Source organism: Triticum urartu, chromosome 3 (genome assembly GCF_003073215.2).
Source record: "Triticum urartu cultivar G1812 chromosome 3, Tu2.1, whole genome shotgun sequence".
In the NCBI taxonomy this organism is placed as follows: Eukaryota; Viridiplantae; Streptophyta; class Magnoliopsida; order Poales; family Poaceae; genus Triticum; species Triticum urartu.
Window position 1 is genome coordinate 73,013,458 of NC_053024.1, and position 62,866 is coordinate 73,076,323.

At 44.6% G+C, this 62,866-nt stretch overlaps 1 protein-coding gene and 1 long non-coding RNA gene across 2 annotated transcripts; both read left to right on the top strand.

Annotated features, from left to right (window-relative positions):
• Positions 1-24,346: 24,346 nt before the first annotated feature.
• LOC125548007 lies at positions 24,347-25,039 on the top strand. Its single transcript, XR_007300868.1, has 2 exons — positions 24,347-24,512; positions 24,610-25,039. It is a non-coding gene; the product is annotated as an uncharacterized LOC125548007 (long non-coding RNA).
• A 17,441-nt stretch (positions 25,040-42,480) lies between these two features.
• On the top strand, positions 42,481-44,433 carry LOC125548008 (eukaryotic translation initiation factor 3 subunit A-like). The gene is made up of 3 exons (XM_048711721.1): positions 42,481-42,668; positions 43,118-43,313; positions 43,718-44,433. Exons 1-3 carry the CDS (start codon positions 42,534-42,536, stop codon positions 43,720-43,722), a joined length of 336 nt encoding a protein of 111 aa, XP_048567678.1. The 5' UTR covers positions 42,481-42,533; the 3' UTR covers positions 43,723-44,433.
• Positions 44,434-62,866: the final 18,433 nt, after the last annotated feature.

Sequence of the window (62,866 nt, forward strand, 5' to 3'; positions counted from 1 at the left end):
ATAATTCTTCACCTCCGGACCATTCCGGAACTTCTCGTGACGTCCAGGATCTCATCGGGACTCCGAACAACTTTCGGGTTACTGCATATTCATATCTCTACAACCCTAGCGTCACCGAACCTTAAGTGTGTAGACCCTACGGGTTCGGGAGACATGTAGACATGACCGAGATTGCTCTCCGGTCAATAACCAACAGCGGAATCTGGATACCCATGTGGGCTCCCACATGCTCCTCGATGATCTCATCGGATGAACCACGATGTCGAGGATTCAAGCAACCCCGTATACAATTCCCTTTGTCAATCAGTATGTTACTTGCCCGAGATTCGATCGTCGGTATCCCAATACCTCGTTCAATCTCGTCACCGGCAAGTCACTTTACTCGTACCGTAATGCATGATCCCGTGACCAGACACTTGGTCACTTTGAGCTCATAATGATGATGCATTACCGAGTGGGCCCAGTGATACCTCTCCGTCATACGGAGTGACAAATCCCAGTCTTGATCCGTGTCAACCCAACAGACACTTTCGGAGATACCCGTAGTCTACCATTATAGTCACCCAGTTACGTTGTGACGTTTGGTATACCCAAAGCACTCCTACGGTATCCGGGAGTTACACGATCTCATGGTCTAAGGAAAGGATACTTGACATTGGAAAACTCTAGCAAACGAACTATACGATCTTGTGCTATGTTTAGGATTGGGTCTTGTCCATCACATCATTCTCCTAATGATGTGATCTCGTTATCAATAACATCCAATTTCCATAGTCAGGAAACCATGACTATCTGTTGATCAACGAGCTAGTCAACTAGAGGCTTACTAGGGACATGTTGGTGTCTATTATTCACACATGTATTACGATTTCTGGATAACACAATTATAGCATGAATAAAGACAATTATCATGAACAAGGAAATATAATAATAATGCTTTTATTATTGCCTCTAGGGCATATTTCCAACAGTCTCCCACTTGCACTAGAGTCAATAATCTAGTTACATTATGATGAATCGAACACCCATGGAATTCTGGTGTTGATCATGTTTTGCTCTAGGGAGAGGTTTAGTCAACGGATCTGCTACATTCAGGTCCGTATGTACTTTACAAATATCTATGTCTCCATCTTGAACATTTTCACGAATGGAGTTGAAGCAACGCTTGATGTGCCTTGTCTTCTTGTGAAACCTGGGCTCCTTGGCAAGTGCAATAGCTCCAGTGTTGTCACAGAAGAGTTTGATTGGCCCTGACGCATTGGGTATGACTCCTAGGTCGGTGATGAACTCCTTCACCCAAATTGCTTCATGTGCTGCCTCCGAGGCTGCCATGTACTCCGCTTCACATGTAGATCCCGCCACGACGCTCTGCTTGCAACTGCACCAGCTTACTGCCCCACCATTCAAAATATACACGTATCCAGTTTGTGACTTAGAGTCATCCAGATCTGTGTCGAAGCTAGCATCGACGTAACCCTTTACGACGAGCTCTTCGTCACCTCCATAAACGAGAAAAATTTCCTTAGTCCTTTTCAGGTACTTCAGGATATTCTTGACTGCTGTCCAGTGTTCCTTGCCGGGATTACTTTGGTACCTTCCTACCAAACTTACGGCAAGGTTTACATCAGGTCTGGTACACAGCATGGCATACATAATAGAACCTATGGCTGAGGCATAGGGGATGACACTCATCTCTTCTATATCTTCTGCCGTGGTCGGACATTGAGCTGAGCTCAATTTCACACCTTGTAACACAGGTAAGAACCCCTTCTTAGACTGATCCATATTGAACTTCTTCAATATCTTATCAAGGTATGTGCTTTGTGAAAGACCTATGAGGTGTCTTGATCTATCTCTATAGATCTTGATGCCTAATATATATGCAGCTTCTCCAAGGTCCTTCATTGAAAAACTCTTATTCAAGTAGGCCTTAATGTTGTCCAAGAGTTCTATATCATTTCCCATCAAAAGTATGTCATCTACATATAATATGAGAAATTCTACAGAGCTCCCACTCACTTTCTTGTAAACGCAGGCTTCTCCATAAGTCTGCGTAAACCCAAACGCTTTGATCATCTCATCAAAGCGAATGTTCCAACTCCGAGATGCTTGCACCAGCCCATAAATCGAGCGTTGGAGCTTGCACACCTTGTCAGCATTCTTAGGATTGACAAAACCTTCCGGCTGCATCATATACAATTCTTCCTTAAGGAAACCATTAAGGAATGCCGTTTTGACGTCCATTTGCCATATCTCATAATCATAGAATGCGGCAATTGCTAACATGATTCGGACGGACTTTAGCTTCGCTACCGGTGAGAATGTCTCATCGTAGTCAACCCCTTGAACTTGTCGATAACCCTTAGCGACAAGCCGAGCTTTATAGATGGTCACATTACCATCCGCGTCTGTCTTCTTCTTAAAGATCCATTTATTTTCTATGGCTCGCCTTTCAACAGGCAAGTCAGTCAAAGTCCATACTTCGTTTTCATACATGGATCCTATCTCGGATTTCATGGCTTCTAGCCATTTGTCGGAATCTGGGCCCGCCATCGCTTCTTCATAGTTCGAAGGTTCACCGTTGTCTAACAACATGATTTCCAAGATAGGGTTGCCGTACCACTCTGGTGCGGAACGTGTCCTTGTGGACCTACGAATTTCAGTAGGAGCTTGATCAGAAGTATCTTGATCATCATCATTAACTTCCTCTCTAGTCGGTGCAGGCACCTCAGGAACGTTTTCTTGAGTTGTGTCTTTTTCCGGTTCAAGAGGTAATACTTCATCAAGTTCTACTTTCCTCCCACTTACTTCTTTCGAGAGAAACTCTTTCTCTAGAAAGGATCCATTCTTGGCAACAAAGATCCTGCCTTCGGATCTGAGGTAGAAGGTATACCCAATAGTTTCTTTAGGGTATCCTATGAAGATGCATTTTTCCGACTTGGGTTCGAGCTTTTCAGGTTGAAGTTTCTTGACATAAGCATCGCATCCCCAAACTTTTAGAAACGACAGCTTAGGCTTCTTCCCAAACCATAATTCATACGGTGTCGTCTCAACGAATTTCAACGGAGCCCTATGTAAAGTGAATGCGGCAGTCTCTAAAGCATAGCCCCAAAATGACAGCGGTAAATCGGTAAGAGACATCATAGATCGCACCATATCTAATAGAGTGCGATTACGACGTTCGGACACACCATTACGCTGAGGTGTTCCAGGCGGCGTGAGTTGTGAAACTATTCCACATTTTCTTAAGTGTATGCCAAATTCGTGACTCAAGTATTCTCCTCCACGATCTGATCGTAGGAACTTGATTTTTCTATCACGTTGATTCTCAACCTCACTCTGAAATTCCTTGAACTTTTCAAAGGTTTCAGACTTGTGTTTCATTAAGTAGACATACCCATATCTACTCAAGTCATCAGTGAGGGTGAGAACATAACGATAGCCACCGCGAGCCTCAACGCTCATTGGACCGCACACATCAGTATGTATGATTTCCAATAAGTTGGTTGCTCGCTCCATTGTTCCTGAGAACGGAGTCTTGGTCATTTTACCCATGAGGCATGGTTCGCACGTGTCAAATGATTCATAATCAAGAGACTCTAAAAGTCCATCTGCATGGAGCTTCTTCATGCATTTGACACCTATGTGACCAAGGCGGCAGTGCCACAAGTATGTGGGACTATCATTATCAACCTTACATCTTTTGGTATTCACACTATGAACATGTGTAGCATTACGCTCGAGATTCATTAAGAATAAACCATTCACCATCGGAGCATGACCATAAAACATATCTCTCATATAAATAGAACAACCATTATTCTCGGATTTAAATGAGTAGCCATCTCGAATTACAAGATCCCGATACAATGTTCATGCTCAAAGCTGGCACTAAATAACAATTATTAAGGTTTAAAACTAATCCCGAAGGTACATGTAGAGGTAGCGTGCCGACGACGATCACATTGACCTTGGAACCATTCCCGACGCGCATCGTCACCTCGTCCTTTGCCAGTCTCCGCTTATTCCACAGCTCCTGCTTTGAGTTACAAATGTGAGCAACTGCACCGGTATCAAATACCCAGGAGCTACTACGAGTACTGGTAAGGTACACATCAATTACATGTATATCACATATACTTTTTGTTTTGCCGGCCTTCTTGTCCGCTAAGTATTTGGGGCAGTTCCGCTTCCAGTGACCACTTCCCTTGCAATAAAAGCACTCAGTCTCGGGCTTGGGTCCATTCTTTGGCTTCTTCCCAGCAGCTTGCTTGCCGGGCGCGGCAACTTCCTTGCCGTCCTTCTTGAAGTTGTTTTTACCCTTGCCCTTCTTGAACTTAGTGGTTTTATTCACCATCAACACTTGATGTTCCTTCTTGACTTCTACCTCTACTGATTTCAGCATTGAAAATAACTCAGGAATGGTCTTTTCCATCCCCTGCATATTGAAGTTCATCACAAAGCTCTTGTAGCTTGGTGGAAGCGACTGGAGGATTCTGTCAATGACCGCATCATCCGGGAGATTAACTCCCAGCTGAGTCAAGCGGTTATGTAACCCAGACATAGTGAGTATGTGCTCACTGACAGAACCATTTTCCTCCATCTTACAGCTGAAGAATTTGTCGGAGACTTCATATCTCTCGACCCGGGCATGAGCTTGAAAAACCATTTTCAGCTCTTCGAACATCTCATATGCTCCATGTCTCTCAAAACGCTTTTGGAGCCCCGGCTCTAAGCTGTAAAGCATGCCGCACTGAACGAGGGAGTAGTCACCAGCACGTGTCTGCCAAGCGTTCATAACGTCTTGGTTCCGTTGGACAAGTGCGTCACCTAGCGGTGCTTGTAGGACATATTCTTTCTTGGCAGCTATAAGGATGATCCTCAGGTTCCGGACCCAGTCCGTATAGTTGCTACCATCGTCTTTCAGCTTGGTTTTCTCTAGGAACGCGTTGAAGTTGAGGACAACGTTGGCCATTTGATCTACAAGACATATTGTAAAGATTTTAGACTAAGTTCATGATAATTAAGTTAATCTAATCAAATTATTCAATGAACTCCCACTTAGATAGACATCCCTCTAGTCATCTAAGTATAACATGATCCGAGTTAACTAGGCCATGTTCGATCATCACGTGAGACAGACTAGTCAACATCGGTGAACATCTTCATGTTGATCGTATCTTCTATACGACTCATGCTCGACCTTTCGGTCTTCTGTGTTCCGAGGCCTTGTCTGTACATGCTAGGCTTGTCAAGTCAACCTAAGTGTTTGCATGTGTAAATCTGTCTTACACCTGTTGTATGTGAACGTCGGAATCTAACACACCCGATCATCACGTGGTGCTTCGAAACAACGAACTGTCGCAACGGTGCACAGTTAGGGGGAACACTTTCTTGAAATTATTATGAGGGATCATCTTATTTACTACCATCGTTCTAAGTAAACAAGATGCAAAAACATGATAAACATCACATGCAATCAAATAATAATAGTGACATGATATGGCCAATATCACATAGCTCCTTTGATCTCCATCTTGGGGCTCCATGATCATCCTGTCACCGGCATGACACCATGATCTCCATCATCATGATCTCCATCATCGTGTCTCCATGAAGTTGCCCGCCAACTATTACTTCTACTACTATGGCTAACGCGTTTATCAATAAAGTAAAGTAATTTACATGGCGTTTCTCAATGACACGCAGGTCATACAAAAATAAAGACAACTCCTATGGCTCCTGCCGGTTGTCATACTCATCGACATGCAAGTCGTGATTCCTATTACAATAGCATGAACATCTCATACATCACATATATATCATTCATCATTCATCACAACTTTGGCCATATCATATCACAAAGCACTTGCTGCAAAAACAAGTTAGACGTCCTCTAATTGTTGTTGCAAGTTTTACGTGGCTGAAATAGGGTTCTAGCAAGAACGTTTTCTTACCTGCGTGAAAGCCACAACGTGATTTGTCAACTTCTATTTACCCTTCATAAGGACCCTTTTCATCGAATCCGCTCCAACTAAAGTGGGAGAGACAGACACCCGCCAGCCACCTTATGCAACTAGTGCATGTTAGTCGGTGGAACCGGTCTCACGTAAGCGTACGTGTAAGGTTGGTCCGGGCCGCTTCATCCCACAATACCGTTGAAGCAAGATAAGACTAGTAGCGGCAAGAAAGTTGACAACATCTACGCCCACAACAAATTGTGTTCTACTCGCGCAAGAAGAACTACGCATAGACCTAGCTCATGATGCCACTGTTGGGGAACGTTGCAGAAAACAAAAAATTTCCTACGGTTTCACCAAGATCCATCTATGAGTTCATCTAGCAACGAGTGATCGGATTGCATCTACATACCTTTGTAGATCACGTGCGGAAGCGTTCAAAGAACGGGGATGAGGAAGTCATACTCGACGTGATCCAAATCACCGGAGATCCTAGCGCCGAACAAACGGCACCTCCGCGTTCAACACACGTACGGTCAGCGTAACGTCTCCTCCTTCTTGATCCAGCAAGGGGGAAGGAGAGGTTGATGGAGATCCAGCAGCACGACGATGTGGTGGTGGATGCAGGGCGTCACAGTAGCAGGGCTTCGCCGTATACTACGCGAGAGAGAGGTGCAGCAGGGGAGAGGGAGGCGCCAAAGGCTCAAGGGGTGGCTGCCCCCTCCCTCCCCCCCTTTATATAGGCTCCCCTAGGGGGGCGCCGGCCCTAGGAGATGGGATCTCCTAGGGGGGCGGCGGCCAGAGCTGGAGTAGCCCCCAAGGCAAGGTGGGGCGCCCCCCCCCCACCCCTAGGGTTCCAACCCTAGGCGCATGGGGTGGGCCTAGGGGGGCGCACCAGCCCACTATGGGCTGGTTCCCCTCCCCACTTTGGCCCATGGGGCCCTCCGGGATGGGTGGCCCCACCCGGTGGACCCCCGGGACCCTTCTGGTGGTCCCGGTACAATACCGGTGACCCCGAAACTCTCCCGATGGCCGAAACTGCACTTCCTATATATAATTCTTCACCTCCGGACCATTCCGGAACTTCTCGTGACATCCAGGATCTCATCCGGGACTCCGAACAACTTTCGGGTTACTGCATATTCATATCTCTACAACCCTAGCGTCACCGAACCTTAAGTGTGTAGACCCTACGGGTTCGGGAGACATGTAGACATGACCGAGATTGCTCTCCGGTCAATAACCAACAGCGGGATCTGGATACCCATGTTGGCTCCCACATGCTCCTTGATGATCTCATCGGATGAACCACGATGTCGAGGATTCAAGCAACCCCGTATACAATTCCCTTTGTCAATCAGTATGTTACTTGCCCGAGATTCGATCGTCGGTATCCCAATACCTCGTTCAATCTCGTTACCGGCAAGTCACTTTACTCGTACCGTAATGCATGATCCCGTGACCAGACACTTGGTCACTTTGAGCTCATAATGATGATGCATTACCGAGTGGGCCCAGTGATACCTCTCCGTCATACGGAGTGACAAATCCCAGTCTTGATCCGTGTCAACCCAACAGACACTTTCGGAGATACCCGTAGTCTACCTTTATAGTCACCCAGTTACGTTGTGACGTTTGGTATACCCAAAGCACTCCTACGGTATCCGGGAGTTACAGGATCTCATGGTCTAAGGAAAGGATACTTGACATTGGAAAACTCTAGCAAACGAACTATACGATCTTGTGCTATGTTTAGGATTGGGTCTTGTCCATCACATCATTCTCCTAATGATGTGATCTCGTTATCAATAACATCCAATGTCCATAGTCAGGAAACCATGACTATCTGTTGATCAACGAGCTAGTCAACTAGAGGCTTACTAGGGACATGTTGGTGTCTATTATTCACACATGTATTACAATTTCCGGATAACACAATTATAGCATGAATAAAGACAATTATCATGAACAAGGAAATATAATAATAATGCTTTTATTATTGCCTCTAGGGCATATTTCCAACAGAGAGTACATTATGCCCTAACCCTAACCATATCGGTCCTACCGAGTTGTATCTCAGTCCCACTGAAAATCCTAACGGTCACTAGGTTTGCTGAATCGGTCCGACCGAGTTTAACCATCCGGTCCCACCGAGTTTGGCAAATTGTGTGTAACGGTTAGATTTTGTGTGGAGGCTATATATACCCCTCCACCCACTCTTCATTCGTGGAGAGAGCCATCAGAACATACCTACACTTCCAATACACATTTTCTGAGAGAGAACCACCTACACTTGTGTTGAGGTCAAGATATTCCATTCCAACCATATGAATCTTGATCTCTAGCCTGCCCCAAGTTGCTTTCCACTCAAATCTTCTTTCCACCAAATCCATATCCTGTGAGAGAGAGTTGAGTGTTGGGGAGACTATCATTTGAAGCACAAGAGCAAGGAGTTCATCATCAACACACCATTTGTTACTTCTTGGAGAGTGGTGTCTCCTAGATTGGCTAGGTGTCACTTGGGAGCCTCCGACAAGATTGTGGAGTTGAACCAAGGACTTTGTAAGGGCAAGGAGATCGCCTACTTCATGAAGATCTACCGCTAGTGAGGCAAGTCCTTCGTGGGCAACGGCCGTGATGGAATAGACAAGGTTGCTTCTTCGTGGACCCTCCGTGGGTGGAGCCCTCCGTGGACTCGCGCAGCCGTTACCCTCCGTGGGTTGAAGTCTCCATCAACGTGGATGTACGATAGCACCACCTATCGGAACCACGACAAAAACATCCGTGTCTCCAACTGCGTTTGAATCCTCCAAACCCTTTCCTTTACATTCTTGCAAGTTGCATGCTTTACTTTCCGTTGCTCATATACTCTTTTGCATGCTTGCTTGAATTGTGTGGAGATTGCTTGACTTGTGCTAAGATAGCTAAAATCTGCCAAGAACTAAAATTGGGAAAAGGCTAGATTTTTATTTGGTCAAGTAGTCTAATCACCCCCCCTCTAGACATACTTTCGATCCTACAAGTGGTATCAGAGCTTTGGTCTCCATTTGCTTTGATTTCCATAGCTTTTGGTGATCATAGCCTTGGTTTCACAACCTAGGAGAGTATGGCGTCTAGCGAGGGAAATTATTGCCGTAGAGGTCCTTACTTTGATGGCACTAATTTTGCTAGTTGGAAGCATAAGATGAAAATGCATATTCTTGGACATAACCCCGTCGTTTGGGCTATTGTGTGTATTGGTTTGCAAGGTGAATTCTTTGATGGGAAAGAACCGAACCGTGAAGCTACCGCGGAAGAGTTGAAGATGTTGCAATACAACGCTCAAGCTTGTGATATCCTCTTCAACGGATTGTGCCCCGAAGAATTCAACAAAATCAGCCGTCTTGAGAATGCAAAGGAAATTTGGGATAGTTTGATTGATATGCACGAAGGTACCGACTCCGTCAAGGAATCCAAATTGGATGTGCTTCAAAGTCAACTTGACAAGTTCAAAATAAAGGATGGTGAAAGTGTCGTTGAAATGTACTCTAGGCTTGCTCTTATCGCAAATGAGATTGCCGGCTTAGGGAGTGAAGAGATGACCGATAGATTCATCATCAAGAAGATCCTAAGAGCCTTGGATGGAAAATATGATACCGTGTGCACATTCATCCAAATGATGCCCAATTACAAAGATCTCAAGCCAACGGAAATCATCGGAAAAATTGCTGCTCATGAGATGTCACTCAAGGATAAAGAGGAATTCACAACAAATCAAGTGGTGCTTACAAAGCCTCATGTGAAGCCCCCACATCATCGAGTGAGAAACAAACCTTCAATGAAGAATTGAGCTTAATGGTGAAGAACTTCAACAAGTTCTACAAGAGTAGAAGCAAAGAGAGAAGCTCCAAGTCAAGGTCCTACAATGACAAAAGATCTTCTAGTCGAGAGCAAAATTGCTACAATTGTGGAAGGCCCGGACACTATTCCAATGAGTGTACGGCCCCCTACAAGAGAAGAGAAGATTCTCCCAAGAGAAGAAGTAGAAGAGAAGAATCACCATCTAGAGAAAGAAGGAGTAGAGATGATCGTTATGAACGAAGACCCTCACGGAGAAGCAAGGATTCGAAAAGAAAGGACAAGTCATCAAGGAGCTACACAAAACGAAGACATCAAGCTCATGTTGGTGAATGGGTATCCGGCTCCGACTCCGACAACCACTCCGAGAGAAGCTATCACTCTGACTCCGAATATACTCAAGATGAAGGTGTTGCCGGTCTAGCACTTTTGACAACCAACTCCTACGACATATTTGACTCACCAAATGAAGGAGTTAGAACATGCTTCATGGCTAAAGGCCCAAAGGTATCACACCCCGAGTATGTTGATTTCAATAGTGATGAAGATGACTTGTTAGGTGATGATGATTTACTTGTTGACAACTCTAGTGATGAATACTATGATGAAACGTCAATTAATCATGCTAATCAAGATAAAACGAATGACAATGCTAAGGAGAAGATTGAGTCTCTAACTAAAGAACTAAAGACTCTTAAGTTAGCTCATGAAACTATCTTAGGAGATCATTGAGAACTTTTAAGGACTCATGAGAAATTGTGCTTTGAAAAGCTCAACCTTGAGCAAGAGCACGAGTTCTTAAAAGCAATCAATGATGATCTTCATAAGAAAAGTTCTTCTTACATTGCCAAGCGTTTACTCTCATCCACTTACATGCCTCAAGTCAAGTCTAGTAACAAGAACAAGAAAGATTCTTCCTCTAGTAGTAACAACAATCATGCTAAATCCAATATTGTTGCTTCTAGTAGTTCTCTTGATTCCACTAGTGATTCTCTTAGCCAAGTTACACTTGAGCAAGAAAATAGCTTATTGAAGGGAATTATAGAGAAAGGTGTTTACAAGAGCCTTGCCGGAAGTAAGTAATTCGAGGAAATTGTACGCAAGCAAGGAAGGCACCGGAAGAATCAAGGTGTTGGTTTGAACGAAAGTTCAATGCCAATGGAGTTGAGTGGGAAGAAGATCAATACCCCAAGACGAAGTTTGTTCCTCAACAAGAGAAGTATGATCCTACTTCTCTCAAAGGGACACAAGCTCAAGATGATCTTCCACCACAAGACCACAAGCAAAAAGGCAAGGACAAGATTCAAGAGGAAATTGATGCATTTGAAGAAGCCCCTAAGGCCTTAGTCAAGTGGGTTCCCAAGACTACTTCAAGTTCCACTTCATCAAGTACAACTACAACACCGAGGATTCCCATCAAGATGGTGTGGATCCCGAAGAAGAAGAACTAGAGAGTTCTTGAGGGTGACTCCGCCAACATACTTCACTCTTATCATCTTGGCAAGAACAAGTGCAATCAACTTCCACATCTTGCACTAGTTCAAGGAGTCACAAACCCTCTTGTTGGTAAGACAAGGGACAAGGTATTGAAAGTGCAACTCACTCCAATGGATAGCTCCAAATGATCTACATCAACATTGAGCATCCACATCTTCAACATCTACATGAAGTCATCATCGACAAAACCCAAGGTTAGTTCATCCCTCTTAGGGGGAATCTCACATCTAGGGGGAGATTTACTCTAAGAATTGAGCTAAAGCAACTCTAATGGTGTGAACACAACAAATGCTTTATGTAAAAGTGGTAACCCCACTTGTGCTTAAACGATGAGTATGACCTATGATCAAATGTTCTCATTTGACTCCTAAGTCAATATACTCATATATAGATGACCTAGTCATCGCCAATTGTTTGATAGATGCTAGAATTGGTTGTGCATGCTTTGCCACATATTTCAATTGCCATTTTATTGTGTGAGCATGTTGATTGCATATTTTACTCATTCGAGGGCATCCACTTGTTGTTTTGATTGATTGGTTTTCTTTTCTTTTGCCAAGTGGATGGACAAGAATGCCTAAGAACCCTCTCTAGCTATCTATGCTTTTCTCGTCTCAAACTCTATTCATGCTACATCACAAAATTTGACCGAGTCAGATTCGAACCACTCTGTGTGAGGAGCACTCAGAGTCCCTGATTCGTCATGGACTTAAACTTCCAAAACTTCTTTGTGCGTTTCGGTCTGACCGATTCATCCATTTCGGTCATACCGAGATCACTAAGTCGATCTAGGTTTTCAATCTCGGTGCAACCGATTTGAACCTTTCGGTCACACCAAGTTTCAGTAACTGCTTGCAGTTATGAATCTCGGTGCTACCGAGTTGTTCCACTTGGTCACACCGACAGGGTCGGGCTATGTATACTCACAGGCAAAATTTTGGAAATTTCTCTGAAACCCCTTCGCCCGCGCATAGCTCGCTGTGCCTCCTGGGTCTCCGGATCGTCTTCCTCGTCGTCAGCCGCCTCCTGTCGCTGGTCTCCGCCGCCGTCAACGGAATTCTTCCCCGCCGTTGCAGCTGTAGCGAGTTCATCGCCGAACTAGGGTATGGACTCGATCACAGTGCTATCCCCATCCGATTCCTAGCACATTGTGTTCATTATGATTCTTACCACGATTGAAACGCTTCTATCCAGTCAAAACACTCCGTAGATTAGAGTTGAATTGAAAATTTAGGGTTAGGTTTCCGCCGAAACCATCTCGGACCCACCGAGTTGTGGAACTCGGTACCACCGATTCGGCTCAGGCCATTGCACATGTAATTTTCGGTCTGACCGAGAATTGCAAATCAGTGTGACCGAGTTCAGGACTTTGTGAAACCCTAGCAGTCTCGGTGCCACCGAACTATGAATCGGTCTGACCGAGTTCACTAGTTTAGGTTCCAACAGCTGCTTCGGTATCACCGAGTTTACAAATCGGTTGATCCGAAATGTTTTCTGTGGAAAACTAAAACTAAGTTTTTGACTCATTCTTTTGCAAAAACCTTTGCATTTTGTGATGCTCATCCACTCTATCTCATCTATATCTATTCACAGGGTCTGCTGTCAGTGTTTGCAATATGTCTGATCAGAGTGACAGCCAGAACAGGTCAGAGGAGCAGGTTCACCTGAGTGAGGGCACTAGTCCCTCTAGCAGTTCAGATGATGGTAGCAGGAGCACTCCCAGCAGCTTGCCCAAAGCTTCCACCAGAACAAGGAAGAAGAAAACTTCAGAGTCTGAGGATGAAGAATATGTTGCAGTTGAGGATGAGGCCACTTCCAAGAAGAAAGTGGTTAAGAAGGAATATAGCACTGCTGCTGCCACCAAGCCAGGCATGAAGCAAAAGGTTCCTGCAAAGAGAATTCCAATGTCTAAGGCCAGAGCATCTACTCAAGTCCCTTTGGGATCTGAACCCAAAGAGGCTGCTGCAGAAGGGAAGAAGAGGAAGGAGAGGATCAAAAAGACCACTGCTAGAGTGCTTGGGAGATCCTCAATCATGAGAGATTCTGAAGAGGAAGAGGAAGAAGAGGTTGCTGCACCAGCACCTAAGGCCCAGAAGCTTATGGGTGATGCTATTAGGAAAGGGGCTGCTTCATCAAAGCCCAAAGAAGCACCCAGAGCAGCCTCCAAGCCCAAGAGTGCACCTAAGAGGAATACCAGGAGTATACCAGCTGCTGAGAAGAACAAGGCCCCAGTGCCTGAAGTTGTTGCTGATGAAGATGATGAAGGACAAGTCCTGAGAAAGCTCAAACCCAAGATTCCAGACCACAATGATGCTCATCCTGTGGCTGAGAACATGAATATCAGGAGAGACTCAGGGTTGAGGCTATGGAGAGAGACATATCCATATGCTACCAGGAGAAGGACTGCTGTTGATTACAGGTTCCACACAAAGGAACAACAGGACTTCTATGAGGCAGTGTTGTTGGACGAGAAGCCTATAGTGTGTGAAATGAGGTGGGTCGACTGGAAGTATATCAAGGAAAATGAGAAACACTATCCTGGTGTGTTTGACAGCTTCAGTGCTTGTGGAGTTGCAGACTTTGTTGGGCAGAAGCTCACAAAGTGGAATGAGGAGCTCATAATGCAATTCTACTCCACAGCACACTTCTATCCAGATGGCAGGATAGTATGATGTCTGAAGGTACAAGGTACCACTCAACTATTGAGGAATGGGAAAATCTGATCAATGCTCCTAAGGAAGAAGAAGATGACTTGGATGTCTATGCCAAGAAGAAGATGGATCACAACTCTATGGCAAACATGTACAAGGAGATTCCTGAAGATGATCCTGAGACTCACCAGTTTGGGTCAGTAAAACACTTGCTGTCAGGGCTGCCTACAATCAATTGGATCCTTAGGCACACTCTCTTTGCCCAAGTCTGGTGATCACAGAATGATCAGAGGCCATGCAATTAACTTGCTACATATATTTGATGTGCCACAGAAGTTCAAGGTCATGAGCCTTATAGTTGAGACTATCAAGAGGACTGCAGCTGACCAGAATAGAAGTTGTGGATATGCCCCACAAATCCAGGAGTTGATAAACTCAAAGATAGGCACAGGCACATACCTGTTGGATAAGGAACACTTTCCTATCTACCCAGACTTCGAGGACAATCAAGTTGTGATGAATGAGAATGAACCATCATCAGTACAAGCTCAAGAGAAGAAGGAGAAAGCAAAGAAAGAGAAGGCTGCCAAGATGCCAACTCAAGAGGAGGCATCTGAGTACTTTTTGAAAAGCAAGCAAGATCAGTTTGGCTACCTAATTGCATCCACTCTGAGGATTGAGAAGGGACTGGCCACCCTGACTCAAAACTAGGAGAGCTTGGAAAGAATCGTGGAGCAAAAATTCTATGACTTGGATGTGAAGGTAACTGAGATTCAGTCTGTTGTGGAGAAACTTCAAGATGATATGCAGGAGAGGAAGGGCAAGACAACCACTGATGCATTTGCCAGAGTGCCTAGAGCTCAGAGGTCTGCTGCAGTGCCTGTTCCAGACACTAGAGCCACTTCATCTGCACCAGCTATAGCTTCAGCGCAACCAGCTCCAGCACCAACTCCATCAGCTCCATCCACATCAACTGAAGCCTTCGTCCTTGGCGTTCTCCGGACACCACCACCTGAAGACCAAGCTTGAGAGACGTTCTAGTGCTATGCATTTTCTATGAACTTTTTGGTAACTTGTTGCCAAAGGGGGAGAAAAATGTATAGATCATAGGCTTCGAGAGAGAGCGTTGCTTTTTATTCTCTCTTGCTTTAGTGGTTGAACTTTGTTTATCTTTTGATTGCTTGAGATACTATGCTATTATCTGTGAGACATTGATGATCATGTGGTTGATCATAAGCTACACTTATGCTTGTTAGATGATATTATCTTACTTATCCTTATATGATCATTCACTTTGCTTGGTGATGAGTGCATGTATTTAATTATTATCATTTTGAGCCGCCGTAGCTGCGGCGCCTCTCTTCCACTGTTGCTGAGGCGGTGGAGCCTGCTGACCTGGCGGAGACGGCTGGCGCGGTGCCGGACTTGGAGGAGGAGGAGTCGGCTGATGCGGTGCCAGACTTGTAGGAGCAGGAGTCGGCTGACGCGGTGGACTTGGAGGAGGAGTCGACTGACGCGGTGCCGGACTTGTTGGAGCGGGAGTCGACTGACGCGACGGACTTGGAGGAGTCGACTGACGCGGCGCCGGACTTGTTGGAGCTGGAGTGGGCTGACGCGGCGGAGTTGTTGGAGCAGGAGTCGGTGGCCTTGGAAAGACGATGCAATCCTTTTTCATAGAATGATACGATGTATGGCATCTCCCAGTATGCGCTCCTCGTCACCTCCAGGAAAGTCAAGCTCTAGCTCGTAATATCATGTCATCACTTCATCAACCCCGAAACGAGCATAGCTAGCTGGAATCAAAGTGCAACGGAAGGTTGTTTCAGGTGGATTTCTTAAAGCATAGCCGTCCGCCACCTTCATGGATATGTTCTTCACTTGCATGTGTGGTTCACAAGGTGTCGTAGCTATGATACCATCCATGGGGTATCTGACAGCAGTGAACCATTAGCGTGTGTGGAACCCACGTTACCTCTCGGCATAGATGGGATGTGGCTCTCCAATGCTGGATCCGCTAGCTGCTGCCGCTGCTGAGACACCCTGTCCTGGCTAAGTGAGTCAATCAGCTCCTGCTGCCTTATGAAAGCGCGTTCCAACTCCGCGTGCTTTGATTCTACCTGTTGAAGGAGGTCTGCTTCCTGCTGCCTCCACTCCTCCAGTTTCCTCTCCTGCTCCTCCTATTGCTTCTTTCTCGCATGACTTCTATAGTCGGCATTCCAATCCGCAAACCCCTCATACCATGGAATAACGTCTTTGCCTCGTGTTCATCCTAGACTCCTAGGTGTTCAGGATTCTTCAGGGCATGCGTAAGCTCGTCGTTCTCTCTGATGGGCGTGAACACCCCCGTTCGAGCCTCTTCTATTGAAACAATTAAAGTGTCAGAGGCTTCTTTAAGACTTGCCCGCTCCATAACCAGCCTTGTCTCTGGGTCCAACTTCCCCCCATGCGCATAAAACCAAGTCATGCACCTTTCGGGCCAGCTCAATGTAACTGGAGTGACCCCTGCAGCAATCATCTCTTGCTCAAAGATATCCCACTTAGGTCGGGCCACCTCGGAGCCACCTGGCCCCAGATTATTGTGCCACTTCTTTTTTGCAGCATTAATCTTGTTTATTCTCGACTGTTCCTGAGCTATTTCTGATTCCTTGAACTTCACGAAAGCGTCCCAGTGATCTCTTGCCTTCTCTAGTGTTCCCTTGAATTCTGGTGTCTGCTTTCCTTCTTTGACGTATGCGACGCATATATTTTTCTTGTGGTTGTTGAATGCTATCGCCATCTTCTTAAGAGCATTGTCCTTGACTTTCTCCAGATCTGCATCTGCCAAATGATCTGGTAGGGTGAAATGTGACATGAGCGACTCCGAAAGCAGATCTTTTGCTCTTTGGTCGACAAAAGTAACATCTGGATCTCCCTTTGCTGCCTTTTTCCATTCTTGAACGGAGATCGGGATTTGGTCCCTGACAATAACTCCGCATTGATGAATGAACTTGTTCGCACTCTTCTTAGGTTCAAGCGGTTCACCATTATGTTTGATGGCATCGATGTTATACTTTACGCTAGCCTGCAACTTTTTGGCCGGGCCTCGAACTGCCCTACTGCTTGTAGAAGATTTGCTCAATCCGGAGGGCTAAAAGAAGAATGATCGGTTCGTTAATATATATACAAATCAATTAAAACGTGTGATGATCACCAGATGCCTTATATAAATATACCTCGCCGGTCTTTGTTCTTTGACAAACATTTCCTTCATCATCATTGTTGTGGAATTCATCTATTCGTTCGTCTTCATCAAATATCATACCCTCACCGGTATTGTTCAGATATTGTGAGTTGTCATCTTCTTCATTCTCATCTGGGCTTGGGGAGCGTATGATGTCGAACATAGTCTCTTCTCCTTCTCTACCGGTATTGTCCATAGCTTTTATTTAACTAATCAAAAGAAAGATAAAACAATTTAGTATTCAAATTAGAATGCATGCAATCAATAAGGAAAAACTGAATCATAGTAGATAATATCCATCTCGAATAATAGCAGTAATATATACATCTCGATTAATCCAGATAATATGCATCATCGAATATAATCTCGAATACATCGTCTCGAATATTATCAAATAATATAATTGAAGGAAATATGCCCTAGAGGAAATAATAAAGTTGTTATTTATATTTCCTTATATCGTGATAAATATCTATTATTCATGCTAGAATTGTATTAACCGCAAACTTGATACATGTGTGGATACATAGACATAACACAGTGTCCCTAGTAAGCCTCTACTAGACTAGCTCGTAGATCAAAGATGGTTAAGTTTCCTAACCGTAGACATGTGTTGTCATTTGATGAATGGGATCACATCATTAGGAGAATGATGTGATGGACAAGACCCATCCATTAGCTTAGCGTAATGAACGTTAAGTTTTATTGCTATTGCTTTCTTCATGACTTATACATGTTCCTTTGACTATGAGATTATGCAACTCCCGAATACCGGAGAAATACCTTGTGTGCTATCAAACGTCACAGTGTAAAAGGGTGATTATAAAGATGCTCTATAGGTATCTCCGAAGGTGTTTTGTTGGGTTGGCATAGATCGAGATTAGGATTTGTCACTCCGAGTGTCGGAGAGGTATCTCTAGGCCCTCTCGGTAATGCACATCATAATAAGCCTTGCAAGCAATGTGACTAATGAGTTAGTTACAGGATGATGCATTACAGAATGAGTAAAGAGACTTGACGGTAACGAGATTGAACTAGGTATGAAGATACCACGATCGAATCTCAGGCAAGTAACATACCGATGACAAAGGAAATAACGTATGTTGTCATAACAGTTCAACCGATAAAGATCTTCATAGAATATGTGGGAGCCAATATGAGCATCCAGGTTCCACTATTGGTTATTGACCGGAGAGGTGTCTCGGTCATGTATACATAGTTCTCGAACCCGTAGGGTCCACACGCTTAACGTTCGATGACGATTTGTATTATGAGTTATGTGTTTTGATGACCAAAGTTTGTTCGGAGTATTGGATGAGATCACGGACATGACGAGGAGTCTCTAAATTTTCGAGAGGTAAAGATTGATATATTGGATGATAGTATTCGGACACCGGAATGGTTTCGGAGTGGTTCGGGTATTTTTTGGAGTACCGGGAGGTTACCGGAACTCCCCGGAGAAGTAATGAGCCTACATGGGCCATAGGGGAGAGGGGAGGCAGCCCACAAGGGGTGGCCGCGTGCCCTCCCATAGGGCGTCCGAATTGGACTATGGGAGGGGGCGCGCCCCGTTTTCCTTCTCCTCTTCCCTCTCCCTCCCCTCTTTCCCCCTCCATGAGAAGAAAAAAGGGGGAGGGGCGAATCCTACTAAGACGGGAGTCCTTGTAGGACTCCCCTCTCCTTGGCGCGCCCATGGTGGCCGGCCTCCTCATCTCCCTCCTTTATATACGTGGGAAGGGCACCCCTTGGAGACACACCAATTGTTCCAAGCCGTGTGCGGCGCCTCCCTCCACGGTTTACTCCTCTGGTAATATTCACGTAGTGCTTAGGCGAAGCCCTACGCGGATCACATCACCATCACCATCACCACGCCATCATGCTGACGAAACTCTCCCTCGACCCTCTGCTGGATCAAGAGTTCAAGGGATGTCATCGAGCTGAATGTGTGCAGAACTCGGAGGTGCCGTACATTCGACGTTTGATCGGTTGGATCGTGAAGACGTTCGACTACATCAACCGCGTTAAACTAACGCTTCCGCTTTCGGTCTACGAGGGTACGTGGACACACTCTCCCCCTCTTGTTGCTATGCATCTCTTAGATAGATCTTGCATGATCGTAGGATTTTTTTTGAAATTGTATGCTACGTTCCCAACAGTGGCATCAGAGCCAGGTCTATGCGTAGATGATATGCATGAGTAGAACACAAAGAGTTGTGGGCGATGATAGTCATACTACTTACCACCAATGTCTTATTTTGATTCGGCGGTATTGTTGGATGAAGCGGCCCGGACCAACCTTACATGACCGCGTTCATGAGACCGAATCCACCGACAGACATGCAACTTGTTTTGCATAAAGGTGGCTGGTGGGTGTCTGTTTCTCCAACTTTAGTTGAATCGAATTTGACTACGGGCGGTTCTTACTAGATGCCTGTAGCGGCCACCTAAAACTTGCAACAACAAAGTAGAGGACGTCTAACTTGTTTTTGCAGGGCATGCTGTGATGTGATATGGTCAAGACATAATGTGATATACGTTGTTGTATGAGATGATCATGTTTTGTAAAAGTTATCAGCAATTGGCAGGAGCCTTATGGTTGTCGCTTTATTGTATGAGATGCACACGCCATGTAATTGCTTTACCTTATCACTATCAGTTAGCGATAGTTGTAGAAGCAATAATTGGCGAGACGACCACGACGCTGCGATGGAGATCAAGGTGTCAAGCCGGTGACGATGGAGAACATAACGGTGCTTTGGAGATGGAGATCAAAGGCATAAGATGATGATGGCCATATCATGTCACATATTTTGATTGCATGTGATGTTTATCTTTTATGCATCTTTGGAGATGGAGAACATAACGGTGCTTAGTACGGCGGTAGCATTATAAGATGACCCCTTACCAAAATTTCAAGGTATAAGTGTTCTCCCCGAGTATGCACCGTTGCGAAAGTTCTTCGTTTCGAGACACCATGTGATGATCGGGTGTGATAGACTCTACGTTCACATACAACACGTGCAAGACAGTTTTGCACATGCGGAATACTCGGCTTAAACTTGACGAGCCTAGCATGTACAGACATGGCCTCGGAATACTGGAGACCGAAAGGTCAAACGTGAAACATATAGTAGATATGATCAACATAGAGATGTTCACCATTGAAGACTACTCCATCTCACGTGATGATCGGACATGGTTTAGTTGATTTGAATCACGTGATCACTTAGATGACTCGAGGGATGTCTATCTAAGTGGGAGTTCTTAAGTAATTTGATTAATTGAACTTTAATTTATCATGAACTTAGCCCTGATAGTATTTGCAAATTATGTTATAGATCAATAGCTCGCGATGTAGCTCCCCATTTATTTTTGATATGTTCCTAGAGAAAAATAAGTTGAAAGATGATAGTAGCAATGATGCGGACTGGGTCCGTGATCTAATGATAGTAGCATGTACAGAAGAATTATGTCCTTGATGCACCGCTAGGTGACGGACCTATTGCAGGAGCAGATGCAGACGTTATGAATGATTGGCAAGCTTGGTATGATGCCTACTTGATAGTTTAGTGTGCCATGCTTTACACCTTAGAACCGGGACTTCAAAAACGTTTTGAACGCCAGAAAGCATATGAGATGTTCCAAGAGCTGAAATTGGTATTTCAGACTCATGCCCGTGTCGGGAGGTATGAGACCTCTAACAAATACTTTGCCTACAAGATGGAGGAGAATAGCTCAACTAGTGAGCATGTGCTCAGAATGTCTGAGCACTACAATCGCTTGAATCAAGTGGGAGTTAATCTTCCAGATAAGATAGTGATTGACAGAGTTCTCTAGTCACTATCACCAAGTTACTAGAACTTCATGATGAACTATAATATGCAAGGGATAACAAAAACGATTCCCAAGCTCTTCGGGATGCTGAAATCGGCAAAGGTGGAAATCAAGAAATAGCATCAAGTGTTGATGGTTAACAAGACCACTAGTTTCAAGGAAAAGGGCAAGGGAAGGAAAGGGAACTTCAAGAAGAATGGCTAGCAAGTTGCCGCTCCCATGAAGAAGCCCAAAGATGGACCCAAGCCTGAAACTGAGTGCTTCTACTGCAAAGGAAATGGTTGTTGGAAGCGGAACTGCCCCAAATACTTGGCGGATAAGAAGGATGACAAAGTGAACAAAGTTATATTTGATATACAAATTATTGATGTGTACTTTACTAGTGTTCGTAGCAACCTCTGGGTATTTGATACCGGTTCAGTTGCTAAGATTAGTAACTCGAAACGGAAGTTGCAGAATGAACAGAGACTAGTTAAGGATGAAGTGACGATGTGTGTTGGAAGTGGTTCCAAGATTGATATGATCATCATCACACACTCCCTATACTTTCGGGATTAGTGTTGAACCTAAATAAATGTTATTTGGTATTTGCGTTGAGCATAAATATGATTGAATCATGTTTATGGCAATACGGTTATTCATTTAAGTCAAAGAATAATTGTTGTTCTATTTACATGAATAAAACCTTCTATGGTCTTACACCCAATGAGAATGGTTTATTGAATCTCGATCGTAGTAATACACATATTCATAATATTGATGTCAAAAGATGCAAAGTTGATAATGATAGTGCAACATACTTGTGGCACTGTCGTTTAGGTCATATTAGTGTAAAGCGCATGAAGAAACTCCATGTTGATGGACTTTTGGAATCACTTGATTATGAATCATTTGATACTTGTGAACCATGCCTCATGGGCAAGATCACTAAAACTCCATTCTCAGGAACAATGAAGCGAGATAATGACTTATTGGAAATAATACATACCGATGTATGCGGTCCGATGAGTGTTGAGGCATGCGGCGGGTATCGTTATTTTCTTATCTTCATAGATGATTTGAGCAGATATGGGTATATCTACTTAATGAAACACAAGTCTGAAACATTTGAAAAGTTCAAAGAATTTCAGAGTGAAGTGGAAAATCATCGTAACAAGAAAATAAAGTTTCTACGATCTGATCGCGAAGGTGAATATTTGAGTTACGAGTTTGGCCTTCATTTAAAACAATATGAAATAGTTTCACAACTCACACCACCTGGAACACCACAGCGTAATGGTCTGTCCAAATGTCGTAACCGTACTTTATTAGATATGGTGCGATCTATGATGTCTCTTACCAGTTTAACACTATCATTTTGGGGTTATGCATTAGAGACAGTTGCATTCATTTTAAATAGGGCACCGTCTAAATCTGTTGAGACGACACCGTATGAACTATGGTTTGGCAAGAAACCTAAGCCGTCGGTTCTTAAAGTTTGGCGTTGCGATGCTTATGTGAAAAAGCATCAGCCTGATAAGCTCAAACCCAAATCGGAGAAGTGCGTCTTCATAGGATACCCAAAAGAGACTGTTGGGTTCACCTTCTATCACAGATCCGAAGGCAAGATCTTTGTTGCTAAGAATGGATCCTTTTTAGAGAAGGAGTTTCTCTCGAAAGAAGTGAGTGGGAGAAAAGTAGAACTTGACGAGGTAATTGTACCTTCTCTTGAATTGGAAAGTAGTTCATCACAGAAATTAGTTCCAGTGATGCATACACCAATTAGTGAGGAAGCTAATGATAATGATCATGAAACTTTAGATCAAGTTACTACCGAACCTCGTAGGTTAACCAGAGCATGTTCCGCACCAGACTGGTACGGTAATCTCGTTCTGGAAGTCATGTTACTAGACCATGACGAACCTACGAACTATGAGGAAGCGATGATTAGCCCAGATTCCGCAAAATGGCTTGAGGCCATGAAATCTGAGGTAGGATCCATGTATGAGAACAAAGTATGAACTTTGGTGGACTTGCCCGATGATTGGCAAGCCATAGAGAATAAATGGATCTTCAAGAGGAAGACGGATGCTGATGGTAGTGTTACTATCTACAAAGATCGAATTGTGGCAAAAAGTTTTCGAAAAGTTCAAGGTGTTGACTACAATGAGATTTTTTCACTCATACCGCTGCTTAAGTCTGTCCGAATCACATTAGCAATTGCCGCATTTTATGAAATCTAGCAAATGGATATCAAAACTGCATTCCTTAATGGATTTATTAAAGAAGAGTTGCATATGATGCAACCAGAAGGTTTTGTCAATCGTAAATATGCTAACGAAATATGCAAGCTCCAGCAATCCATCTATGGACTGGTGCAAGCATCTCGGAGTTGTAATATACGCTTTGATGAGTTGATCAAAGCATATAGTTTTATACATACTTGCCGTGAAGCCTATATTTATAAGAAAGTGAGTGGGAGCACTACAGCCTTTCTGATAAGTATATGTGAATGACATATTGTTGATCAGATATGATGTAGAATTTTCTGGAAAGCATAAAGGAGTGTTTGAAAGGAGTTTTTCAAAGAAGGACCTCAGTGAAGCTGCTTACGTATTGAGAATCAAGATCTATAGAGATGGATCAAGACGCTTGATAAGACTTTCGATGAGTACATATCTTGATAAGTTTTTGAAAGAGTTTAAAATGGATCAGTCAAAGAAGGAGTTCTTGCCTGAGTTGTAAAGTATGAAGTTGAGTAAGACTCAAAACCCGGCCACGGCAGAAGATAGAGAGAGAATGAAAGGCATTCCCTATGCCTCAGCCATTGGTTCTATAAAGTATGCCACGCTATGTAACAAACCTGTTGTTTACTTTTCCATGAGTTTGGCAAAGGGGTACGATAGTGATCCAGGAGTGGATCACTGGATAGCGGTCAAAGTTATCCTTCTCTCCCTAATAATAAGGGAAAAGTCTAAAAAAACCTTGTATTCGTATCCGAAGTCTGAATCGAACCTTGAACTCCAAATCCCTGAAATTGTCACCCTGTCCTTTCTAATCCCAGCCTATCCCGGTTGATTAGTGCTAATAGTTCATTTGCGCGTCGGGATTGCTGACGTGTAACGTATTAGGGTGGGATTAGAGGTCATCTAGGACTGACATCGGGCCCTCTTTTTTCGAAAAAAAAGAGACATCAGGCCCACTTGAGCTGCGGCGGGGGATAGGTGGGGAACTGCGGCGGGGGATAGGTGGGGAACAAGGAGGGGCGGCGGGCGGCCGAGGTAGTTATTGCGGGCGGCGACTGAGGGGCGGCGGGCGGGCGGGCGGGCAGCGAGCGGAAACTGAGGGGCGGCGGGCGGCAGGGGCGGCGGGCGGCAGGGGCGGCGGGCGGCGGGCAGTTGCCACTGCCCTATCGTGAGGATCCGATGGCTTTCCAGCCGGAGAAGCGATGCCACTGCAGGCCGCTGAAGAAGGAACCCCGCTGGATTTCATGGGGCGATGAAAATCCTAGAAGAAGGCTGCGTGCTCAGCATTGTAAGATGCTCATCTTCCTCCTTTCTACTGAATTTCTTCATTCCTTTTTCAGATTTCTCGTTTTTGATTGTGTGAACTGTTTGGTATTTTGATTCAGACCGATGGCTGTGGGTATTTTTCTTGGCATGGTCCTTGCTCCCCATTTGTTTGGCAACTACTTGTTGATCTTAGGGATTCAATCAGGAGGATGAATGGTGAAGTGACTGTGGCTAGAACAAGGGAGGAGAATTGGAGCAGAGGCTATACTGGCACAACAAATTGATGAGAAGAATGAAGAAATCTCTGGAATAAGGGCTAGGTGTGATAGGATGGAGAGAATTGCAATGTATAGCAGTGTTTTATATGGCATTACCGTGTTAGTGGTTGGTATATTTGCAGGCTTTGTATTAGGTACAGGATCATTGTAATGGTTAGATGATGTAATGGTTAGATAATACACTCATTTATCTGCTAGTGATAAATTGGAGCAGAGGTTATACTGATGCACCTTTGTTTAATACATTTGTGTTGCAGTCATCTGCTAGTGATATTGATTCCTTCTGTGCACTCTAAAAAATCCTGATAATTATGATTTCAGATTGACATCAGTTTCTGTGAATGTTATTTGACAGCTGCTTTGCCAGAATTTTGGCAGAACTCAAATAGCACATACTAGCTATGTGTCAGCCTTTCCAGTTTGAAATTTCACCGATACTGTTGCTGTTTGAGATTTGGCAGATTTCAAATACCATGCAATTGCTATTTCACAGCTGTTGTTGTAGTCACTTTTGGCAGATTTAAAGTACGTGGGGCTTTAAAGTACCAAACAATTGATGTTGCTTGACAAGTTCACAGCATGTATATGACACAAAGGTGCATCAGTGCATACACCAGTAGTTCAACTAGAAGGACATAAACCACAAGTGCAACCAAAAGGAGAAATCACTAGTTTAGCAATACTGACATACTAACATGACCACAAGTTCAACCTAAAGGACAGATCACTTCTTTGCTTTTTTCTTGGCTTGCAAATTCTGCTTGTTAGGATCCTTCCTCTTCCTTCCACTTGCTTGTGCAGTATCTTTTCCTCTATTCTCTTGTTGGCTTGCTCTGATCTGTGCATCAGTATGTGCTTGCTGGTGAAGAAAACAATGCTTTAATACATAAAACAATGCACAGCTATTGCAAGAAATGCATAATCAATACAAAATCAGCACAGTTATATACCTCAGCTGCCTTCATTTTCCTCCCTGTTTTCTTCAGAAAGGCATTCTTTTTCTTCCCCTTTTCTGGATTTTTGAAGCAACCTGACTTATTGTGGCCTTGCTTGCCACACATACTGCAGGTAATCTTAATCCCATGTTTTGACATTTTCTTCCCTTTTGGTGCTTCTCCTTCTTCCCTCCTCATGTCATTGTTCCTAGGCCTACCAGGCATGCTCACATAACCTGGAGCTTGTGGTCTGGGATTTTGAGAAACAGGCCATCTTTCCTCACCTTCAACTGGCTCCAAACAGTGCTCGTATATTTTCTTAAACTGCTCTACTGAATAGCACTTGTGAATAAAATCTCCAATTTTTCTGCCAGACTTATATATAGCACTTATAGCATGGCAACAAGGTAGGCCTGCAAGCTGTAAGTACCCACAAGAGCATGTTCTCTTCTCCAAATTTACAGTGTAGCTCCTTCCTCTTCCACTTACATGCTTAACTTCAAATCCCTCTTTCCCATTCCAGAGCACATCACAGAATTGAGTCATTTTGATGCTCACCTTAAGTTTTTTGAAGATGTTTGGGCAAATTGGATTGGTAGTCCACTTCTCAGATTTTTCTCTGTTTTCTTGGACTCTCTTTGTCATTTTCTGTCTAACCTTTTCCAGCATAGATATACATGGATAAAATCTGGCCTCAATGATGGAGTTGTTAAAGGACTCACATAGGTTATTGTCCACTGAGTCACACATTGAACCAACAGGGAAAAAAGCTCTGGCCCAATGCTTAGGGTTCGTTCTCATTATGTCCCTTGCCCCTTCTGGTGTGTCTTGAGCTAACTTTGCTTTTCTGTACATGAAATCTTCTCTGTTTGCAGCCTTTGCTATAGCCCAGAATTTCTTCTGTAGAGCATGCTCTCTATGCTTCTTTCTCCAATTAGCATATATGTGTCTAGCACACATCCTGTGTTCTGCCTTTGGTAGATAGTCTTCCATGCTACTGATCAAACCCTGCATGATCATTGGATGCAAGGTAAACCATAGTACCAATGAAAATAATTTTTGCAAGTTATCGTACTAAAATAATGTACCAAAGGAGTACACCAAGAGTCGTGCTCCGTCTAGGCGACTAGACGTGATGACTAAAATAATGTATGCAAGTACTACAGTAGGTCGTGCTCCGTCGAGGCGACTAGACATGATGGCTAAAATAATATATCAAAGGAGTACACTAGGTGGTGCTCCGTCTAGGCGACTAGAACTAATTACCTTTTGTTGGTCTGAAATGAACACCCAGCCTTCACCTTGATTATTTATGTCCAAGTCTTTGATCAGAAGGCCAATAAACCATTCCCAATTTTTTGTTGTTTCTTGCTCCACTATTGCCCAAGCAATTGGGTACATTTGGTTGTTAGCATCCCTACCAACAGCACAAAGAAGTTCACCTTGACATGCTCCTTTAAAGAAACAACCATCAAGGCCAATTACCCTTCTACATGCTTTAAACCCCTTTTTCATAGCACCGAAGCAAACATAAAATCTCTGGAATATATTTTGGTCCACATATTTAGGATCCAATCCTACAAGAATGGTACTACCAGGATTGCTTCTCAACAATTCTAGCTGGTAGTCAAAGACCTTAGTGTATTCCTCTTTCATCCCTTGTAAAAGCTTCTGTGACACTATCTTCTTTGCAGCCTTGCACTTTGATGTTGATACATCTGCAAAGAAATCCTTCAAAACAGTGGCTTTAATGCTGTCAATCTTCCAAGTGGGGTTGGCCCTTAAGATATCCTCATATCTTCTAGCAATCACTTTAGCAGTTACAAGGTGATTGTCCCTATTTGGAGCACACATATGTTCACTCTCATATGTTAAAACCTGAAATCTGGAACACCTGCTTGTCTTTGCACCATAAATGAGCCATGGACATCCTGGCCATCCACACTTGGCCCTAATTCTTTCATCCTCTGACTTCATGAAAATAATACTTCTTTTTGTGAGCAGTCCATATTTTGTTAGTGCTTTTTTCATCTGATTCTTGCTCCTAAACACCATTCCTAAACAAAAAGTAGGAATCTCTGTCTTTGGATTATACCTAACGAACCGGCTCTTCCTCCTGACAACATGGCCATCATCATCTGTCTGATCACCATATGAGTAATCCTCATCATCTGATTCAAAGTAGTCTTCTCCTATCACTTCTTCCACATTTGCCACAAGATCTATTGGAACAGCACCTGAAGGAGTACTTTCAGCCCACTTCTTGGAGGCTCTAATTCTCTTTTTAAAGGCCTTTGCTTGTTCCCTTAGTTCAACATATTCTTCATCCAGTCCACTGTCATCACTACCTGCTACATAATCACTATCATCAGCATCACTGTCTGAATATACAGAGCCACTGTCTTGGGGTAGTGCCTCTTCTTGAATTGTTGGCTGTTGAGTTCTTGCCCCGGTGATTGCAGCAGTACCACTTTGTGATGCAGCATCTATTACCTGAGAGCTACCGGTTATGAAATCTGCACATAAATTAACTTGAGAGCACAACCCTGTATCATCACTCTGTTTCTTCAGAAACTTATGTTTTGTAGGGCTCCTAAGTACTTCAGTTATTACTCCTCTCTGATTTGGTACAAGCACATGATTAGTTGTTGCAGTCAATTGAGTATTTGGAACAATGGCATTTATATCATCTTCTGCAGTAATAACACAGTCAGGTGCATCATTACTTTCTTCATCAGCATCATTACCTATCTCATCCTCAAAGTTACTAACACTGTCTTCACTGTCACTTTCATTATCCTGCTCCCCGAAATATTCCACATAAACATCAGCAACTCCACGATCACTAGTGTAATCTGACATCTTCATACAACCAACATCATCACAGAGAAATAACAGGCCATTCACTAGTTCTTTACCAGGCAATAGAAAATAAAGTTTCATACTCTCTTTGAACGTCATGTGATCACCAAGAAACCCTTTGACCTCTGGTAAAGACAATTTGTCCCTCTCTATTTCTGACATTGCCTCATCCCCCCCAACATAGTCCAAATTAGGCCCAATTCGAACAAATTGTCCACCAAAATGAAACCTCACATTCAGTTTCTCACATGGATCCATGCTGCAGCACGAACCCTAGCCTACATTGCCAAAAAAAAGTCCCCAAAAATCAATGGCGAATACAACTCATCAGAACTAAATTTAAGAGCAAATCCAACTTTTTTGAACAAACAAAGAGAACCTACAAACCTAAACTTTCCTACCCGAAAACCCTAACTACAGCCACTCATCAGCGGCCGATGCAACTACTAGAAGACTCGTGAGAGAGATGAGGATTACCGATCTTTTCTCCCGCCGTCTTGATCGTCTTCCTATCCCCAAGATCAATCACCGGTCGTCATTGCCGCTGCACAGGAAGGGGGAGGAGAAGGAACGGGGAGGGGAACCGTCGAGGGAGAGGCAGAGGAGGGACGCAGCGATTAATTTGGTGGTGAGGTTTAAGAGCCGACATGCTACGGCCCATGGCCAGTCCAGCCGGTGGGCATTTCTCGGCCCATCTCTGCCACGTATGAAATCCCACTGAACACAAACGCTATCTCACGCAGAAAAGGCTGGGATAGGCTGGGATTAGAAAGGACAGGGTGACAATTTCAGGGATTTGGAGTTCAAGGTTCGATTCAGACTTCGGATACGAATACAAGGTTTTTTTTAGACTTTTCCCTAATAATAAAGCTCGGATTGACTTTGTCGGGTTCACCGTCACAATACGCTTCTTCCCATGATTTTACGCTTTCAATTTAAATTTAAAACATATTCGAGGTGATACTAAAGGTCTCTGTGGTTTTTTTTACAATCGACTCTTTTTAAGTGGCGAAGAGATAAAACGTTTTGTTCCGGTAGAACAAGAAAAGGTTTAGTTCCGGTAGAAAAAGAAAAGGTCATGCAATCGAACCCCCGACCAGAACATGAGATGACACATGCCATACCAACACGCCAAGAGTCCACGTTAACAAAAAGATTGGAATATTTCGATACGAGGTACAAATTCTGTTCCGAGACCCAGCTTTTAGGTTGTTCCGTTTCTAAATCTCCCTCCTCTCATGGGCCTCGGGCCGAACTGAAGTGGCAGCCCGGCAATAGGAGAGTGGGCTTAGGCAAAAATTGTTGCGCCGGCAAGGTATCAAACTCACAAACTCTTCGTCCTTTCTAAGAAGGCAACCAGCGAGCTAGCTTTTCCTTGTGTTATAATGTTCTTTTCTGAATCAATAGTCCCCCCTCGCTATAGTATATACAGAACACACCAATTTATATACGTCGGTATGTAGACAAGACGGTCGAAACGGATAACTAAAAGGAAAATGAGGTGCATGACGCTGCATACGTGCATTGTAAAGAAAAGGAATTTCGGGCTATGAAAGGAAGGATGGATTTGAGGATTATTTATGGGATGCAAAGATATTGCCATACATGAAAGGATGGAAGGAATTGGATGATTAAAAGGAATGAGATGCATGACGTCTATATGCATTGTAAAAAGGAATTGTGGGCTATTAATGGGAGGATCTATATGAGGATTATTATGGGATGCAAGGATGCAAGGAATTGCGCATGAAAAAAGATGGAAGGATGTGTGCATGTTGCAAGACACTTATATGAACATGATGAGTTCCAGGATTTCAGGGCTGCAAACAGTAGAGCATTTAAATTTGGATTGCCAAAAAAACTATTTTTCCTAAGAGGTCCTCTAACACATAATCCTTATTTTTTGGGTAATCTCTACTCATAAAGGAGCAGTCCGTACGTCGTTCGTTCGTTCGCTCGCCTCCCACCCCATCCATCGAAGCCACCATCGATCTTTATTTAACGTAGCCCCACCTTTGGTTTTAGGCCACCGCTTTTTTTTAATCCAAATTAAGAGGAAAAACCCAGCCCCCATCTCCGCACGGTTCGCTCTCTCTCTCTCTCTCTTGGCACGCACAACCTGATCCCTCAACGCACTAGGGTTAGCGACCTCCATGTCGCCACCAGCCGCCATGCCGACATCACCTTCGACCAAGACCGACGAGTCCACGGGATCCCACGAGCGCGGACTTGGAGGAGTTGATCTGCAAGGTCAAGGTGCAGGCCTTGCCCCAACGCAAGGAGAGGAGCGCCGGTGCCTTCAACAGCAGCTCGGCGTAGGCCGGGATCCATGGAGAGGTACGAGGTGCTCAAGGACATCGGTGACGGCAATGTCAACGTCACGCGGATGATGTGGAACAAGGAGACTGAGGAGGTCGTCGCCATGAAGTACATCCCATGGGGCTTCAAGGTAATTAGGGCTCCCCTGTGATCTATTCGTTCCAGCATGGGCTGCTCCGTCGAGTTTTTCTTATCCCGTCGGGATTCCCCTGCTGCGTATATAGTAATGGGGCAAACTTTTGGGTGTCCTGGTGTGTTTGCGGATTGATGAGAATGTGGCAAGGGATATCATAAACCACCACTCGCTGCGGCACATCAACAAAATCCAATTAAAGGAGGTGTGTTCGCTCACCTCCCACCCCATCCATCGAAGCCACCATCGATTTTTATTTAACGTAGCCCCACCTTCGGTTTTAGGCCACCGCTTTTTTTAATCCAAATTAAGAGGAAAAACCCAGCCCCCATCTCCGCACGGTTCGCTCTCTCTCTCTCTCTCTCTTGGCATGCACAACCTGATCCCTCAACGCATTAGGGTTAGCGACCTCCATGTCGCCACCAGCCGCCATGCCGACATCACCTTCGACCAAGACCGACGAGTCCACGGGATCCCACGAGCGCGGACTTGGAGGAGTTGATCTGCAAGGTCAAGGTGCAGGCCTTGCCCCAACGCAAGGAGAGGAGCGCCGGTGCCTTCAGCAGCAGCTCGGCGCAGGCCGGGATACATGGAGAGGTACGAGGTGCTCAAGGACATCGGCGGCGGCAATGTCAACGTCACGCGGATGATGTGGAACAAGGAGACTGAGGAGGTCGTCGCCATGAAGTACATCCCATGGGGCTTCAAGGTAATTAGGGCTCCCCTGTGATCTATTCGTTCCAGCATGGGCTGCTCCGTCGAGTTTTTCTTATCCTGTCGGGATTCCCCTGCTGCGTATATAGTAACGGGGCAAACTTTTGCGTGTCCTGGTGTGTTTGCGGATTGATGAGAATGTGGCGAGGGAGATCATAAACCACCACTCGCTGCGGCACATCAACAAAATCCGATTAAAGGAGGTGTGCTTGCTATCTATTCCCTTGAGCCAATCGAGATGATTTTATATCGAGATGATGTCGCCTCTTTAACAGGGAATGATGAACAACAGGGGATGATGAACAGCATGGGAACAAGGAGGAACTACCAGCCTGTTATAGACTAAGCACTAAAAGCATGCTTGCATTCACTTTAGCGAGTTCATTCTGTTAAGAGCAGTGCTTTCGTTATGTGTATGATGCTTGCTGTTTGTTGAAAGATCTGTTCCAAGGAATAAATTCTAAGTAATTTGTGGCTGCAATTTAGTGATAACCTTTATAAGATGGACTGCTTATGCGCGCTGGAAGTTTTGTAATAACCGTTGTTGCACATATGTTATCAGCATGAGAGATATAATATATTCTTTTCATCCTCACAAACTATTGGAGATGGAGCTCATTTTGCAGAATTTTCTACCGAGTTGCCAAATTTTGAGGGCCTGCAATTGAAGAATACAACACTTTTTGTTGGAGTGGAGACTAGAGTAATCATATCTGCTGCAAGAGAGATGTATTTTATTTTTGTTGGACATTTTCTGCATCTTTTATGGATGGTAACATTTGAGACAGCAATTTCAGTGCAAGCCATCAAGATCAACTTCAACATGTCTGGTCTCTAAAAGTTACTATTGACCATCGTTCGTGCATCCTATAAGGTATAGTCAGTACTATGAGTAACTTACGAGACATTGACTGTAGAAGTTCTTATACAACTCTTGTGAATTCTAACCGTCTTATTCATTTAGGATACCTAGAAGTATGTGGTACACAATCTGAAATAATTGCAGGAAAAATAAAGCATTACATCCAGTACATCGAATCATCAGAATTGATGGGACATCTCTATGTATAATCCTGAAGGAAGTGCTACTATTGAGAATGCTCCAACTGAATCAGTCAAACATGAACGTTTGACAGATGAAGTAAATCAGTTGCTGGAGAAGGAATACAGAAAAACTATTCTATATGGTCTCCTTGAGGTATTTTGACATTTTTAATGTCCGCCTCTGGATCTTATAGTTGCAAATACTTGAGAGCCATGTCATAAAATTACACCAATTATCTGGTATTGTGGTTTTTTCTCTGTTGACGTATATGATTTTCTAAACAAACTTGAACTACTCATATCTGAATATATTACTTCGTTGTTGAAGCTTCACATTGCCTTAACCTTCAGCGGTGCTGCAAAACTCCTTTCCACCCTAGAAGCATGCAACCTTTTGGGCCGAAATGCTATTTTTTCCTCCACTGCCTTGTCGCCAGTAATGGAACCATGGAAGCTGTACTACTTTTCTCCACTTTCTTGATGCAATTCACAGGAACATATCTGTACTGCTATGAATTATATTACGGAATGTGTGCTCCTTCATGGAACTGCAGTGTCTCTTTGTTCAGTTAGTTATATGAAATATTTTTCTTTTCTTTTCTCATGGACTATGTGCTACTTTGTGGAGAAATTTGGTTCAGTACTAACCTTCGAGAGATTGTTCTGAGACACAACTGCATCTAGCGTTTTATTAGATTAGCAGGTTAATTATACAAAGAAAACTAATAAGGGAATTTCCTAGCAGTACTATATATGCTTGGAGCTATGAGGTAATTTTATTATGTGTGACTTTCTTGCTCTCACGTTTTCTGATTTTGTCAATTTTAAATGTTCAGTTTCTATAGTACTTTGTCAATTTTAAATGTTCAGTTTCTCAACTTATTGTGAGGCTTGCACCGATCGAAGTAACCATGCGCCCTTGACTTGATCAAATGTATGTTTGCTAATTTATTTTTGAAGTGTGTTTGCTCCTACTATCTTATTATTCCTTAGCTAATTATGTTTTGGAATCCGGTGGATGCAAAGGAATTTCACCATAAGAAGGTGCTAACCTTTTGACAGGGAAAACATAAATAAAAATGAAATGGCTATTCTGAGATTTCTTAACAGGTTCCAAAGTGACAGACATTGCTAAATCAGATTACATACTATTCATAAAGATAACCCTCCATTGCATTATACCTATTAAGACTTAAGATGAAACACTTCATTGAATGCATTTTTCTGATATTGTTCTGCGGAAATGCACGAGCATTCTGCTAGAGGATGTAGACATAATCATGTACTCCCTCTGTCTGGAATTACTTGTCGCAAAAATGAATAAAAATGGATGTATTTAGAACTAAAATATTTCTAGATATATCCATTTATCTGACAAGTAATTCCCGATAGAGAGAGTATTATATTATCCTTAGTATGAACGTGTTTCTAAATAGTTTTTCTTGCTCAGACATGTGTTAGATTCAACACGACATCTCTAAAGTTTTGCGTGAAGCAAGATTCAGATGTCGACAACACTTTTTGATAGCTGGGGGAGGGGTATGAGATGTGGAAAACGCCCCAACGACCGGCTAGCCGTGTGGGAGAGCATGACACGATTGGCTGTGCGAAAAGAGAGTTAGAGAAGTTGCTATATTTTTCTTATTTATCATCTTCAATTAAAAAGAAAGGAGCGGCTATTTATGTGATGAAATTAATATCACATAACTTAACAAGTCAATTTGAGAGGATAGACCAAAAGGTTATGTATAAATGAGCTAAGTATTTTATAGCTCTTGGAATGCCCAACAACATATATCATATATATTTGTCATGGTAATGCACGGCATTTAACTAGGAGACATTTTATCTGCCTTATTGGCTGGGGGCGTCATTGACGACACATGCCTCCTCCTTTTGATTGCGGTGGTGAATCGACATGAACATGTGGGGTGGGGATGAGGGTAGAGAGCAGGGCAGCTGGCGGGGAACTTCTCCTTGGCGGTCCGTGGGGAAGTACGGTGTGAAGAAGAGAGGGCACCATGGCGAAGGTGTGGTGGGAGTCATCCGGTTTGAAAGGAGAGGGCTCCAACGAGAAATGTCCCGCTATGGTGAGAAATCGAGGGAAGGGGAGGGTCCGACAGGCAGAAAAAGGGAAGCGTGCCTCGTGGGGTGGAGTTTTTGTGTTGGGTCCATGTGTTGGAAATAACATGATGGATAGTCCGTACAACCACATTTCTTTCCCACACATAGTCTAAATTTGGAGCAGCCGGACAATACCAATTGAACTTCGAGGAGCCAGCTGGGTGTGCATACATGCCCAGACATATGAGGAAAAAATTAGCTTCGACCGTGGAGACAATCTTAATCATTTGTTTCATTCATATATATGCATTGTGTCTTTTTAAAAATAATAATATACATTGTAGCCCGTAGCAACGCACGGGCATTCTACTAGTGTGGGTTAACAGTGGAATACCGAGACAAGAAAATATGGTCTAATCGCAAGCCGAGCGGACAAATAAGGGATAGCATGAGAGTCCTAAAAATGTCTGAGGCATTTCGGTTCGAATGTGTGCGTTATGCTCCAATCCTTACCATCGACACCAAAACTTATTTTGTGATCATTGTGCAGCTGAGACCAAGTGGTCCACCAGTCTAATAATACCTTGCAAAAAGAGTATAACATGACCCCCACAATTTTTCTAAACCTCGATTCATGCGCCTGCCTGCCGGCGGTGGCACCGTCCGGATGTCGTACCGCGTGGGTGGGCGATTTGAAGGATCGGGCAATTAGTGTTTTCTTCGTACCGAAGCACAAGGTGTTGTGCTTGCAGATGCACGCCAATTTATCCTTCCCGTTGCAACGCACTGGCATATGTCCTAGTAATTACCTAAGAGGACTAAGGAAATATTTCTCGGTTCTGGAGGTGATAAAGAGTTCGTCGTAAAGAGTTACATCGATGCAAGCTTTTACACCGATCCGGATGACTCTGAGTCTCAATCTGGATACATATTGAAAGTGAGAGCAATTAGCTAGAGTAGCTCCATACAGAGCATTGTAGACATAGAAAATTTGCAAAATACATACGGCTCTGAATGTGGCAGACCCGTTGACTAAACTTTTCTCACAAGAAAAACATGATCACACCTTAGTACTCTTCGGGTGTTAATCACATAGCGATGTGAACTAGATTATTGACTCTAGTAAACCTTTTGGGTGTTAGTCACATGGCGATGTGAACTAATCACATAAAGATGTGAACTATTGGTGTTAGTCACATGGCGATGTGAACTAATCACATAAAGATGTGAACTATTGGTGTTAAATCACATGACGATGTGAACTAGATTATTGAATCTAGTGCAAGTGGGAGACTAAAGGAAATATGCCCTAGAGGCAATAATAAAGTTGTTATTTATATTTCCCTATATCATGATAAATATCTATTATTCATGCTAGAATTGTATTAACCAGAAACTTCATACATGTGTGGATACATAGACATAACACAGTGTCCCTAGTAGGCCTCTACTAGACTAGCTCGTTGATCAAAGATGGTTAAGTTTCCTAACCACAGACATGTGTTTTCATTTGATGAATGGGATCACATCATTAGGAGAATGATGTGATGGACAAGACCCATCAGTTAGCTTAGCATAATGATCGTTACGTTTTATTATTATTGCTTTCTTCATGACTTATACATGTTCCTCTGACTATGAGATTATGCAACTCCCGAATACCGGAGGAATACCTTGTGTTCTATCAAATGTCACAACGTAAAAGGATGGTTATAAAGATGCTCTACAGGTATCTCCGAAGGTGTTTTGTTGTGTTGGCATGGATCGAGATTAGGATTTGTCACTCCAAGTATCGGAGAGGTATATCTAGGCCCTCTCAGTAATGCACATCATAATAAGCCTTGCAAGCAATGTGACTAATGAGTTAGTTACGGGATGATGCATTACAGAACAAGTAAATAGACTTGCCGGTAACGAGATTGAACTAGGTATGAGGATACAGACGATCGAATCTCAGGCAAGTAACATACCAATGACAAAGGGAATAATGTATGTTGTCATAACGGTTCGACCGATAAAGATCTTCGTACAATATGTGGGAGCCAATTTGAGCATCCAAGTTCCGCTATTGGTTATTGACCGAAGAGGTGTCTCGGTCATGTCTACATAGTTCTTGAATCCGTAGGGTCCGCACACTTAACGTTCGATGATGATTTGTATTATGAGTTATGTGTTTTGGTGACCGAAGTTTGTTCGGAGTCCCGGATGAGATCACAGACATGACGAGGAGTCTCGAAATGTTCGAGAGGTAAAGATTGATATATATTTGACGATGGTATTCGAACACCAGAATGGTTTCGGAGTGGTTCGGGTATTTTTTGGAGTACCGGGAGGTTACCGGAACCCCCCGGGGAAGTAATGGGCCTACATGGGCCATAGGGGAGAGGGGAGGCAGCCCACAAGGGGTGGCCGTGCCCCCTCCCATAGGGAGTCCGAATTGGACTAGAGGAGGGGTGCGCCCCCTTTCCTTCTCCTCTTCCATCTCCCTTCCCTATTTCCCCCTCCATGAGAAAAAGGGGGGTCAAATCCTACTAGAACTGGAGTCCTAGTAGTAGGACTGGAGTCCTAGTAGCACTCCCCTCTCCTTGGCGCGCCCCTGGTGGCCGGCCTCCTCCTCTCCCTCCTTTATATAGGTGGGCAGGGCACCCCTTCGAGACAAACCAATTGTTCGAAGCCGTGTGCGGCGCCTCCCTCAGCGGTTTACTCCTCCGGTCATATTCACGTAGTGCTTAGGCGAAGCCCTGTGCGGGTCACATCACCATCACCGTCACCACGCCGTCGTGCTGACGAAACTCTCCCTCGACCCTCCGCTAGATCAAGAGTTCGAGGGACGCCATCGAGCTGAACGTGTGCAGAACTCGGAGGTGCCGTACGTTTGGCGCTTGATCGGTTGGATCGTGAAAACGTTCGATTACATCAACCGCGTTAAACTAACGCTTCTGCTTTCGGTCTACGAGGGTACGTGGACACACTCTCCCCCTCTCGTTGCTATGCATCTCCTAGATAGATCTTGCATGATCATAGGATTTTTTTTTTTGAAATTGCATGCTACGTTCCCAACAATAATCTCGAATACATCGTCTCGAATATTATTGAATATAATCTCGAATACATCTCGAGTATTATCACTAATACATCTTGAATATTATCATTGGGAAGCCGTGATGTCGAATATAATCACTAATACATCTTCAAGTCCAACTGTTGCTCTCTGGGAGGCAGTGAAACAGATCTTGCAGTACATGCAAGGAACATTGTCCATTGGTTTAACCCTTTAGCAATCACCTTCCACTCTTCTGAGTGTCTTTACTGATGCCGATTGGGCTGGCTGCAACGATGACAGGAGGTCTATGAGTGGGTTTGCAGTTTTCTTTGAACCCAACCTTGTATCATGGAGTGCACGGAAGCAACCAACTATGTCCCATTCATCCACTGAAGCTGAATACAAGGCGTTGGCGAATGGGACTGCCGAAGCTACTTGGTTACTGTCATTGCTAAGAGAGCTGCGAGTTTCTCAGCCCCGAACTCCTGTGTTGTGCTGTGACAATCTTGGTGCTACGATTTGACGGCTAATCCAGTATTTCATGCCCGCACTAAGCACATTGAAGTTGATTTTCACTTTGTGAGAGAGAAGGTCGCCATGGGAGCACTTGATGTTCGGTTCATCGTATCAGCAGACCTAGTGGCCGACGTTTTGACCAAACTCTCACGAAGAACATGTTCAATCGATTACGAACCAATCTGAACCTTCATATAGGTTAAGATTGCGGGGGAATGTTAACGCAATCCTATTGAATTAGCCAGGATACTAGTTAGTTACTATAGCTAGTCTGTTAGTATCTCTTGTAGCTTATCTGGCATGAGATAGAGTTGTTCTTATCCGGCCAATGTTTGTTGTAACAAACTCTGTATCTTGTATGTCTTCTGACTATAAATACAAAACTAGCCTGGGGTAATTACTCATAGCAAACCATTACTTCCAACTTAATTTTCCACAGAGTGAGCCTGGTTAATCTCCTCTCATGCATCTATTTATAACACATAGCAAAGTGGAAACTTCTCACTATACACAACCTTTGTGCTAATTTGAGCTTTTGAGATGAAACGGTTGATGTATAGAACCTATAACAATGTACCAATAGCCACTCATGGACATTCATCACATGAGAATACATAAATATTCCACCAACCTTGTGGAATAATGAGTGACTTTCCCCTTATATATCACCATGTAGTCACTGTGTAGATGGCACAACCTATCCCTCCATTTTGTTTTAGTGTGATGATGGCACACAAACATTGCAAACAACATACGAGAGAAGAACCAAAGATATACACACAGGAAAGGAGTGGGAGGCATCGGGAATAGAGACGAGCTGAGTATTGGTCTTGGAAGAAGTCATCTTGGAATACATAGCATGATCAAAACGACAACGAGAGCGAGGGGGTAGGGTGGCACCTAGGTTAGTACATCATATAGGGAAAATCACATAAACAAATGAAAAAAATCGTGAGAGAAGAACCGAAGAGTGATAAGAACAAGTGGGAATAGTAGGCGAAAGGAACATGGGCAGTGCTCGGATTTAATTCTTTTTTATATTCCAATAAAGCTTGTATTGTTTCTGTGGATGAGTGAGGTTGAGCTAGAACTTGCGGCATCTTCTTAATGAGAGACGTATGTTCAAACTACTTTTGTTCCTGGAAGCAATCAAAACCTGTTTTGGTTTGTTTCTTTCTGCTGCACTGGTTATTGTCTGTGTCCTGTTTTCCAAGTGGATTGTGAGGATGGCATGAAGAATTGATGCAGAGACAAGGGGTTTTCCCTTTTTACAGAAAATGATGAGAAGATGAGAGAAGAGTCAAACAAATGTACGGTGAACTACACTGTACACGGGAACGGAGGACATCAAGAGACAAAGGGAGAGCCAGTTCTTTGGAGAAACCAGGGATGAGGAGGAGCTGCTTAACGCAAAGCAAAAGCAAGCCATTTACTCCAAGAGCCGATGTATGAAACAGGGTTCATGAAATGCTCAGGCCCCTGCGTCACCGTCACCACGGGACACCGGTAGTGCCCCAAGATGGCCACCCTCATATCATCGTTCCTTCGGCGGTGCCGAGGTCACTCCATGGCGGCGCCACTGAAAGATCTCCTTGGACAGTGGTGAGCACCGGAAGTAGCGCAACATGGAACCTCAAGACCGTGTCTTCAAGCACGATGCTCCCAACAGAGTCGCGATATTAAGGATGCTGCCATTATGCCAATTCAACTCCAAACCTAGGCTCTCACTCCAAGGCAACTACCAATCCTTAGAGCAAGCCAGGGAGATGACGACACACCTTGGCCACGCCTCCAAGAAGGGACAACACCCACGGGCACCGTCACCGCCAGCACCGACCGAGTACGGGCAAGAATTTCTTCTGAATCGCGTGCACCTGCCCATCGAATTGGGGCCACACCGTCCAAGTTGACCACTCTGCCGTAGCCGAGAAGTCCTGGTCCGCCCAAGACCCGCATAGGCAGGAACACACAACCGACATCCAGCTCCCTGCATGCCCGACCAAGGGTCGCAGGAACCGCACATCCAGCCGTCGGGCCAACTCCCGACAGACGTCTGTGAGTGGCCCTGTGTGGCCCAGATCAGGCCCATCCAGCCCGCGCCACCACCTCCAACACCCACGACCACGAGACCAGCAGCGGGCACCACGACGGAGGCGCCAGGAACCGCGTCATGCTCGGCCGCTGCAAGCGCAGCAACTCCTGGCCAAGCACCGCCACGCCAACAAGGCCTAGTCCCGCATCATCACCTCCAGGAGGAGCCACCGCGCTGCGACCATCTCCTCACGCGAGCCCCAGCTGCGCACTTCCTCTCCGCTGGAAAGCTCTGCCACGCACCGTCACACCAGTTCCAGATCCCGTAGCGAGCAGCTCCACGTCCCCGACCACCACGAGGGTCACACTTGACCAATGTGAGCTCGTGTGAACCGGATCCCGCTGCCACCGACCGCCAACGGGCTTCGCCCGCTGACGTGCGCTGACAACAGCGAGGGGGGATGAGGAAGAGGGGGCAACGGCGGTAGTGGTTAGGGTTTTCGCCGAAGCCGCCCCTAGGGAGCGACGCGGGGGTCGTGGAAGTAAACTAATAACTATGAATATGAAAAACACAGGAATATGATAAGAATGAATGAGCAAAACAGAAGAGTGGAAAATGGAGGAATTTTGCAAGCTTGAGGACTCATTTGGTTCATAGGATTCTTATAACGCAGGAATAAGAAAAATATACGAATATGTGTTTAGTCATAGGATTCTTATAACGCAGGAATAAGAAAAATATATGAATATGTGTTGAAAACAGAGGATTGGAGAACACATATATATTGTCAAAGTCGGTGTTTGGTTCACAGGAATGTAAATTTGTTTGTTCGTGATTTAGAGAAAAATGTCGTACTATTCAAGAAAAATGTTCATGACATTCGAAAACTGTTCAGGCTTTTAGAAAAAAATTATGTCATTTTTTAAAATGTTTACAAAATTTTAAAAAATGTTCATGTAGTTCTAAAAATTTTTTTGTGACATTTAAAAAATTGTTTAAACAACGTAAAAATGTTAATGTAGTTTAAAACAATGTTTCGTACCATTTAAAAAAAATCATGACATTTAAAAAATGTTCACACATTTCAAAAATATGTTCAGGACATTTAGAAAACAATTATACAATGTAAAAAATGTTGCATAGTTTACAGAAATTATTTGTATCATTTAAAAAACAATTCAACGTGTATTTGAAAAATATATTTAACATGCACTAAAAAAAGTGTTCAAAACATGTATTTAAAAAATTCTCAACATGTATCACAAAAATGTTACGTGCATACGTAATATGAACAGCGTGCATTGGATAAACTAGACATGTATTAGAAAAGGAAAAGAAAGAAATACCCTGAAGAAAACTAGAAAACCCAAAAAACCACAGAAAGAACAGAGGAAACGACTAAAAAACCAAGAATAGCGTCGTTACAGGGCCGGCCCAGTCACTGCAGGCTCTAGCCCGCTGGATGGTCCAACGTGCGCGTCGATCAGTGTACCTTCATCTTCGAAGGTAGAACCACCAATATTACACGCTTTCGGTCTGGATTTTGGGCGCCATTTGTGGCTAATAAACCCACCAGACATTCATTGTATCCCTATGAACTTATGTGATTAATAAAGTGTGTTTAGACTAAAAAAAACAAAAAGTTGTTCTAAAAAAACAAAAGTTACCATAGGGAACGAAATCCCCATCGGTAAACGGAACGGATTCAGCCGATACGAACGCCGTCCGCTGCCGCCTATATAACATAACGTGATCCCAGGGGAGGAGCAGACGCGCACTGCTAGCTGCACACGATCTGAGATTGTCGATTGGCCATGGCCGTACTCTTCTCTCCAGGTGAGAAGAGATTCCGTGCTAATTTTATTTATTTAATCTCCAAACATCACGGCCGGAGTCCATCGAGTATATATTGTTGGCTTGATCAAGTATTTTTGGACCTCTTTGATTTGCATTGCAGAGGAGGAAGAGAGGAGGGAGAGGGAGGAGACGGAGAGGATAGTCAAGCTGCAGAGGGAGCTGCAGAGGAACAGGGAGATGGAAGCAGAGAACCTTTATTTGCAAGAGCAGCTTGTTGGTCTTTACTGTTACTAAAGTTTTTACAAGATGCAGATGCTCATTGTTGCTCACATTCATTACGTGTTCCTAATACTTTGGCAGAGAGAGGTTGAGCTCAGCAGGCAACAGCACGCTGCTGATTTGCAGGAGAAAAATAGGCTTTCCCGATTGTTGGAGCATAAGGTATGTATGCATGTAATCCTTCTTACAACTGCATTCAGCACTACTGATGGAGCATAGTCCATTTTTTTCACCGACGGAGGATTTCAATTAATGGTTTGGACAAAATTAAGTTGCTGTCTCGGCATGCCATGTAATTGTCAAAAGGCCTGGGTTTTTGTTTTCTTTGAAATTTGGATGATATAAAATTTGTTTGCCTAATTGCTGACAAGAGTTAACGTGATCAAAATCAATGTTTGCAGTCAGTTTAATTTTGGTGGCTTGGATTCAGATTTGTTGTATTTCAATATTTTTAATTTTTGCTTTATGGGTATTGTCAACTTATGAGCATTTTACATCATGTATTTGTTTTCGTTTTCACAAGATTATATTGTCTTCCACCTTTTGTATCTTTTAAAAATTAGGCTTGCCATCTTTATCAAACCTTTTCAATTTCTCTTTTGTTGTTTCAGAATGCTTTCCTGGAAAGAGTTGTCCAACGTCGAGAAGCTGAGTTTAATAGCCAAAAGAAAGAGAGGGCAAAAAGGATTAATCAGTTGATTTCAAGAAAGCGTGCAAAGGAGACTCTGCTGAAATTGATGTATTATCTGTTTCCGGAGGAAGAGCGGATCCAAATGTTCCACGTAGTAGACGCTAGAAAACGTGAAGGTAAGTAGATTCTCATACTAGCTTTACTCTTTGTTCTGCTCGCTGATCGAGCACGGTACTAGAGCTTTATTGTTATTTTTGGTAACTTCGTTAACAAGTTAATTGTTGTTCCCACAAGCTTATATTATGTCAGACCAAATCTACAGCCTATAGGTTGCTTAATTTTAGTTTATTCCGACTCTATCCGAGTGTTGAAACTACTTTGAATTGTCATTATCTTTGAGGATCGACCGCAATGCAGTATTGCTTTCTCATACTTGGACAATGGATCGCTGAAAATAGATCGTACACTAGTTGTGGCTTTGTTGCTAATCCATGTTGTTTGTGTCATTTGGAAGCGAGGAAAACACATTATAGCCGATCAAGTATTGTTGGCAATAACATCTCACCTCTTTGATCTGCAGAGTAAGAGAGGCGGAAGAGGGAAGACGCGGAGATGAGACTAAAGCTCGACACACTTAAAGCTAAGCTCGACGCACTTAAAGCTAGCCAAGCAGCTGCAGGAGTTAATTAATGGAGATTGAAAAGAAGGAGAGGCTTGGTCTCCTAAATATTTGAAGCATGGATCCTGCTTTGCATCATTTCGAAGTCATGTTTGATCTATGAGCCACAGTACTCCCATACATAACATGATGCTACTTGTTATGGTATTTTGAACGACGATGTTAGTATTACTCAGGTATAACATAATTTTAGTTTAGTTATATGTAGATTTTGTTTGCTGCAAGGGATGTATTCATTGCAAGCGACTTCTGCTTTTTCTGCATGTTTCTTCGGTTTGTGTGTCGCTGTCGTGCGATCATCCTTGCACCTTTGCTGTCTTCTGTCAACTTCATTTCATTCCGGCGAAGTTATCGTCAGCTCCGACGACGAGAGCGGCAAGAAGGGCGGCGAGGAGGAGATCTACGTCGAGGAGTGGCATAGCGTCTTCCCCAGTGAGGACGACGACGGCACCAGCCCGGACCCGGCTCTCACCGAGGGCGGTCACGAGGAAGAACTGGCTTGACCTCCACTTCGATCGTGTTTAGTTTAAGTTTTTAGTGTAGTTTAGTTTTAGTTTAAATTCATGTTTAATGTTTGATTGCCAGGACTTTTGATGTTGAACTTATGTTTGTATGCATCATCTTGCGGTTAAAATTTGATTGAATTTGTGCAAAATTACTTTTACTCCGTTAACTTTTGAGGATCGGCTAGGTCTGGCGAAATTTTAGTGGAATATATATACTCCGCTAAGGTATACTAAGCAGTTTACTCCCTTAACCTCTAAGAGATCGGTTAGAAATGCCCTAAGTGTGTGTGCGCCCCACTTATTTTGCTCCCTTGCATTTGTTCAGCGTCTTGCTCTGCGATACTCTGCTTTTGCTGTTTTCCAGAGATGGCCTACATGCGATTATTGAATAGTAAATACTCCCTCCGTTCTAAAATACTTGTCGTGGAAGGGAGTACATAACAATACTACAATACTAGGGCCTCTTTGATTCACAGGATTGTAAAAACATGGGAATAGGAAAAACATAGGATTGAAATGTCATGCTCATCTCAATCCTATAGGAGTTTAGGTTGTTTGATTGCATCATAGGAAAAACGAAGGATTCTTTCAAAGAGGTTTGACTGGATACTAGAAATCCTATAGGAAGTAGTACAAAAAATTCCTTAGAAAAAAATCTTATAGGATTCAATCCTATGAATCAAACAACCAATATAGGAAAAAATCCTAAGGATTCTAATCCTCCAAAATTCCTATGCAAATCCTTTGAATCAAAGGAACCCCTAGTTGTTAAGCGCGCGCGCAGGCTTACATAGCGCCTACTGAAGATCGGATCTGAACCATGGAGCTTTAAGGTAGACAAAGTGGCTCGGCTACACACAACCCTTCAGAATTTCTACTCTAAATAATAGCCACGCAACAGTTGGTAAAAGAAAAGTGGTATAATTGGAGGCAAGAAAACAACAGAAGAATCTGAAGTAATAGTCAGAGCTCAGTAATTACTGCATCCGTATTATTCTACAACAGACACCCCTAGCAGCAGAAGAAGCTAGCTCGCCAGTTTGAAGGCAAACACACTGCTTAACAAAAGGCCTAGAAATATGGCAGCATAAAAATAAGCACTGCTCACAGCCATCCCAAGGCCACCGGAGTTACAACATTTAACACACGGATCACCATACGAAATTCCGCCCTGGCCACAAACATATCTCACGGAGGCATAAGACCCCAAATTTCTGTAGTCTTACCTTCAGATTTATATAGTACCCTTATTCAGGGTCACTGGCTTCACCATTACCTACAAACCTTGAAACGACCACCAAAATTAGACCTCTCTGATCTACTTCTACATCGAATTTTTACGAGCATTAATCCAACAGAAAAAATTAGCCAGACAATACGATTGACAGCGCCCTACCAGATTCAGAGGTACATCTCATCAAGGAAAAGAAGTGAATGTTCAACTTCGTTAAGCAGGGCACTGCACCCAGTTCCAAAACTTGGTGATCTATTATCCATCTGGACCTGAAAACTAGAGCTTGGAACAGAAACTCTTGCCTCTTTTCCAGGGCAATGGCACCATCGCAAGGCCTGGAGATGAATCAGTGCAGTCGTGCGAGAAGATAGCACATGCACAGCTCCAGACGTTGCAACAGAACCTGTATGTGGGCATATGGCCATGTACAGGGAAAATAACAGACATCAGCAATGTGATGAATTACAAATACAAATAAAAATACAAATGGTAAGTTATAGTGGGAAGCACAGATGTGCCAATGCATCAGGTTGCAGTATAACTGAAACAAGTACGTATGCATCAACGCTGTCAGAAAAATTTACTGAACTACAGGACACTAACAAGGTACAGAAACAAACTCTGTTTGTTCATCAGCTGCTTCTTTTTGTTGAATCGGGACATGCATTCACTGGAGTATTGTTGCAGGGTTACAATCATGCTCTTGTGAAAACAGGAGGACACAACTCTGATGCCTATTATAACAAGAAAATGACCATGCCCATGACAATAACGTGCAAGCAGAACTCTTGCATCTCCAAAAAAATTTGCTGAGCTTCTGACTGAAGCTCCTCTCTATTTTGTACTCTGTTGCTTCCAATATATAGCCGTACCTTACCGACGGACGACCATTTTCTCTGAAAATAATGTGCAAATCTCTCATGGTGTAGCAATCCATTCATGATAAAGTAACAAGTATGTGCTTGTAAAAAACTACAGGGGTAATAATCGAGATAAATCCTAACAAGTCGTCAGGGTTGATAAATCAGAGGTAATTCCTACAGTAAGCTACAAAACTGAGCTGTTATGCAGGGCATATTTGTTTAATCAATGATGAAAAGCTGCATTCTTTCTTTCTTTCTGAATCAACAAATTGCATCCGTTGGATCAATGATGTTGTGACAAGGCACAAACAAGCACAATCGATCACTTGGGACGGAGCATACACCTAGCTAGATCACTCATAATACTACATAAGAGTAACTGGCCTGACTGCCAACAGCATCAGACATCTGAGTTTGGTTTCAGACAGTCAGAAACCGTCCATCATTTTCCTTTCGAGTTGCTGGAACGTGTCGGCGTCGACGACGACCTCTGATTTTAGATGAGCAACGATGGCTCTGAAAGCCTCACCACGTGCCTGGTCGATCCGCCTCCGCGCCTGGGCCTCGGCGCCGACGCAGTCGTAGTCGACCTCCACGAATCCTTTGGAGGCGTACTCGCGGCGGACCCTGGCCTGGAACCCGGCGAACCTATCCAGATGCTCGTAGCACTCGCGCGCGTGCCGGTAGAGGAGCACCGTGCGCTCGTCCTTCTCCTCCGGCGATGGCAGAAGCGACGGGTTGTCGCGCTTCAGGTCTCGGTACACGGCGGGAGGGACGTACGGCGACCAGTCGACGATCCGGTCGACCTCCTCCCGCGGCAGCCGCCACATCTTCTTCGCCGCCGGAATCTCCTCCTCTCCTCGGGAACAGCCGACCATCCTCTTGGCCTTCGGGGAACACTCCTCGCCGGAAAAAGATCCCGCCTTTCGTTTGCCAGGGCAGACACACTCGACGCCGGCCATCGGCTGATCTTATTTCTGCTCAACTCGCCGGGAGATGTTGAGATCTGGATTGGGGGCTGCCCGCGTTCGATTTTCGATTTTGGGGAGGGGGGCTTGCTCCTCCTTATATTGGTTTGAGCCTCGTCCACGCGTCGGGCTCGGGCTATCTGAGTCACACTCGGATCCACGCGCTTTGTGCAAAACCGTGATTAATTATAAGGAACTTTTTCTAATTTTTATATCTATACCTAATAAGTATCTATATATACCTTTTTATATACCTATATACCTATAATAAAGCCAATTTTTTCATCCGTTCACCGCTGAAAGAATTTTTTTTCTATCCAAGATTATACTAAAAGGCGACTACTCTGCGCCGGCGCACCGGCGCAATCAATTTGGCCGGACACCGCGCGGCCGTTTGATTAGATTATATTTAACCGTCAGATCCCCAATCGCTTCCTTTCCAAATAAAGCGCAGAGGAGAAAAACAAAAGCAGCGCCGCCGCCAACACTCGCCATGGATGGCTGATGTAGCAAACCTTGAAGAACCGCCGCCCCTCACCGCCGCTTGCCGCCCTCGCCTTCGGTCACCACCGGTCGCCGCCCTCGCCGCCCTCGTCGTCGGTCACCATCGATGGCCGCCCTTGCCGCTGGCGTTTCTCGCCGGCTCCATGAATGCAACAACGTGCACTTGTGGTTGCAGCTCCGGGGGAGATGGCCACAGCTCCGGTGGTGCCAGCCGCCGGGCCACAGCTTCGGTGGTGCCGACCACCGGCCACAGCACCTGTCATTGAGGTCGCTCTGTACCTTGTTGTGTGCCCGCCCGAGGCTCTTGCTGGTTCCAACAAAAAACGATGCTGGTTGTAGCAGAAAAGTTTATCGCTTCCAGCAAAAAAAGCTTACCGTTGCCGCCTGTCATCGTCATTGTAGCAAAAATGTTTACTGGATGTAGCTTTTGTGGTTACCGGTTGCAGCAAAAAAATAACTTGGTTGTAGCAAAAACAAAAATAAACGTCGGCCGGCCGTTGTGTATGATGGTAACAAACCCTATAGCTGGTAGTAGCAAGAAACGTCATAGTTTGCAGCAAAAATACATTGTCTCCTGTCGTTGAGGTTGCATCATCTTCATGAATCATGCCGCAAAAAACGTTGTCGCTGGTAGTAGCAAATGAAGCTGCCGGTAGTAGCAAAACAAGACACTCGCTCCAACAAAATAAATATCAGCGACAAATCCTGTTGTTAGTTCGAACAAAAAAATTGTCGGTTGTAACATCCCTCGCCGCCGGATGCAGCATGTCTCATGGCCGGTTGCAGCACTCCATAAAAAAGAAAAAGCTATGTATGGACGCACCAATGGCGACTCCTGCATCGTCCTCGCAGTGGTGCATGGGCAGGCAACGCCGAGGGGAAGAGGAGGCATCAAAAAACGTCCGAGTTGTCGCGCCACAGGCGCTGCGGTTGCAGCACCGGGGAGTCCAGATCCGTCACAAGTGACCTGCGCCTAGCCGGCGTTCTGCGCAGGAGAGAGAAGAAAAGGAACAAAAGGAAGAAGAAAGAAAACGAGAGAAAAAAAGAAACGATTGATGGCGGGCCCAGACAATTAGTCAAACTGTATTTAGAGGAGGGGCACGCGCGGCCGCTGATGAAGCTATGTACCTAGGGTAGGGTCATGTACCTGTCCTAACTGCCCTACCCAAGGACATCTCTAGAAGAAATCACCTTTCAATCGACTTGGAGGTGTTCCACTCGACAGACTCGAAGACACTCGATCAAAAAGCAATCACTCGACCAAGATCCAACCACTCGACGGCCAGGAGACCTAAAGTCACTCCGCACGCTAACGGTCGGTCATTAAGTAGCTTTTATGGTCATCATAGCACTTTATTACTAGCGTTACCAGTAACGCCCTGCCTTAATGTACATTGAACCCTTTGTAACGTGGGCTGGCCGGGGTCCTGGCGCACTCTATATAAGCCACCCCCCTCCTCCGAGACAAGGGTTCGCACCTCTGTAATTCATACTCACATAATCCAGTCGACCGCCTCCGGGCTCCGAGACGTAGGGCTATTACTTCCTCCGAGAAGGGCCTGAACTCGTAAACCTTGCGTGCTTACAACTTCTCCATAGCTAAGATCTTGCCTCTCCATACTTACCCCCCTACACTACTGTCAGACTTAGAACCACTACAGTTGGCGCCCACCGTGGGGCAGGTGTTTTAGCGTTTGTTGGAGGAGTTGCGACCTTTTCCGACCCGAATCATCATGGTTTTCGGCGGAGTTTCGATGGAGGGCCGCGAGATCCGTCTCGGCGCGCTCACGTTCATCGTCGACGACTCTGCTTGGCTCCAGGAGCCTCCGCTCGACGTGGACGCACTCCCTGTTCGCGGGGCAACGCACTTTAGCGCGTACGTCCGCGGCGTTCTCCTGCGGCAACCATCGACCCCCTACCGGTCGGCTCCTGTGTTGTCCTCCCTCCCCGTTTCCCGCCGGCGCAAGCGCTCCGGTCGGTCGAGACTTCAGCGGTGGGTGAGACACGCGGTGGCACGTCAGTCGGCCACCCCTCAAGTCGCGGCAATCGAGCCCGACGAATCCCTCTACGACCTGTTCGACTGGCTCCGCAGAGACCGCATCCGAGTGCGACAGCAGCGATCCGGCGGCGGAAGTTCTGATGGTCGATGGACCGCCTAGTCCTCCCGGTTTTCCCCGCACCGACGGAGGCGCGGGTGGAGGCGACCCGTCGCGTCTCCATGAGGAGTATCTTCCCGAGCCTCTCACGTCGCTGCAGAGAGAAGAACTTCGCCGCCGGAACGTGGATGCACTGCACACTCCTATCGTTGGAGAAACCCCCGAGGCTCGCGCCTTGGAAGACGCGCGCCTGGCAAACTTGGCCGAGCGCACTCGATTGGAGAACCTCCAGCGAGCACTCGACGAGCGTGCGCGACAATGGGTTCCCGAATCCAGTCGACGTCAGCTCTTCCCGCCCCCGCAGGTATATCGAACTCCGATTCAGAATTTAGCAGCTGCGGCCCGTATAGCGGAGTGGATTCAGCCTTCCTAGTCGGAGGCTGGCAGAGGCTTCCTGCAGATCAGAGCGTTACTCCGAGCAGCAGGAGATCAGAATTCCGTTGTTTCTCAGTCGCGGAACAGGATTCACATCAGATCCGTTGTTGCGGACACAGTCCAGTCGGCTCACAGCCCGAGATCGCCCCCGAGGCGTGAGGGACGTGGAGACCGGTGTGACCGGTATGGGAACCATGAGCAGTATGATCACCGAGTCGATCGTGACGGTCGACGTCGAGTGCCCACGCCTCCCCCGAGGAGCGGGTCGTATGTGCCTCGCCAGCAGGATGACATGCGCCCTCATAGTGGTGGGCGAAGGATTCCAGTCGACCCCAGAGGTCCAGGCTTTGACGCGAGATCCATTCTCGTCCAAGGTTTGGTCGACAGGAACATGGCTCACCGAGAAGGTCACGACAGAGATTCCCCTGCCAGCAGCAGAGTACATGTTTCGGGGCCTGTCGGGACCCCGATTCTAAGTCACACCGATCTAGCATGTAACACCTCATATCATTTTGTGGCCTCACGCGCGGTATCCCCACGGGTGTCGCCTTACCATGGCCCGGGACCGTTTGCGCCTTTTGGCTCACGTATATGATAGTGTCGCTAGCAACCATACGACAGAGAACCCGGGCCGACATGGCTAGTCGTGAACCCAAAGCGGCACAGACCTATGGAGACAGGCATACATGAATCACATCGAGCATGTCGGTCAACAGCGTATGAATCCGGGCTGTAGCACTGGGCTAACAGGACTCCGGAAGTCACCGCGTGACATTTCCCCGAAGGGACAAACATAGGAACGAAGTGAAACACATGCCGGCCAGTCAAGTGTTCTGAACAGTAGTGCTGGGCTAGCAGGACTCCGGTGAACCGGGCTGTAGCGAACTACTATGGCTCAAGGAAGCACTAGACTACATTTCCCCATAAGAGAGACTACCAAGGATAAACAACTAGATTGTCGGATCCCACACATAGCAATACACGTCACACGTACGCATAACATGCAAGTATGTGCTGTACAACATGGCATCACAACATAACGCAAACTCATATAGATAAAGGCTCAGAAGAGCCACATAGCATAAATACAAACAGGGGTCACATGACCCATCATTCAAAGCATACAAGCAACGGAAGCATTACATGTCTGAGTACAGACAACTACAAAAGAAAAGGGCTGAGAAACCTGACTATCTACAAGACCCTCCCAAGGGTACAAGATCGTAGCTGAGGTAACAAGCTACTCGTCGAAGTCCAAGCGGAACTACTAGTAAGACAGATGTCTCATCTGCAAAACATAAATAAAGCAAATGTGAGTACAAAGGTACTCAGCAAGACTTACATCAGATCCTATCATATATGCATTTGTATCAAGAAGGTAATGTGGGGTTTAGTTGCAGCAAGCCAGCTTTGACTCAGTGGCTATCCTGTTCTACGACAACGAGAAACTTCTTTGAGATGAGGCAGTGCACACGAGTCCACAAATCACCACATCAATACACTACTATGGATTCATCTTCGTCTCCCTACGAGAGGGCCATCCATAGCACTCACACTTGTCTTGAGCATTTTAGAGTATCCACTTTAAGTTGTCTATGTACCACGTAAGCATCCAAGAAGTCCATAACCGAGGACACGGGTATTCGAATAGATCATGATAACCCTGCAGGGGTGTACTTCATCACACACGCTCTCGCCACTTATCACCATGTACACATCATGTATCTTGGCAACCTTCAAGAGGAAGCCTGGCAAGGGTGTTGGCCACGACCTGACTAACCATGCAAGACTCTAGTCCAGGTCTATCACCTATTTGGGTTCCATCCGCAAGGAGATCCGGCTGGGGTGTCGCTCATGGCCCCAAACGATGTGATCAAGGTTCCCAAGCCCACCATCCGGGTGCCACTTGGTACACCGTGCCACCTATGCCTAGTCTTTCCCGAGCCCACCCTGCCGGGTGCCACTCGGTAGAAGAATAGCACTACCTACAAACACCAGAAACTATTTGCAACTCCTGGACAGAGATCAAGGCGGTTAATAAGTCGAGAGATCTTGGAGCGCCCGGAGCCCAATGTGTGGTAGTAGCTAGTCATTGGACAACTTACACAGAACTCAGTTCTTAAGGACGGTCCCAATGAGACAACCCACCATGTACTCCTACATGGCCTCTCACCGCTACCTTTACCAAATCGTGTTCACACGCTTAACTCTCAGCACCAGAACATACCATAGCACTCCAAATCATTTCCGATGAATCAGACCTGACACAACTCTAAGCAATAGCAGGCATGGCATGGTAGGAACACCACATGGTGAAGGAAATATGCCCTAGAGGCAATAATAAAGTTATTATTTATTTCCTTATTTCATGATAAATGTTTATTATTCATGCTAGAATTGTATTAACCGGAAACATAATACATGTGTGAAAAACATAGACAAACAAAGTGTCACTAGTATGCCTCTACTTGACTAGCTCGTTAATCAAAGATGGTTATGTTTCCTAATCATGGACAAAGAGTTGTCATTTGATTAACGGGATCACATCATTAGTTGAATGATCTGATTGACATGACCCATTCCACTAGCTTAGCACCCGATCGTTTAGTATGTTGCTATTGCTTTCTTCATGACTTATACATGTTCCTATGACTATGAGATTATGTAACTCCCGTGTGCCGGAGGAACACTTTGTGTGCTACCAAACGTCACAACGTAACTGGGTGATTATAAAGGTGCTCTACAGGTGTCTCCAAAGGTACATGTTGGGTTGACGTATTTCAAGATTAGGATTTGTCACTCCGATCGTCGGAGAGGTATCTCTGGGCCCTCTCGGTAATGCACATCACTTAAGCCTTGCAAGCATTGCAACTAATGAGTTAGTTGCGGGATGATGCATTACGGAACGAGTAAAGAGACTTGCCGGTAACGAGATTGAACTAGGTATTGGATACCTACGATCGAATCTCAGGCAAGTAACATACCGATGACAAAGGGAACAACGTATGTTGTTATGCGGTCTGACCGATAAAGATCTTCGTAGAATATGTAGGAGCCAATATGGGCATCCAGGTCCCGCTATTGGTTATTGACCGGAGACGTGTCTCGGTCATGTCTACATTGTTCTCGAACCCGTAGGGTCCGCACGCTTAAGGTTTCGATGACAGTTATATTATGAGTTTATGAGTTTTGATGTACCGAAGGAGTTCGGAGTCCCGGATGAGATCGGGGACATGACGAGGAGTCTCGAAATGGTCGAGACGTAAAGATTGATATATTGGACGACTATATTCGGACATCGGAAAGGTTCCGAGTGATTCGGGTATTTTCGGAGGTACCGAGGAGTTACGGGAATACGAGGAAGAAGCAATGGGCCTTAATGGGCCTTAGTGGGAAGGACCAGGAGATGGCGCGCGCCTCTCCCAAGCCCAGTCCGAATTGGACAAGGGGTTTGGGGCGCGGCCCCTCTCTCCCTTCCTTCCCCTCTTCCCCCCTTTCCCCCCTTCTCCTAGTTGGATTAGGAAAGGTGGAAACCTACTCCAACTAGGAGTAGGAATCCTACTCCTCCTTGGCGCGCCCACAAGGGCCGACCGGCCTCCCCCTTGCTCCTTTATATACGGGGGCAGGGGGCACCCCATAGACACACAAGTTGATCTTCGTGATCGTTCTCTTAGCCGTGTGCAGTGCCCCCTTCCACCATATTCCTCGATAATATTGTAGCGGTGCTTAGGCGAAGCCCTGCGACGGTAGAACATCAAGATTGTCACCACGCCGTCGTGCTGACGGAACTCTTCCCCGACACTTTGCTGGATCGGAGTCCAGGGATCGTCATCGAGCTGAACGTGTGCTAGAACTCGGAGGTGCCGTAGTTTCGGTGCTTGGATCGGTCGGATCGTGAAGACGTACGACAACATCAACCGCGTTGATATAACGCTTCCGCTTTCGGTCTACGAGGGTACGTGGACAACACTCTCCCCTCTCGTTGCTATGCATCACCATGATCTTGCGTGTGCGTAGGAAAATTTTGAAATTACTACGTTCCCCAACAGTGGTATCAGAGCCTAGGTTTTATGGTTTGATGTTATTTGCACGAGTATAACACAAGTGAGTTGTGGGCGATATAAGTCATACTGCCTACCAGCATGTCATACTTTGGTTCGGCGGTATTGTTGGATGAAGCGGCCCGGACCGACATTACGCGTACGCTTACGCGAGACTGGTTCTACCGCCGTGCTTTGCACACAGGTGGCTGGCGGGTGTCAGTTTCTCCAACTTTAGTTGAACCAAGTGTGGCTACGCCCGGTCCTTGCGAAGGTTAAAACGGCATCAACTTGACAAACTATCGTTGTGGTTTTGATGCGTAAGAAAGATTGGTTCTTGCTTAAGCCCGTAGCAGCCACGTAAAACTTGCAACAAACAAAGTAGAGGACGTCTAACTTGTTTTTGCAGGGCATGTTGTGATGTGATATGGTCAAGACATGATGTTGAATTTTATTGTATGAGATGATCATGTTTTGTAACCGAGTTATCGGCAACTGGCAGGAGCCATATGGTTGTCGCTTTATTGTATGCAATGCAATCGCGCTGTAATGCTTTACTTTATCACTAAGCGGTAGCGATAGTCGTGGAAGCATAAGATTGGCAAGATGACAACGATGCTATGATGGAGATCAAGGTGTCGCGCCGGTGACGATGGTGATCATGACGGTGCTTCGGAGATGGAGATCACAGGCACAAGATGATGATGGCCATATCATATCACTTATATTGATTGCATGTGATGTTTATCTTTTATGCATCTCATCTTGCTTTGATTGACGGTAGCATTATAAGATGATCTCTCACTAAATTATCAAGAAGTGTTCTCCCTGAGTATGCACCGTTGCGAAAGTTCTTTGTGCTGAGACACCACGTGATGATCGGGTGTGATAGGCTCTACGTTCAAATACAATGGGTGCAAAAACAGTTGCACACGCAGAATACTCAGGTTATACTTGACGAGCCAAGCATATACAGATATGGCCTCGGAACACGGAGACCGAAAGGTCGAGCGTGAATCATATAGTAGATATGATCAACATAGTGATGTTCACCAATGAAACTGCTCCATCTCACGTGATGATCGGACATGGTTTAGTTGATTTGGATCACGTGATCACTTAGAGGATTAGAGGGATGTCTATCTAAGTGGGAGTTCTTTAAGTAATTTGATTAATTGAACTTAAATTTATCATGAACTTAGTCCTGGTAGTATTTTGCAAATTATGTTGTAGATCAATAGCTCGCGTTGTTGCTTCCCTGTGTTTATTTTGATATGTTCCTAGAGAAAATTGTGTTGAAAAATGTTAGTAGCAATGATGCGGATTGGATCCGTGATCTGAGGTTTATCCTCATTGCTGCACAGAGGAATTATGTCCTTGATGCACCGCTAGGTGACAGACCTATTGCAGGAGCAGATGCTGACGTTATGAACGTTTGGCTAGCTAAATATGATGACTACTTGATAGTTTAGTGCACCATGCTTAACGGCTTAGAATCGGGACTTCAAAGACGTTTTGAACGTCATGGACCATATGAGATGTTCCAGGAGTTGAAGTTAATATTTCAAGCAAATACCCGAGTTGAGAGATATGAAGTCTCCAACAAGTTCTATAGCTAAAAGATGGAGGAGAATCGATCAACTAGTGAGCATGTGCTCAGATTGTCTGGGTACTACAATCGCTTGAATCAAGTGGGAGTTAATCTTCCAGATAAGATAGTGATTGACAGAATTCTCTAGTCACCATCACCAAGTCAGTAGAACTTCGTGATGAACTATAGTATGCAAGGGATGACGAAAACAATTCCCAAGCTCTTCATGATGATGAAATCGATGAAGGTAGAAATCAAGAAAGAGCATCAAGTGTTGATGGTTGACAAGATCACTAGTTTCAAGAAAAGGGCAAAAGGAAAAAGGGGAACTTCAAGAAGAATAGCAAGCAAGTTGCTGCTCAAGTGAAGAAGCCCAAGTCTGGTCCTAAGCCTGAGACTAAGTGCTTCTACTGCAAAGGGACTGGTCACTGGAAGCGGAACCACCCCAAGTGATTAGCGGATAAGAAGGATGGCAAAGTGAACATAAGTATATTTGATATACATGTTATTTATGTGTACTTTACTAGTGTTTATAGCAACCTCTCAGTATTTGATGCTAGTTCAGTTGCTGATTAGTAACTCGAAACAGGAGTTGCAGAATAAACAGAGACTAGTTAAGGGTGAAGTGACGATGTGTGTTGGAAGTAGTTCCAAGATTGATATGATCATCATCGCACATCCCCTATACTTTCGGGATTAGTGTTGAACCTAAATAAGTGTTATTTGGTTTTTGCGTTGAGCATGAATATGATTTGATCATGTTTATTGCAATACGGTTATTCATTAAAGTCAGAGAATAATTGTTGTTCTGTTTACATGAATAAAACCTTCGATGGTCATACACCCAATGAAACAAGTTCGTTGGATCTCGATCGTAGTGATACACATATTCATAATATTGAAACCAAAATATGCAAAGTTAATAATGATAGTGCAACTTATTTGTGGCACTGCCGTTTAAGTCATATTGGTGTAAAGCGCATGAAGAAACTCCATGCGGATGGGCTTTTGGAATCACTTGATTATGAATCACTTGATGCTTGCGAACCATGCCTTATGGGCAAGATGACTAAAACGCCGTTCTCCGGAACAGTGAAGCAAGCAACAGATTTGTTGGAAATCATACATACTGATGTATGTGGTCCGATGAATATTAAGGCTTACAACAGGTATCATTATTTTCTGACCTTCACAGATGATTTGAGCAGATATGGGGATATCTACTTGATGAAACATAAGTCTGAAACATTTGAACAGTTCAAAGAATTTCAGAGTAAAGTGGAAAATCATCGTAACAAGAAAATAAAAGTTTCTACGATATGATCGCAGAGGTAAAATATTTGAGTTACGAGTTTGGCCTTCAATTAAAACAATGTGAAATAGTTTCACTACTCACGCCACCTGGAACACCATAGTGTAATGGTGTGTCCGAACGTCATAAACGTACTTTATTAGATATAATGCGATCTATGATGTCTCTTACCGATCTACCACTATCGTTTTGGGGTTATGCATTAGAGATAGCTGCATTCATGTTAAATAGGGCACCATCTAAGTCCGTTGAGACGACACAATCTGAACTGTGGTTTGGCAAGAAACCAAAGTTGTCGTTTCTTAAAGTTTGGGGTTGTGATACTTATATGAAAAAGTTTCATCCTAATAAGCTCAAACCCAAATCGGAGAAATATGTCTTCATAGGATACCCAAAGGAGACTTTTGGGTACACCTTCTATCACAAATCCGAAGGCAAGACTTTTGTTGCTGAATTCGGAGTTTTTCTAGAGAAGGAGTTTCTCTCGAAAGAAGTGAGTGGGAGGAAAGTAGAACTTGATAAGGTAATTGTACCTTCTCCCTTATTGGAAAGTAGTTCATCACAGAAATCTGTTCTTGTGACTACTACACCAATTAGTGAGGAAGCTAATGATGATGATCATGTAACTTCATATCAAGTTACTACCGAATCTCGTAGGTAAACCAGAGTGAGATCCGCACCAGAGTGGTACGGTAATCCTGTTCTGGAAGTCATGTTACTAGACCATGATGAACTTGCGAACTATGAGGAAGCGATGATGAGCCCAGATTCCGCGACATGGCTTGAGGCCATGAAATCTGAGATAAGATCCATGTATGAGAACAAAGTATGGACTTTGATTGACTTGCCCAATGATCGGCGAGTCATTGAGATTAAATGGATCTTCAAGAGGAAGACGGACGCTAATAGTAGTGTTACTATCTACAAAGCTAGAATTTTCGCAAAAGGTTTTCGACAAGTTCAAGGTGTTGACTACGATGAGAGTTTCTCACTCGTATCTATGCTTGAGTCTGTCCGAATCATGTTAGTAATTTCCGCATTTTATGAAATCTGGCAAATGGATAAACAAAACTGCATTCCTTAATGGATTTATTAAAGAAGAGTTGTATATGATGCAACCAGAAGGTTTTGTCAATCCGAAAGGTGCTAAAAAATTGTGCAAGCTCCAGCGATCCATCTGTGGACTGGTGCAAGCATCTCGGAGTTGGAATATACGCTTTGATGAGTTGATCAAAGCATATAGTTTTATACAGACTTGCGGTGAAGCCTGTATTTACAAGAAAGTGAGTGGGAGCACTACAACATTTCTGATAAGTATATGTGAATGACATATTGTTGATCGGAAATAATGTAGAATTATTCTGTAAAGCATAAAGGAGTGTTTGAAAGGAGTTTTTCAAAGAAAGACTTTGGTGAAGCTGCTTACATATTGAGCTTCAAGATCTATAGAGATAGATCAAAACGCTTGATAAGTTTTTTCAATGAGTACATACCTTGACAAGATTTTGAAGTAGTTCAAAATGGAACAGTCAAAGAAAGAGTTCTTGCCTGTGTTACAAGGTGTGAAATTGAGTAAGACTCAAAACACGACCACGACAGAAGATAGAAAGAGAATGAAAGTCATTCCCTATGCCTTGGCCATAGGTTCTATAAAGTATGCCATGCTGTGTACCAGATATATTGTATACCCTACACTGATTATGGCAAGGGAGTACAATAGTGATCTAGGAGTAGATCACTGGACAGCGGCCAAAATTATCCTTAGTGGAATAAGGATATGTTTCTCGATTATGGAAGTGAAAAAAGGTTCGTCGTAAAGGGTTACGCCGATGCAAGTTTTGACACTAATCTAGATGACTCTAAGTCTCGGCCTAGATACATATTGAAAGTGGGAGCAATTAGCTAGAGTAGCTCCATGCAGAGCATTTTGACATAGAAATTTGCAAAATACATGCGGATCTGAATGTGGCAGACCCGTTGACTAAGATTCTCTCACAAGCAAAACATGATCACACCTTAGTACTCTTTGGGTGTTAATCACATAGCGATGTGAACTAGATTACTGAATCTAGTAAACCCTTTGGGTGTTGGTCACATGGCGATGTGAACTATGGGTGTTAATCACATGATGATGTGAACTATCGATGTTAATCACATGGTGATGTGATCTAGATTATTGACTCTAGTGCAAGTGGGAGACTGAAGGAAATATGCCCTAGAAGCAATAATAAAGTTATTATTTATTTCCTTATTTCATGATAAATGTTTATTATTCATGCTAGAATTGTATTAACTGGAAACATAATACATGTGTGAAAAACATAGACAAACAAAGTGTCACTAGTATGCCTCTACTTGACTAGCTCGTTAATCAAAGATGGTTATGTTTCCTAACCATGGACAAAGAGTTGTCATTTGATTAACGGGATCACATCATTAGTTGAATGATCTGATTGACATGACCCATTCCACTAGCTTAGCACCCGATCGTTTAGTATGTTGCTATTGCTTTCTTCATGACTTATACATGTTCCTATGACTATGAGATTATGTAACTCCCGTGTGCCGGAGGAACACTTTGTGTGCTACCAAACGTCACAACGTAACTGGGTGATTATAAAGGTGCTCTACAGGTGTCTCCAAAGGTACATGTTGGGTTGACGTATTTCGAGATTAGGATTTGTCACTCCGATCGTCGGAGAGGTATCTTTGGGCCCTCTCGGTAATGCACATCACTTAAGCCTTGCAAGCATTGCAACTAATGAGTTAGTTGCGGGATGATGCATTACGAAACGAGTAAAGAGACTTGCCGGTAATGAGATTGAACTAGGTATTGGATACCGACGATCGAATCTCAGGCAAGTAACATACCGATGACAAAGGGAACAACGTATGTTGTTATGCGGTCTGACCGATAAAGATCTTCGTAGAATATGTAGGAGCCAATATGGGCATCCAGGTCCCGCTATTGGTTATTGACCGGAGACGTGTCTCGGTCATGTCTACATTGTTCTCGAACCCGTAGGGTCCGCACGCTTAAGGTTTCGATGACAGTTATATTATGAGTTTATGAGTTTTGATGTACTGAAGGAGTTCGGAGTCCCGGATGAGATCGGGGACATGATGAGGAGTCTCGAAATGGTCGAGACATAAAGATCGATATATTGGACGACTATATTCGGACATCGGAAAGGTTCCGAGTGATTCGGGTATTTTTGGAGGTACCGGGGAGTTACGGGAATACGAGGAAGAAGCAATGGGCCTTAATGGGCCTTAGTGGGAAGGACCAGGAGATGGCGCGCACCCCTCCCAAGCCCAGTCCGAATTGGACAAGGGGTTTGGGGCGCGGCCCCTCTCTCCCTTCCTTCCCCTCTTCCCCCTTTCCCCCTTCTCCTAGTTGGACTAGGAAAGGTGGAAACCTACTCCAACTAGGAGTAGGAATCCTACTCCTCCTTGGCGCGCCCACAAGGGCCGGCCGGCCTCCCCCTTTCTCCTTTATATACGGGGGCAGGGGGCACCCCATAGACACACAAGTTGATCTTCGTGATCGTTCTCTTAGCCGTGTGCGGTGCCCCCTTCCACCATATTCCTCGATAATATTGTAGCGGTGCTTAGGCGAAGCCCTGCGACGGTAGAACATCAAGATCGTCACCACGCCATCGTGCTTACGGAACTCTTCCCCGACACTTTGCTGGATCGGAGTCCGGGGATCGTCATCGATCTGAACGTGTGCTAGAACTCGGAGGTGCCGTAGTTTCGGTTCTTGGATCGGTCGGATCATGAAGACGTACGACTACATCAACCGCGTTGATATAACGCTTCCGCTTTCGGTCTACGAGGGTACGTGGACAACACTCTCCCCTCTCGTTGCTATGCATCACCATGATCTTGCGTGTGCGTAGGAAAATTTTGAAATTACTACGTTCCCCAACACATGGCTCAATCAACTCCTACACATGCTAGTGGGTTTCAACTATTTACTATGGAAATGACAGGTCATGCAGAGGAATGGGTTCAACTACCGCAGCATAAAGTAGTAGTTGAATCGTTGTTGTCCTAATGCATTAAAGAGAGCAGGAGCGAGAGAGTGGGATTGTATCGGAATGAACAAGGGGGGGTTGCTTTCCTGGTAGATCAACAGGGGGGCACTGCTTCACTGATAGGTACTCTCGAACACTTCCGGAGCAGGACCTATCGAGAAGGAATGGTGCCAACAATCAATACACAAGCATATGCAACAATATGATGCATGAACATGGCATGAAGATGTCATGCTGTTTGAGCTAATGCAACTAGTATTCAAATTGAATGAAGTCCATTTGAACCAAGGGTTCAAATGTAACTCCAAATTATGCTCTTATATATGCCATTTATATGTTTTCACCTATACAGCAGGTATAAGTTGTTTTAACATGCATGAAAGTGGTACGGATGGATAGATTGAATTTTTCTGATAATTTTTCATATATAAATTATTTCAATCTGAGCTAAGGTTGAATTTCTATGAATTTTTGAACATTTTTTGGAATTTCCTGATTAATTTTAAACCAGAAAATGAAATATTGCGTCAGCACTAAGTCATGGTGATGTCAGCATTGACCAAAGTCAAATCTGACTGGTGGGCTCCACCTGTCGGTGTTATAGCTAATTAACAGAGGTTAATTAATTTTTAAACTAATCCTAACTAGAAATTAGCAGGGCCGGGCCCCACCTGTCATTGAGCCAGGGGAGGTCAAACCCCCTGGTCAACTGGGGCTAACGTGCCGGCGTTTAGCCGCCGGCGGCAACAGACGCGGCGGAGGGCGCGGGATCACCCTTCCGGCGACCAAAAGGATGGCGGAGAGCACCAGGGCATAGCCCGCGCTCGTCCGCACCGAATGGAGCAAGTGGGAGAGGCGGGGGCAGCCGGAGCTCACCGGAGCGAAGCTCGGGGCGGCGGCCGGAGTTCGGCCTCGACCGGAATTGCGGCTGAAGCGTGCAAAAGACAAGGGGGAGAGGGGGATTCGCGGTGGGAGCTCACGGCGAATCCAACGGCGGGGTCGGCGAGCGCGGGGAAGGCTTGGGGCAGCCGGAACGTCGCCGGCGATCTCGGGTGGCTGAGGATGAAGACGACGGCGGTGACGATGATACGGTGCGTTCGGAGATGCCTGGCTTGACGGAGAGGACGAGGGCGATGGCGCGGAGCTCGTGGCACAACGGAGAGGCGAGAGGGAGGCTGTGGCCGCGTCGGCGTGAGGCGGCGCTTTCTGGTGCGTTCGGGCGTCGCGGGAGAGAAAGCGAGGGAGAGGAGGGGTGTATGATCGAAAGTATGTCTAGAGGGGGGTGATTAGACTACTTGACCAAATAAAAACTTAACCTTTTCCCAATTTTAGTTCTTGTCAGATTTTAGCTATTTTAGGACAAGTCAAGCAATCATCACACAATTCAAGCAAGCATGCAAAGAGTATATTGGCAGCGGAAAGTAAAGCATGCAACTTGCAAGAATGTAAAGGGAAGGGTTT

Excerpts from the sequence above, each read along its gene's own strand:
- LOC125548008 (XM_048711721.1), top strand. The coding sequence starts at position 42,534 with ATGCAGATGCTCATTGTTGCTCACATTCATTACGTGTTCCTAATACTT. Across the intron at positions 42,669-43,117 it reads CCCGATTGTTGGAGCATAAG|AATGCTTTCCTGGAAAGAGT; the intron begins GTATGTATGCAT and ends TTGTTGTTTCAG.